General features: G+C 46.4%; 1 protein-coding gene across 1 annotated transcript; it reads right to left on the reverse strand.

Annotated features, from left to right (window-relative positions):
• Positions 1 to 24,268: 24,268 nt before the first annotated feature.
• Positions 24,269 to 57,575, reverse strand: Gch1 (GTP cyclohydrolase 1). Its single transcript, XM_051142963.1, has 6 exons — positions 57,232 to 57,575; positions 36,966 to 37,075; positions 33,911 to 33,966; positions 27,344 to 27,375; positions 26,326 to 26,410; positions 24,269 to 24,418 (listed from the first exon to the last, which is right to left on the reverse strand). Exons 1-6 carry the CDS (start codon positions 57,566 to 57,568, stop codon positions 24,292 to 24,294), a joined length of 747 nt encoding a protein of 248 aa, XP_050998920.1. The 5' UTR covers positions 57,569 to 57,575; the 3' UTR covers positions 24,269 to 24,291.
• Between the last annotated feature and the right edge of the window lie 14,514 nt (positions 57,576 to 72,089).

The following is a 72,089-nucleotide window of genomic DNA, read 5'->3' on the forward strand; positions in this document are numbered from 1 at the left end:
ACAAAGTCCCCTGGCCCCTACATGCACCCCACAGCGCACACATGCCATACACACACAGATTAAATACATAAATACAGTCATTTATATATTCATCACATCAATTGCTTACAGATGACGTCACATAAAAGAGACTGACTGAATAGACTAGAACCTTCCATATCATGAGTGTCAGGCAGCCGAGATGATGGCATAGCATTGATGACATAGAAACTTTGCTTATAATGCAATACTAAATGGAAACACCAGTTTATAAAATAGGCTAGTCCCACTTTTAAGAAGATATGTGCATGCTCACATAAATATGTGCAAGAAAGAATCTGTACATTGGAAACAGATGTTCCAGAAAGCGACGACTATCAACCGGTTAGTAGTGGGGATGGAAGATGTGTAGTGTGTGTCTCTATGCATATGTATGTCTGTATGTGGTATGTGTGTATGCATGTATGTCTGCGTGTGTCTCTGTATGTATGTGGTATGTGTGTATGTCTGTGTGTGTCTGAATGTGGTGTATGGGTGTGTCTATATGTGTCTGTGTGTGTGTCTTGTATGTGTGTCCGTGTGCGTGTGTCTGTGTGTATGTGTATCTGTATGTGGTATAAGTGTCTATATGTGGTGTGTGTGTGTGTGTGTGTGTGCCTGTATGTATGTGTGTGTGTCTGTGTGTGTGTCTATCTCTGTGTGTGTGTCTGTATGTGGTATAAGTGTCTATATGTGGTGTGTGTGTGTGTGTGTGTGCGCGCCTGTGTGTGTGCATGTGTGTGTGTCTGTATGTGGTATAAGTGTCTATATGTGGTGTGTGTGTGTGTGTGTGTGCGCGCCTGTGTGTGTGTGTGTGTGTGTGCGTGCGTGCGTGTGTGTGTGTGTGTGTGTGTGTGTGTGTGTGTGTGTGACTGGTGACTGACAGGATGTTATATAATCTAGGCTTCAAATGTGTTATGTAGCTGACGCTGATTTTGAACTTGTGATCCTCTTGTTTCTGCCTCACACCTGCTGGCAGGTGTGTACTACCACACCCAACATTGTTTTGTTTTATTTATATGGCATCTTTTCTTTACTTTCAGCCTTTCCCACCTTGAACGTACAACAATTTCTGATCAGAATTTTACACTCTTGTTATATAGTGCCCTTCACAGTCAAACCTGCAGATCTGAGTTGCTCACCAGTCTTGATTTTGCAGGAAATAAAGGAGGATGTGTAGACATATCTGGGAGATTTCAAGTTAGCAGAGATGAAAGCAAGTCTCAGTGGTGTGGGGATGTGTCAAGAACACACGGCTACAAAGTGCCATGAGTCTAACCTGAGAGCTGCGCCTTCTGTGCCCCTCAAATAATCATAGTACCCTGAGCTTTACCTGCCAGGGCACACATCCTGTGCAGGCCATGGTAACCCTCTCCCTCAGACGACCAATACACGGTTGTTCCTACCCCAACCAAGATGTGCAGCCGGAGCTGACCACCTCAGAAGGAGGCAAGCACAGAGGCCTGACAGACACCCAGACTCTGAGTCACTGGGTGTGAGGCAAACTCACCCTTTGAAAGTCTTTTTAACAGTAAGATCATGGGTTGTAGCATCAATCCAAGGAAAGCACATATTCAATCAAGCAAGTGATGGCCTTCCAGAGAAAGAAAACGAGTGATGTTGTGTCATCAAAATTCCTTGCACGGCCTGGTGTGGTGGCACACACCTGTAATCCCAGCACTCAGGAGGCAGAGGCAGGTGGATCTCTGTGAGTTTGAGGCCAGCCTCGTCTACAATGTGAGTCCAGGACAGCCAGGGCTACACAGAGAAACCTTGTCTCAATAAAACAATAAAAAATAAAAAAATTAAATTTAAAAAAATCCTTGCATGGCAACAGTATTGGACACAAGTGGGACCCTGCAACTCTTCCTTGAAGAGTGAGACTCCTGTCAGAAACAGCCACGTGAAAAGTGACCACTAAGGGCCCAAGTGGCAAGGCACATGGGCACAAACCAAACCATGACTCACACCCATTCGACATGTGCAAAGTTCTACAAAGTGGGATGGATGCCTTGGTGGCCTAACAACTCATTATCAGTATTTAAACTTAATGAGTAGTTGATAAAAAAGAGACCATTGAAATCTGACCTTTGCTGGCTCTGCTTCATGGCATGTGTTGTCCCGGCCGTGAGAACACGGCTTGGAGACAGGGTTGGGGTGGGGGGGCCTCTCAGAATGAGTGGCCAGTGTGTGTGGCCCCACAGGTCAGATCAGCCCCAGCAGAGCACAGGAATCCTTAGAGAGATGCCCAGGCCTGCATCAGAGCCACACACTGCACAGCTTGCCTTTGATAAGAGGATTGATCTGGAAACGTTCTCCCTCTGAAAGGCCGTGTGTTCTCTGGGTGCCGCTGTGGCCCCCTTCACGCAAGTGTCACGGGCAGTTCTAGAAATCTCTTCTGCCTTCTATAGTAAAGATTGGGACTTATGGGCCAAATTACTGAGAACTACTAACTGATGGAGCTCAGATCTGGCCTGGTCTGGGCAGGACAAATACATCCCCTGTAAGATATATATATGTGTGTGTGTGTGTGTGTGTGTGTGTGTGTGTGTGTGTGTGTGTGTGTATGGCATGTTCCTATAAGCCCTATGGCACTCAACCTGCCTGACTCTTGAAAATTAATCCTCAGTATTGTAAACAAGATGCGATTAAAGACAGACGTAAAGTAGCTGGTAAAATCCTTGCCCAGTATATGCAAAGCCCCAGGTCCAATCTGAATAAAACACATGCGGCAGTTTACACCCGTAATTCCAACCCATCTTTAATCCTTGGCTACATGGAATTTCAGGAGTTAGAGAGATGGCTCAGAAGCGCACAGCCCCAAATGCAGGCACCCAGCACACAGAGAAGCCAGCACCAGAGCATCTGTGTCTCTTCCTGGTGCTGGATGCTGAGTCCCAATCCCCAGGCTCACTGGCCAGGCAAGCCGGCTCCAGCTTCTCGGAGAGAGCCTTTATCAAATAATAAGGTAAAAAGTATTGAGGAAGAAGACAGCTGACATTGACATCTGACCTACACACACACACACAGAGTAAAATTTAAAAGAGGTAGGATTTCGCTTTCCCAGGCTATCCCTGGAGCCCAGGTTAGATATATTAACTTGTCCTGATTTCTTGACTACCTGTGGAGTATAACTTCTGGGGCCACAGATTGTCACACACACTCACATTCTGTCCTACGTTCTGGAGATGAACCCTCAGGTTCTGAACGCTGTGCCCACGAGGAGTCAAGCCCTACAATGGACACAGAGGCCCTGACTAGAGAGGCGAGGGGAAAGAAAGCCACTCCCCAACCCAGCTCGGCTCTTCAAGTGTCTAGGGCCCCTGAAGAAGAGGGGCAAAAAAAAAAAATACACACACACACACACACACACACACACACACACACACACACACACACACACACACACACATATCCTGAGGCAGAAAGCGCCTAAAATGTCTTCATTCCCCAGTGTTGCATTTTCTTCAAAAGAATCTCAGGCTCAGGAGAGGCGGTAGTCACTCAACAAACAGCTCTGCGTGCCAGGTGAGGAACCCAGAGATAGACTAGACCCAGGCCTTCCCAGTTAAGAGCCCGGAGTACATGGATGGCAGGACAGGCATCTCTGATCTCCCATTTCTATTGACCGGGAAGATAGAGATGCCGGATACAAACCCATGCACGTGCACCTGCACACACACACACACACACACACACACACACACACACACACACACAGATCTAGGAAAAGAAACTCTGTTGCTTGTAACCAAATTATCCCATTTCCTGGCCTCAAAAAAGAACAGCAGGTTTCCTTAGATGATTTTGAACCTCATTAGCCACAGTGGGAAACGATGCCTTAATGGGGCTATGATGGTCTCAGCCTCGGGTGTCTGTGTATGCTGCCGTATGACTTAGCAACACCGTGGCCGTTTAGGTTTAATTTCCTAGCTTGCCTGATAAGAAGACTGCAAATGTAATTTGTGAGGCTGCAAGCTGGGCACACTCGCAGGGTTATTAGATGAGTCAGTGGGTGAGCCAGGCCACCGTGCCCGGCTCTGCGGAAGAAGAGATCTGAGCTCTGATCCGCCTGGGCTGATACCGCTGAGGCAGACACAATTTTCCAGGTGTCTGGGAGCTTGCTTCACGCCCCCCCCCCGCCCCCCCCCCCCCTGCCGCCTGCTTGCCTGGTTGTTGCCATCACTCATTAAGGGAAGCTTCGCTTAGCTCTCACACCCTGTTACAACCATCTTCTAGCTCTCTGGTCTCTGCCCGAAAGCTCAAAGCTCGGTGAGACCAAACAGCAAAGGTAATAGCGACAAGAGTGACAACACGGGAGTAGTAGCAGCAGCAGGAATATTTTCAGTACTTGGTAAACACTGTGCAGGTGCGGTATGTAAGGCATCTCTGCTGCTCTCCTCCAGGCACCGCCACACCCCCCTCGACCCTCCTCATCCGCCCGCCACCCCCCCCCCGCCCTCACCCTGCCCCCTGCCCCCCCCCCACCTGTAGGCATTCCTGTGACTCTGATTTTCCACTGAGGAAAGCAGGGCTCAGAGGTTGACAACCAGCTGTGAGACAATAGAGGGTAGGGGACACGGCGACCCGCTGAACAGAACATGGCCTGCCACTCAACACCTGCCAGCACAGCCATGACTTTCACTGTTCTCCAGAGATCAGGAAACCCAAGTTTTTGTACAAAATTATCTGAGCTGGATAATTCAGTTATTTAACAATACCTTCAGGACCAAACTCAACATGTCTGCCAGCCAGACAAACCCTCTCTCTCTCTCTCTCTCTCTCTCTCTCTCTCTCTGTCTCTCTGTCTCTCTGTCTCTCTCTCTCTCACACACACACACCTGTGTACAGTCTTCTCATTATAGCAAGCACATGTGCTCATCAAAAGACCCACTGCAAATTGAGATATTTTCCTTCCATAAGCGTCTGGTGCCCAGCCTTTGGGCACCCCCCTCCCTTCAGTGTAGCCCCATCCTCAGGGGCTTCAGCCAAGATCCTTTTTTTTTTTTTTTTTATTTTTTGTTGGTTCTTCATGAATGTCACATCATGCGTCCCAATCCCAGTCACCCTCCCCTCCACTCATACCTGCCTTCCACCCTTGTACCTGCCCCACAACAGAGGGAGAAAAAAAAATCTCATGTGGAAGCTGTAGCGCGTCACAGTGTGTCCCACGTTGTGCCCTTTTGTCCACACTTCTTTGCTTGCAAATGTTCATTGCAGTGAGTCGTTCGGCTGGCAGATGGCCTCCGGCTTCTGCTACTCTGTCAGTACTGGGACCTCACTGGGACTCCTCTTGGATGTCCTGCTGTTGCCCTGTGTCGTGGAGATTTTGTAGGTTTGGATCTGTAGGACCGGCCCCTGTAGGACTCCAGCAGTTCATCGGTGGGGTGGTTGTTGGGGTGGGCCAATTCAAAGCCCTAGATCTGGACCTGAAAGGTCTCTGAGTTGGTCAGCCCACCAGCTCTCTCACACACCACACCACCAGGGAAAGCTCTCCTGTGCTGTATCTAGCAAGGGGCAGACCACTCTGGTAACCTTGGGACCAGCTCTCCTGCCTGCCATAGGTGGTGGGGAATGAGAGGGAGAGGTCGCTCTCCCTTGCCCATGTCATCACAGGGCAGACAAGGGGCAGGGCCAGCTCACCCATGCCCCCACCACCAGGGTAAGCACTACTGTGCTGCCTAAGAGAGATGCAGGGCCTGCTCTCCCAAGAGCTATGCCCCATTTTCTCCCCTACTCTGGTCCCACCAGAACAGCCTGGATGTCCCTGTTGAACCTATCTGGTCCAGACTCTCTGCTCAGTGTTATCTACTGATCCTGTCCTGCTGAGGGAAAGCTAAATGGCCACAAGGCCCCTGATGACCCCATCCCACCTGCAGAGACTCATCTTTCCTGAACTCCAGATGTGGTACTTCCTCTTGGCTCTTGTCATTCACCCAGTGGCCTCGGGCCCTAGACACTCACTATTCCCCTGGGAACCTTCATCTGTGTACCCTCTGGGCTCTTGTCATTTCCTTGTTCTGTCCAGTCTTTACCAAGTTAGAAACAGTTACCTGGACAATTTAATGGCATAGCAATCTCGCCCTCAGTCTTCCCACAGTATCTCCTCACTTCTCACTGCTGCCTCGTCTCCTCGGTTCATATTATCTGCCTTCCAATGACAGCACAAAAGCAGGGAGTAAGATTTATTCTCTGCTATATCCCCAGTATCTACGAGCAGGCCTGGTGCCTACACACTGTTCCTCAGATATATTTGTTGAATAAATGAGAGAGAGAGCATTCCCACTGGATGCACTATTACACTCCCTGAGGATAACACATACACTGGCCTCACCCTGATCTCTTCACTCGTAGGTTCCTGAGACATGGGAGCGGGGTGGGGGAGGGGGAGGCTGGGGCAGGGTGGGGGAGGCTGTCCTCTGGCTATTATCACCACCACCTGCACCACAGTCACTAACTTAACAAAATGAGCTCAGTGTTCCATGCCCGACAGATCACCGATTGAAAAAGGACAAGGAACTGCTGAGTCACCCCGTAACTTGTGTGTGTGTGTGTGTGTGTGTGTGCGTGTGTGCGCGCCTTGCCCTGGATGAACCGCAAACTAGCTCAGTCACGATGTTGATTAATTTCATAATTAGCCGTGATGAGACATGGAGGTTTTGTGTGAGGGTAGAACATTTTCATCCTTGATTATGTAACTAGATAAAGGTGCTTTGTGTATGAACTTTGTTGGCCTTATCTTTGTACTTTTACTTGAACATGCATGTACTATGGGGGTTTGCATGGGAATTGACCCCATGGAATCATATGTATAAATACTTGGTCCTTGGTACATGGTCCCTTTGGGAAGGATTGAGAGGTATGGCCTTGTTGGAGGAGATGTGTCCCTGCCTTGAGGGTTCCAAAGACTCTCGCCATTCCTGGAGTGCCACTCTCTGCCTCCTGCTCATGGTTTGAGGTGTGAGTTCTCAGCTGCTCCTACCACTGTGTCTTTGCTCCGTTGTGGTGGACTCGAACCCTCTGGGACAGTAAGCCCAATTAAATACTTTCTTTTATAAGTCACGTTGATCCTGGTGTTTTATTACAAAAGAATGTAGCTAATGGGTAGACCACAGGAAGATAAGATGCAGCCCAACCTTAGTATTTCTTTCACATAAACAGAGACATATTTTAAAATGGGCTAAATGATCCTAATTCCATTCAGGTCCCCCAAAAAATGTCTAGCTGGAACCACAAGGGTTAAGCACAGGTTTCCTCCATGGATGTCATGTTTTCCTGCAGGTAGCATGGTGCGGTCAGCTCCACACAGTCCAGACGCCCCTCTGTGTAGATCAGGACTCACCTTGATAGCTGTATTCAATGATCACTCTTCTTGGCCACTAAGTCCTGCTTGACCAAGGTAAAGCAAAGTGTCAGGAGGGCCCTGCCCAGTGCTGAAGTTTCCTCACGAAGAGAGCCCATTAAGACATATGCTTGCAAGCCGGGCAGTGGTGGCGCACGCCTTTAATCCCAGCACTTGGGAGGCAGAGGCAGGTGGATCTCTGTGAGTTTGAGGCCAGCCTGGTCTACAGAGCTAGTTCCAGGACAGCCAGGGCAGAGAAACCCTGTCTCGGGGGCCGAGGTGGGGAGGGGGGAAGACATATGCTTGCAAGAGGAAGGAAGGGCTTCCATCCAATGCAGCCCTGAAGCTGAGAGAAAAGGCTGGGGGTATGACAGAGACACAGCCCATTTCTCAAAGGGACAGGGAGTGATAGATATGACTGGACCATGTGCTGTTTGCTGAGGAGCCCAGGGCGTGAAGAGGGTGCTTTCACTCAGCTCTTGCTCTCTCAGAATCCTGTCATTGTCACTAGCTCTCAGGTCAACATAGTCCTTCAAGGACGCTGATTTGGTTGTCCCCTTCACCAGAGTCCCCTTCATGGTCACCACTGCTTCTCGACCTCCACTTCTCTTCTGAAGATGTGACAGAGAGCCAGCATGGGAGTGTCCACTGACAGCCTAAGTCCCCAGCCTAAGAGGGAACAGTCTTTTTTCTCTCTTTCTTTTTTTCTTTCTTTTTTTCCTAAAGAGACACAAATCAAGGGACATAATGGAAGAATGCACGGGAGACAGGAGGCTGACAGAGAAAGGTGAGCTTGAATTATGAAGAGGGGTTGTTAGGGGACAGATGGGCACATGTTAGAAGCAAAAGGCAAAGGCATTTTTTGTGATTTATGGCCCGAGATACATGTCATAGACTTACGGACATCTAAGCAGTAAGGACAACAGCAAGGTGGCAGAATAAGAAGCAGTGGGCCTCTCTTTGTTTCACAAACACACCGGTTCAGCAACACTTCCCAGATAAATGGCCTCGGTGAGAACCGGAAGCCAATTGAGATGGTGCTGTACACTGGTGAAAGCGAAATTAGGTACACCACACGCTGCTGAGGGGATGCTCTGCGCCTAGCACAGAGCCACAGGGTTAGGAGAGCCCCTACCTCTCCGTTTCCCCAAGAGCAAGGAAGCAGTTTCTCCGGTGTTTCTTGAGCTCCAGTTTTTCTGAAGAGGCCAAAGATGTCTGAAAAAAGATCTGTCTCACAGGCTTCAGTTCTAACAGGTGTAAAACTATCTAGACTCTTTCTAGGCCCTGGAGTCCAGGGGGAAAGAGAGGCAGCAGGCTGGATTGGAAGAAGCCATGGATTTTCCTCCATGCTCAGCCCTGAGTGGGTGGACAAAAATAAATAAATTAAATTAAAAAAAAATTTTTTTTAAACAAAAAAACTCCCAGTTATCAGCTTCTCCCTAAGAAGGAAAATAATCAAGCCGTGCAGCCAGTGCCTCTGTTGACTCGGGGATCTCTCTTGCCAGTGCTGTGTTCTCCCGGGCCTCGCACACTCCAGGCACATGGAGGAAGCAAAGATGGTGGTTGGGAGCAGCGTCCTCTGCCACACCTACTCAGCACACAGCAGACAGAACTATGACTGCCTGCTGGGCCCTAGGAAGGGGACGTGGTGCAGAGCACCTGGGAGTCTCTGGTCAGGTTGACGTATGATGGGCAGAATGGTCCTGTTATTTCATATGCACAGTGGAAGCCGAGAAGACTTGGGCCAAGGAGAATTGCACAAACAGGTAGAATTTTCTTTCCTTTCTTTCTTTTTTTTTTTTTTAGAGGGGGGTGTGTTTGTTTGTTTGTGTTGGAGGTTGCTCTGATTGTTTGTTTGTTTGTTTGTTTTTCCGAGACAGGGTTTCTCTGTGTAGCCCTGGCTATCCTAGACTCACTTTGTAGAGCAGGCTGGCCTCAAACTCACAGTGATCCTCCAGCCTCTGCTTCCCAAGTACTGGGATTAAAGGCGTGCGCCACCACGCCTGGCTGGTCTGATGTAGTTTGATGCTAATTCCTGCTTGCTGTTTCTGAGACCCACCTTGCCTAAGAGCCTAACCTGTCTGACCAATAAAAGACCATCACACTTGAGCAGGGCAAATGGGACAGGCGTGTCTAAAGTTCCTGGGTTTGGGGAGACAGAGAAAATCTTGGGAAGAAGAGAGATGGGAGGAGAGAAGGGAGAAGAAGGAAGGCCGCCATGGGTGAGGTGGAGGAGAAGCACATGGCCGGTGTGGATGGAGATTTGACCCAGATGAAGAACATTAACAAATATATGGGATTATGGATGGGAGGTAGCTTGATAGAAGTTATAAGAAGCAGATGGCCTGGGATTGGGACAGGGATCCATACCTGCCCCACTATGGGAGGTAGTTTAGGGGATTAATATCTGCCCTGCCCCAGGCTAACCTAAGCTATTTTAAAATACAAGTGTCTGTGTCTTGATTGATTGCTGATAGACTAGAAAATGCTGCCATCATAATAATAAGTATAAGCCTAATAATAAACATTACTAGGCCATACTGGTAATTTAACCACAACATATTTGTTTGTTTGTTTGTTTGTTGAGACAGGGTCTCTACATAGCCCTGGCTGTCCTGAAACTAGACTAGACTGGCCTGGAATTCACAGAGATCCACCTATCTCTGCCTCCTGACTGCTGGGAGGCATGCGCCACCACACCCAGCAATAAGGTGAAATTTTCAACAAAGAAATGGATAATGTCAAATGTAACTGAAGCAAGACAAAATATTTGAATTGAAATTTTGACTAGAGATGCTCACTAGAGACCAGATCAAGCAGGGGGGAAAAAACTATAAATACAAGTGTACATCTGTGAGAGTGATTCAATCAGGAGAGAAAAAAGAGAAGAGTGGGAAGGCCTGGAGGAAGCAGAAGGTATTTAGGAGGTATTAGTACACAGACCAATGGACACATTGTCAGAGGATTTCAGGGACGTGTCCTGAGAGTTTACTCATAAAAATCTCCCTACAGCTGAGAAAAGAAAATGCCCATATCAAAGAAGACACAATGGTCCGACAGTAGATGAATACATTTTTTTTTTAATCTACTTTTCTTTGTGGAAACACGCTGTAATCAAACTGTCAAAATTTTTAAAGCAACAAGCTACAAATGCCTTGTCACCCTTAGATCCAATAACTGGTTGTTGGTGTGTTAATTTTTATGGGTCTTTAAATTATTCTATCTTCCTGTCTTATTCGCCAGTGTCGTCCCTTGGTGGTCAGAAAAGGCACTTGGTTTAACTTTAATCTTAGCTTGTGAGGACTTGTTTCGTGGCCTCAGTTAAGTTCTAGCCAGAGGCGCTTTCCTTCTTCTCACGGCAAGAAACCATGTTCTGTGAGACACCAGTCAATTTTTTAAATCAGAAACTTTATAAACAAGAAGGGAGTAAAACCATGATTTCAAAGTGATAGATAAACAACAACAAAACAAGAGAACCCTGTCTACATAAGAATGGTTAAATGCAGCAAAAAAAATCTTCAAAAAATGAGAGGGAGCCGTAAAGGCAGGGTGCCACGGTACACATCTGTTGCCCCAGCACCGGGGAGACAGGTGGATCACACAAGCTCACTGACCAGCCAGCCAGGCTAAGCTGGAGCTCCCCGATTCAGTGAGAAACCCTGTCTCAAAAAAAGGTGGCCAGGCAGAGGTGGTGCACACCTTTAATCCCAGCAGCCCTTGGGAGGCAGAGGCAGGCGGATCGCTGTGAGTTGGAGGCCAGCCTGGTCTACAAAGCTCGTCCAGAACAGCCAAGGCTACACAGAGAAACTCTGTCTCGAAAAACAAAAGCAAACAGAAAAAAAAAAAAAAAGGTGGAAAACAATCAAAGAAAATGTGGCTTCCAATATGTGCCTGTGCACAGACCCACAGGAACACACACGTGCAACAGCCTGTGCACAGACCCACAGGAACACACACATGCAACAGCCTGTGCACAGACCCACAGGAACACACACGTACAACAGCCTGTGCACAGACCCACAGGAACACACACGTACAACAGCCTGTGCACAGACCCACAGGAACACACACGTGCAACAGCCTGTGCACAGACCCACAGGAACACACACATGCAACAGCCTGTGCACAGACCCACAGGAAACACACACGTACAACAGCCTGTGCACAGACCCACAGGAACACACACGTGCAACAGCCTGTGCACAGACCCACAGGAACACACACGTGCAACAGCCTGTGCACAGACCCACAGGAACACACAGTACAACAGCCTGTGCACAGACCCACAGGAACACACACGTACAACAGCCTGTGCACAGACCCACAGGAACACACCGTGCAACAGCCTGTGCACAGACCCACAGGAACACACACATGCAACAGCCTGTGCACAGACCCACAGGAACACACACGTACAACAGCCTGTGCACAGACCCACAGGGACACACACGTACAACAGCCTGTGCACAGACCCACAGGAACACACACGTACAACAGCCTGTGCACAGACCACAGGAACACACACATGCACACAGCCTGTGCACAGACCCACAGGAACACACACGTGCAACAGCCTGTGCACAGACCCACAGGAACACACACGTACAACAGCCTGTGCACAGACCCACAGGAACACACACGTACAACAGCCTGTGCACAGACCACAGGAACACACACGTACAACAGCCTGTGCACAGACCCACAGGAACACACACGTACAACAGCCTGTGCACAGACCCGCAGGAACACACACGTGCAACAGCCTGTGCACAGACCCACAGGAACACACACGTACAACAGCCTGTGCACAGACCCACAGGAACACACACGTACAACAGCCTGTGCACAGACCCACAGGAACACACACGTACAACAGCCTGTGCACAGACCCACAGGAACACACACGTACAACAGCCTGTGCACAGACCCACAGGAACACACACATGCAACAGCCTGTGCACAGACCCACAGGAACACACACGTACAACAGCCTGTGCACAGACCCACAGGAACACACACGTACACATACACAAAAGATGGAGATACCTCAAGATAAAAAGAATCACAGACCTGTATCCCTGAAGAATATAGACCCAAAAACCTCAATTCTATTGTTCTCTACTGATTTTATATATATTAGCCAAAACCCAAACTCAGCCAGGTGGTGTTTGTCCTGGGGATGTACGGATGGTTCCGCATCTTGAAAACAATGAATCGCTCTGACTAACTGGCTGATGATGCCCACCTGACTAGCTCAAATCAGCCCACTTCTGACATCCCGCCTGATCAGATTTGCTCACCATAGGCTCCTCACATGTTGAAAACCTGGCTCCTGCCGGGCATGGTGGTGCATGCCTTTAATCCCAGCACTCGGGAGGCAGAGGCAGGCGGATCGCTGTGAGTTCGAGGCCAGCCCTGGTCTACAAAGTGAGTCCAGGATGGCCAAGGCTACACAGAGAAACCCTGTCTCGAAAAACCAAAAAAAAAAAAAAAGAAAGAAAGAAAACCTGGCTCCTGATACAGTTTAGAGATAGAGCATTGAAAGTGATGGACCATGAGTTCTCTGTGTTCCCTGAGGGGTTATCTACTGACAGGTTCAGAGGTGATGGAAACTGAGGAGGCAGAACCTAGTTTGAGAACTCAGGTCTGTGGGGGCATGCTCTTAGGGGCTATGTCTTTTTTTTTTTTTTAAATAATTTATTCAGATTACATCCCAATTGTTAGCCCCTCGCTTATATCTTCCCGTTCCCCCTTCCCTCCCTCCCTCTTTCACCATCTTCCCTTCCCCTAGACCTGTGACAGAAGGGCCCTCCTCCCCCACCATATGATCACAGGGCTCATCTGGATAGCCCTTCCTTTGAGTGCCACCAGGCCTCCCCACCAGCTCCAACACACACAAGGACACTTGCTCAACTATGCTCATAGCAGCTTTATTCATAATAGCCAGAATCTGGAAACAACCAAATATCCATTAGTCCAAGAATGGATAAAGAAACTACGGTACATTTACACTATGGAATACTACTCAGCTATTAAAAAACAAGGAAAACTTGAAATTTGCAGGCAAATGGATGGAACTAGAAATGATCATCCTGAGTGAGATAACCCAGACCCAGAAAGACACATAAGGTATATACTCACTTATAATTGGATACCAACCCAACATGGATGTCCTCTGAGAGTCTTCACTCAGTGGGGGATCGGGACAGATGCTGGGACTTGCTATTGGGACTCCAGGTGAGAGTGGTATGGACAAATCAGAAGAAAGAAGGACCCAGAGGGTCCCAGAACCCTACAAGAAGACCATCAAGGCTGGTAGATCGGATCCGGGAGGGGGGGTGTCCTGCACAAACTGCTGTACCAACCAAGGACAATACATGCAGTAAATTCAGACCCCCTATTCAGATCTAGCCAACGGACAGCACATTTTCCATGGTTGTGGGAAGAGTGAGGATTGCCTCTGACATGAACTCTGGTGGCCCCTGTTTGACCAGGAGCTATGTCTTTTGCAACTTAAAAAAAAATATTTATTTATTTATTATGTATACAGTTCACATTAAATTACATTATAGATGGTTGTGAGCCACCATGTGGTTGCTGGGAATTGAACCCAGGACCTCTGGAAAAGCAGTCTGTGTTCTTAACCGCTGAGTCACCTCTCCAGTCCCCAGGAGCTATGTTATTACCTAACTTTCTCCCCAGCTCTTCTCTCTGCCCTCTGCCACTGCCCCTCCTCCCTTCCTCCCACCCTCTTTCTTGCTAGCTGCCAAGGAGCAGCAGCCTCCTCTGCCACACATTACCACCGCTGCCATACCCTGCCTTGCCTCAGGCCCAAAACAGTGGAGCCAGCCAGCCAGGAACTTGAAACAAGACAAAATAAATCTCTTCTCCTTTAAGTGAATTTTCTCAGTTATTTTTTTCACAACAACAGAAAGCTAACACAGCAATACAAAATTATTGTACAGCTCTTGAGGAAAGAAAGAAAGGAAATAAGAAAAGTTAACTGACTAATAATTACTAGGCTATAAATGAACATTAAAGTAATATTTTCTATTACTTAGATATTTTGCAGAAAGCCAATTAATGTGGAATCTGACAAAAGTAATATAAATATTCTCTAAATTGTTTTGTGTGTGTGTGTTTTGGCTTTTGGGCTTTTTGAGATAAGGTTTCCCTGTGTAGCCTTGGCTGCCTTGGACTCACTTTGTAGACCACACTGGCCTTGCACTCACAGAGACTGACCTGTCTCGGCCTCCCCAAGTGCTGGGATTACAGGCATGCGCCACTGAGTGTTTTCATTTCCTCTTTTTTTTTTTTTTTAACATTTTGATGACTTGGTGCTATGAGAATTTGATTGTAGGCTATTTTTGTTATTTCAGGCTCTTAGTGTTACAAACTTCAACATGAACAGCATCATAGATGCACATGTGCACACATTCACACTTAGCTCTTTAGTCTCCCACAGTCTCTCTTCCCTGGAAGCCTACTCTTGATCTTAGAGGAGTCCATCTGCCACTGGTCCTGAGCCTTCACTGTGTATGATCTTTGAGGTGTTATCTTTTCTCCATTTTCCTTGCTCTTCATCCTCTCCCTGGCTGACTTGAACTCGGGCAAGCCCTGAGTTGGCCTGCAAATAGCCCCAGTATGTCCCACAGAGACCTCAATGAGCAGGTCTGAAGCTGACACCACCACCCACCGCTGTCCAGCAGCTCCTTGAGGCCCACTGAGATAGTTTCCATGGGAAATGCCTCTGAGAGGCTCGTGTGTTTGACTACTTGGTCCTCAGCTGTTGGCACTGTTTGGGGAGGTTGAGGAACTTTGGGGAAATGGGCGTTTTCTGAGTTACATGGGCGTTTAGGTTTATGGCCCAGACTCCCCTCCTGACCCAGTTCTGTTTTCTGTTTTTCCAAGACATCATGAACTGAGGAGTCCTACCCTCATGTTCCCTCTACCCCGGGGGCTGACGTTTGTGCTTAGCGGCCTAGCGGGAAGAAGTGGGTCTTTGGAGGCAGATGTTATAGGCTATACCTTGCCCAGATTCTAGCCTGCCCCCTCTAAGTTGCCTTGTTGTTGTTGTTGTTGTTTTGGGTTTTTTTAGTTTTTCCAGACAGAGTTTCTCTGTGTAATAGCCCTGGCTGTCCTGGACTTGCTTTGTAGACCACACTGGCCTCAAATTTACAGAGATCCACCTGCCTCTGCCTCCCGAGTGCTGGGATTAAAGGCATGCGCCACCACGCCCGGCATTCTAAATCGCAATCTGCAGAGATCTTAGCAAGTTGTTGCCCACTTCTGCTGCCACAGGTCCTCAAGAGCCTTCCCAGCCTCGGTGGGCTAGGATAAAGCTTTTCTCCCTTGGTTGCTTCTCCTGGAGTATTTGGTCCCAATAATGAGAACAGGGGCTTCTGCTGCTGTCGCTCCCTTTGTGGTCGTGGTCCGTGCTGTCGTGATCCCCAAATACGCAACGTCCCAAGCAGGAGGATTGTTCTGGGCGAGTCCTTGTGCAGGTGGCTCTACCTTTTAAACCTGTGGTCTGTCTCCTCTTCTCAGGCCCACGAACTGACCAACTCGTCCTGGGTTAGCGTAGTAGCCACTAAGATGCCCATCCTCCACCACGGAGCAAGCGCAGCTCTTCTCTCCCCGCTTGAAAGCCTCCTACTGACTTTTCATGGCTTTCCACTGCTTCTGTGAAAAGACCTTTGAGGTCTTCTGGGATCTGGCCCTCCATTCCAATTCTGTGTTCCACTGCTCAGGCCTTGCCTCAGTCCTAAAGACAGGACTGTCTTCCTCACCTGTGTGCTCCTACAAACAGCACAGTTAAGCCTAAGGGAGCAAAACCTTTACAAAACCACTTCTGGAAAGTGCTGTGCCCTTGCAGCAACGGTGACAAGAGGGAGATGACGGTGTTATTTCTCTGGGCGGGCAGCACCGCACTCTCAGCATTTACCTGGTGTTTCCACCCGTGAGCGGAAACAGGGCCTGACACTCAAGAAGCCTCTTTTAAAGCCTAAGGGTGTGGTGGCGCACGCCTTTAATCCCAGCACTCTGGAGGTAGAGGCAGGTAGATCTCTGTGAGGCCAGCCTGGTCTACAGAGTGAGTCCAGGACAGCCAAGGCTACACAGAGAAATTTTGTCTCGAAAAACCAAAAAAAAAAAAAAAAAAAAAAAAGAAAGAAATAAAGAAAAGAAAAAAACAATATTTCATGACACATAAAAAGTATATATAAAGGACAGGAAAGATGGTGTAGAGGTTAAGATCATTTACTGTTATTCCATAGCATGCAAATTCAGCTCACAGCACCATGTCAGGTGGCTCACGACCAGCTGTAACTGCAGCTCCATGGGACCTATGCTCTCCACTGGCCTCTTTGTGAACCTGAAAATATACGGTATACACAGACACACACATACAAATACACATATAAAAAGTAAATCTAAAAGTAACTATATGAAATTCAAATATCAATAATCATAAATAAAGTTACATCAAGACACAACCGCACGGATTCATTTGTAGATTTTCTGTGGTGGATTGAGTAAGAATGGCCCCATAGGCTCATATATCTGCTTAGTCACCAGGGAGTGGATCCCTTTGAAAAGATTACAAGCATTAAGATGTGTGGTTTTATTGGAGGAAGTGTGTCACTGCAGGTAGACTCTGAGGTCTCACAAGCCTATGCTGGGCCCAGCCTCCCTCTTTCTGCCTGTGTCTGAGGATATACCACAGCTACTGCTCCAGTGTCTGCCGGCATGCTGCCCTGCTCCCTACCATGGTGGTAGCTGACTAAGCTCTGAAGCCGTAGGCTAGCCCACAATTAAACGGTTTCCTTATAAGAGTTGCCTTGGTCGTGGTGTCTCTTCGTGGCAATGGAACAGTGACTAAGACTCTTATTTTGGGTTTGGTTGGTTTTGGTTTTGGTTTTTTGAGATGAGGTTTCTCTGTGTAGCCCTGCCTGTCCTGGAACTCACTCTCTAGACCAGGCTGGCCTCGAACTTACAGATTCACCCGCTTCTGCCTCCTGAGTGCTGGGATTAAAGGGACTAAGACATTCTCTATGGTGACTTTCACACTGTGATGACACAGAACGCAGAAAACATTTTACCTACAAAGTAAAAAATATTTACTACCAGACACATTGCAGAAAAAGGTTCTTAGTCTCTGATCTAGAGTACTCAAAGCCTGTGAGTCACAGGGAAACGAAGATGTAAACATTCAGGCCAGGTGAGATTCTCACTGCTAACTAAGTAAAGACACCCCATGTGTTGCTGCTGGTATGGGAGGTGGTATTTAATCACAGGTTATTTATGGGGGCAACACAGCAATGCAGATGCCCTTGGAGACCAGGCCAGGGCTCCTGGAGGTGGAATTACAGGTGGTTGTGAGCCCATTGCAGGTGGCTCACAGAGAGGGGGGCAGGGGAGATAGAGAGAGGGGGGGAGAGAGAGGGAGGGGGGAGAGGGAGAAAGAGATGGAGGGAGGGGGAGAGAGGGGGGAGGGAGGGAGAGAATTTTTTTAAATCTCCAAAAATAGAATTGTTGGAGCAAAGTATATATGGTTTTTGGTTTTTTGTGGGTTTTGTTGTTTTTGCTTTTCTTTTGTTTTGGGTTTTTGATTGTTGTTGTTGTTTTGGTTTTTTAGTTTTTTAAGACAGGGTTTCTCTGTGTAGCCTTGACTGTCCTGGACTCGCTTTGTAATCCATGCCAGCCTGGAACTCACAGAGATCCACCTTCCTCTGCCTCTCTGAATTGTGGGATTATAGGCATGTGCCACCATGCCCAAATATATATATGTGTATATATATATTTTTTAATGGAGTGTATACACAACTAGAGGTGACCCCCGCCACACTGTACTAAGGTGTCTGTGTGTCCATGGTTAATCGCTAAGCCATGAGCTAAATACTAACAGATTCTGGCATTGCTATTGAGGCGTCTCCTGCCCAATGTTGAATAAAAATTACTCCCGAGTTTTCTCTGGTTGGTTAATTAAGAGGCTGAAGAGCCTATGACTGGGCAGAAGAGACACAGTAGGCGGGACTTCCATTCCCAGTCTGGGCAGGAGGGGTCCCAGGGAGAGAGAAGAGGAGGAGGAAAACATCACCCCACCATGAGGAGGAGGTCACCATGGAGGTGGCGATGGGGACAAGAACGGAGCAGAGGCAGACAGGACGAGACCAGAGGACAGGTAACTGGGCACACGGCTGGGAAGCAGGCCAAGCTAACACACTGGAGTTAGAGTAGATTGGTATCTGCTCCGTTATAGTGCTTGAAGCTTATTGATAAATACAACAGGTCTCCACCTCATTATGTGGGAGCTAGAGCAGGCAAGGAAAAAAATTCCTCAGTTCCAACACACACACACACACACACACACACACACACACACACATACACACACACATACACACATACACACACATACACACATACACACACATACACACATACACACATACATACACACACATACACACACACATACACACATACACACACATACACACATACACACACACACATACACACATACACACACACATACACACACACATACACACACACATACACACATACACACACACATACACACACATACACACACATACACACATACACACACATACACACACACATACACACACATACACACACACATACACACATACACACACACATACACACACACATACACACACACATACACACACACATACACACACATACACACACATACACACACACACATACACACATACACACATACACACACATACACACACATACACACACATACACACATACACACATACATATACACACACATACACACATACACACACACATACACACATACACACATGTATGTATAAACATCCGTTTATGCCCTGATCTTTGTTCCTACTCCATCTATAATTTTATTATAAAAACGTGTGTGACTACACGGTTAAAAGTAAAGTGTATCTTCAATGCGATTTGTAAATCAATTCCTCCAGGTCAACTGGGGACTGACTCATCCTAACAGAAATATTGGACCAAAGTACTTCCCCACAAGGAGGTGGTACATACTACAATTCTAGCACTCAAGGGACGAAGGCTGGAGGATCAGAAGTTCAAGGTCATCCTCAGCTACGTAGTGAGTGAGGCCAGCCTGAGCTCCATGAGGCCTAAAGAAGAGAAAGAAAAGAATGAAGGGAGGAAGAGTTAATGGACCAGGAATGTCATTTAGTGGAACATGCTTAGCAAGAGTTTAACATGTGCTTAGTGTGTATGTAGCATGTGCTTAGTACATCCGTAGCATGTGCAATGCACTAGTTTTGATCCTCAGCACCAAAAAATGAAATACACACATATTGCCTCAACCTCCCAAGCAGTGTTTCTAATTGTACAGCAGCTTTGTTAAAGTAAAAGGCCACGTGCTATTGCATTTGGCAGCTTCGATAATTTGATTTTCACTGCTAGAGAGGTGAAGCATCTGTCCTTTTCCTCATGGGAGAACAGCTGCAACACACTCAGGAAGCAGATCTGATGGTCCGTGATCCAGAACCTTAACACGAAGTTCAAAGTTGTCATATATTCTGAGACAGGACAGAAAGGCGGAAATTTGTGAAGACGCAGGAAAGGAAGAAGCTGTCATCTACAAGTCTGGGGGAAGCTTCCTGCCTGCTGAGAATCAGGAGTTACAGGCCAAAACCAACATTTACTTACAGCCTTTCTTTTTCCTGTCAGAAAGCCTGTGGCCTTCTAGTAAAATCTCACCTGAACCTACTAGTGGTGAACTGACATGCCCTACACGCCTTCTGCAATCCTGGTGTCTCCTCCTCTGGCCTTATCTGATCCCATCCAAGGGACCTCCAGAGACACACTATAATCTCATTTCTCAGAAAGGGGATGGGCATGGACTTTCTTTCTTTCTTTCTTTCTTTTTTTGGTTTTTCGAGACAGGGTCTTTCTGTGTAGCCTTGGCTGTCCTGGACTCTATTTGTAGCCCAGGCTGGCCTCGAACTCACAGCGATCCACCTGCCTCTGCCTCCCGAGTGCTGGGATTAAAGGCGTGCACCACCAGGCCCGGACTTTCTTATCAACCCTTTGAGGTGTAACTTGAGAGCCGCCAAGATAGGTGCGTGGCTGATGCGTTTCTGAGAAGACTCATTCTCTCGCAAGCCTGGCTTTCTTCCTGAGCACCTTTCTATTAACCCTCATCCTTAAAACCCGGGTCAGAAATGCCCATTAATGACCTCCAACTCTATCTCATACTGGCTCATCCCAAAAAGTTTTTCTGCAGCGAAGCCACGAATTGTTTCACCTGAGTTCGAGGCCCCTAAAAGATTAAAGAGACTCCTCAACTTTGTATGCAGTGATAGGGAAGGGGGCTGGGGGTGTTGGGGGAGCTAGGGGGTCAGGGGGGTTAGGGGGTCAGAGGGGGATAGGGGGTCAGAGGGGGATGGGGGATCAGAGGAGAGCTGGGGGGTCAGAGGGGCTGGGGGGTCAGAGGGGGATAGGGGGTCAGAGGGGGTGACTGAGGGGGTTGGAGAGAGTGGGAAGGCAGTTCTCTCATCTTTTCTGTCGTTCAAAGCTTGTGCAAGTGTGTTTTAAGATCAAATAAAATGACCATGAATGAAAACCAAAATTTCAAGAGGCTGCACTTGGGACTCGGCTCCCCAGACTCTCTTTCCTTTTTAGCCAGGATGTTTGTTCAAAGCTACACAAAGTGACACCTTTTTTGTTTTGTTTTGTTTGTTTGTTTTGTTTTGTTTTTCGAGACAGAGTTTCTCTGTGTAGCCTTGGCTGTCCTGGACTCGCTTTGTAGATCAGGCTGTCCTCAAACTCACAGCGGATCTGCCTGCCTCTGCCTCCCTAGTGCTGCAATTAAAGGCGAGCGCCACCACACCGCCTGGCTGTGACACCTTTTTTATGTAGATATTTTTGCTTTTCCATTTTCCACGGTTAGCATCCACTAACTTTAAAAGAACTCCATAAAAGAATTCACATCTCAAGACTTCCTCTTCTGCCTGTGAAAGGCCCACGCCTGTCACAATAGGTTGGTAGAAAGCCTTGTTTCGGTTTGTTTTGTTGTTTTTTTGAGACAGGGCCCCACTGTGTAGCCCTGGACAGCCTCTGACTCAGAGACCCACCTGCCTTTGCCTCCTGAGCTCAGGAATTAAAGGCTCCCACCAACCCACAGACTGGGCTGAGCTGAGCAGCTGTTTTGACACCTGGAACTGTGGCTTGGGAGTTATCCTGTACCTGTGAGCATTCCTCAGAATGGCAGGATCCAGCGCTCAACATCTGCAGGGTATTGTGAGAGGCAGTGGCCCACTCCAATGCCCGGCACCTAGGTACACAGATGGCCAGTGAGGGCTGGAGACACTGTCCAGGGGAGAACAATGCGGAAGACCACAGGTAGGAAGGCACACTCTGGCACAGAGCAGAAAAAAAAGCCAGCGAAACCCTTTGCACCTCACTTCTGGTTTTGCTTAGGAAGAGCCCTCCTAAGGAGGAGAGCATCTGCCACTTCCTTCTCATCAGCTTCTAAAAGCAGTGCCTGTCCTAGGGCGCTGCAGCTACCCCAGCCCCCTTCCCATCGCCAGCAAGAGGCTGGATTAGTAACAGAAACTGCCAATGCCTCTGATAACACTGGTGAGCTATATGCTCTATCCCCCACTTTTAAAAAACTTACTGTATTTATTTATTTATTTATGTTTACAGTGTTCTGCCTGCATGTACACCTGCAGGCCAGAAGAGGAAACCAGATCTCATTTTAGATAGTTGTGAGCCACCATGTGGTTGCTGGGAACTGAACTCAGGACCTTTGGAAGAGCAGACAGCGCTCTTAACCTCTAAGCCATCTCCCCAGCCCACTCTATCCCTTTACTGGATGAAGAAAACCTTCATGACAGGCATTTTAGCTAAACAGAACTAAAATCATCAGATTAGTTGATATGGTGTATTCATACTGGTGACTGAAAAAAGAAGTGTTCACGAGAACAAAATTATAACACTTTAATCATTTAAATAGAACCAACTTTAGCAGCATACAGAAAATCCAAGTCGCATAATTGAACAGTATATTTAAATACATCAAATTCTTAAAAATCCCCCCGAATGGACTTGGTGTCACTGATGTGAAACAGTAATTTAGAAGCACTACACACCAGAGTGAGACAGACAAGGCTGGTACTTTCTGGACACTGGGGAGACCACAGCCTGTGGGCGTGTCAGGCATCTGTTAAGAACACTTGCAGAGAACAACCCACCAGTCATTCAGAAGGAACACAAATGACCACCCAAAGACGACAAAGGTAACCTAAAAATTTCTTTGGTCCTCTAAGTCAGGTCACACTGGTTTTTGTTTTACTTTGAAATACCAAACATGAGTTAAGTACTTAGCATCCTACCCAGAACCGTCTGAATAGCAATCGGACTAACATTGCTGTCAGGTTAGATTTCAGGGGAACTCAAAATCAGCCAGACTATACTTTAGAAACTCTAAATTCAGACAGTGCCATGGAAAGGTAGAGAATTTTTAAAAAGTAAAGAATAAAAAATAAAATAAAATCAAAGAACCTATTCTTGCTTCATCACAAGCTGACGAGTGTCTAAGTGGCAGTGACAGGACCACAGGACTCCTTTTAAAAGAGCACTGGTCAGCCGGTGAGAGAAACCTTCGTGGAACAGCTGTGTAGGAAGGCAAAAGTGCTGTGACAGCCTGGCCCTCACTGTCCCTGTGGAGAATATAGTAAGTGGTCATAAGCCAAGCATCCTGAACAGCTACATCTCTGAACACACTTGTACTGAAGACAAGACACACACGGACAAGAAGGGAACTTGTGCGTCTGCTCAGACACCAACAGCAATGGCGTGGCATGGGCAAAGCATTGGGCACAGCCCATGCAGGCCTCCCTCCCTCAGGCAGTTCTATCTCCTTCCGCTACAGAGGGGCTGGGAGTCTGCAGAGCTGACAAGACAGGCAGTTTCCAAAGATGCTGGAAATAAATTAGAAAAATGCTTCATAAGAGTTTTTGAGGATGCTTTGAAGCTTCTCTTTGGGATAGGCAGAGCCAAGAACTAACAGAAAATCAGCAACATGCAGGGCTGGCACTTAGGAACTTATGACGTAATGGGTTTCCTAAAAGATGGCAAGAGTACCAGCACTCCAGATGGTGCCATATCCATCAAGGCAGAATCCAACCCTCGAAATCCGTGCATGCTGACGTGAGAATAAAACTCCTAAGCAACCGCAGGAGGTAATTCCCTGTACTCAAATTGTGAAATATAGAGGTGGAAAATGTGCCTTTTTAACTCACAGAAAAATTAAAGACAGATATCCCACCTTCCCTCAGAGACTAGTGTTATGGCTGGACAGTTAATAAATATCAAAAATAAAAGCTGGGCGTGGTGGCACACACCTGTAACCCCAGTACTTGGGAGGCAGAAGCAGGTGGATCTCAGTAAGAGCCTTATCTACAGAGAGAGTGCAGGACAGCCAGGGCTACTGAAGCCATGTCTCGAAAAACAAAAAAAAGTCAAGAATAAAATGTCACTGGTCATTTCAAACACAATCAAAGCAGAGTAGTGGAGTCTGAGGGTCCCGGAATACAGAGAGCACTGCGCTCTGTCCATCCGTGTCTCCAGCACAGTGGCCACATCTCCTTGACTGTCCAGTGCCCTCTGCTAATGGGTCAAGTATGGGGAATCTGAATGGAAGCAAACCCATACTCTTGGCAGTTCACTTTAACGATGCCACGAGAAGAAAAGCTGAAGGCTCACCCCAAGTTGATTACTTTTATTTGACACATCTATAAATAATTATTAAATACAATTCATGGTGAGAAACAAAGTTCACATGTGTACCAACTGAAACTGGAATGCACGATTGAGACAGAAAACACCCGAGAGCAGCAAGGACTGCAAACCCAGTCTCCCTGCACGGTAGTTCAGCTCCGGATGAGCGTGAGGAACTCCTCCCGAGTCTTTGGGTCTTCCCGGAACACGCCCAGCATGGTGCTGGTGACAGTCTTGCTGTTCATTTTCTGCACACCTCGCATTACCATGCACATGTGTCTATAAAGCAGGACAAACAGAGCTGGTTTAAAGGCACAGACAGGGCTGCCTTGTTTTCAGTTAAGTAAAAAGCGGGGGTGGGGGGGTGAACTAATCCAAGTTCAGTTATCATGTGTGTCAAAGCATCCCTTCTTAGGAAAACACTAAGCTTTCTCTTAGATCATTTTATGTCATCCAATTTTTGTTTCTATTTGTGGTTGAGTTCTTGATACATCCAATCAGAAAGTAAAGGCAGAATTTTCTTCCTAGATAAAGAAGCAAGTAAGTTTTGTTTTGTTTTCCCCCTTATAAATTTGAAGCAAGACAGTTTGCACAGGACAGAGCTCGGGGACTGCCATCGCATGCACAGGAGAACTGCCTGCACAACGGTGCCACTCAAAGTCTGGACACAGAAAGGCAAGCACCACACGGGACAGAACAGCACCTCCCAGGGGCTGAAAGCATTGAGCAGGGCAGGTGGGTTTGAAGTTACAGCTAAGTCCAGTGAAAAACCCTGGCATGCTGTCAGAGAGTGGGGTGAACAGAGATGACAACACTGTTTGCATAATTTCTAAAGGCAGAAAGGAAACATTGACAGGGTTTCTCTGTGTAACCCTGGCTGTCCTGGAGCTCACTCTGTAGACCAGGCTGGCCTCAAACTCAGAGATCCACCTGCCTCTGCCTCCCAGAGTACTGGGGTTGCAGGCGTGCGCCACTGCACCCAGCACATTTGCGCTTTTTTACTCTTAGGGAAACGAGGAATATCTGAGAAATAGGGCACACTGAACCCCTATTTACACACTGCAGTCTACACAGCTGTCAAGACACTATGTTATACCTCATCAGCAGTGATTATTTTGTGTTTACTAAAACCTCAGTTAACAGTTAAATTGAAAAATAGAAAATACTTCGTTCTTTAAAAAAACAAAACAAGAAAGCCTTCACTTACCAGGAAACTGGGACAGAGGGGAGGGCATCCTATTGGGACTCTAAATGAGAGACGCATGGGAGAATAGCAAAATAAAAGGATACAGAGGGTCCTAGAAACCTACAAGTAGAACAATATGATAGGCAGATTTGGGCCCAGGGGTCCCGCTCAAACTAAGGCACCAGCCAAGGACAGTACAGGAGGTAAACTTTAAACCCCTTCCCAGATCTAGCCAATGGTCAGAATATTCTCCACAGTTGAGTGGAGAGTGTGATATGACTTTCTCATGTACTCTGGTGCCTCACATTTGACCATGTCCCCTGGAGGAGGAGACCTGGTGGCACTCAGAGGAAGAACAGCAAGTAGCCAAGAAGAGACTTGATACCCTATGAGAATATACAGGGGGAGGTAATCCCCCTCAGGAACAGTCATAGGGGAGGGGAATAATGGGAAAATGGGGGGGAGGGAGGAATGGGAGGATACAAGGGATGGGATAAACATTGAGATGTAACAAGAATAAATTAATAAAAAAAAGAAAAAGAAAAAAAACAAACAAACAAAACAAAAAACAAACAAACAGTGCCTTCAGTTTGTACTGTGTAGCAACTCCTACTTTTTTCTTTTTGGCAAACATACCCTCACAAAAAAGCTAAGGAAACAGACAAGACACAACACACTACTGACTGCACACGGTACAGTTGACTCAGTGGTTAGGAAACAGACGTGAATCTGGTCCCCAGGACCCACTTCAAGAGGCTCACAACTACCTGTTACCTACCTCTACCCTCCACCAGCATCACCAGTGCACACGTGCACAAACGCACAACACGGGACTCATGTAAGGTGAAAAACAAGACAAAAATCTTTTCTACGCCCTAGCTCCTCAGTCAGCTTGTGGGGAGCAGGGCATGTCACCAGCATTGGCAGGCTTGGTCCTAGAGGAGCTAAGAGGCTCTAAGGTGCAAGCCAGTGTGGCTGTGGAAGTCAAGTTTGGACTTACGTTGCCTCGATCACCACCCCAACGCCAGCAGGCTGCAAGGCTTCCGTGATGGCCACCGCAATTTGTTTGGTGAGGCGCTCTTGGACTGTGGATGTGACAAAGAGGTGGGTTTTAAAGCTTAGAAATAGGCAGCTGGGAGCTTTCTTTCTTTCTTTCTTTCTTTTCTTTCTTTCTTTCTTTCTTTCTTCCTTCCTTTCTCTTTTTTTGCCTCTAGAACAGCTGTGGTCTTATGAAGCCGACTTCACAAGCACTACAGGCCCTGAAGAAACCTTGGCCTCCAGCACCTCTGCAGGGAAGGGACCAGAACATCAAGATGCTCACCAGCATCCACGTGATACAAACTGGAGTGATAAATTAACTTGCAGCAGGGTCACTAGCATGGAAGCTAACTGCTGAACTGTGGAAAACCAACGCTGGAACCTACATCATTCACTTTCTTGTTTGTTTGTTTGTTTGTTTGTTTTGTTTTCTGAGGCAAGGTTTCTCTGTGTGGCCCTGGCTGTCCTAGAACTCACTCCATAGTAGACCAAGCTAGCCCTGAACTCAAAGATCCACCTACCTCTGCCTCCCAAGTGCTGGGATTAATGGAATACGTGGCCACTGCCTGGCTAATAACTGTTATGCTGACAAAACTTGTCTTTGAACACACACAAAGGTGTTCTCAGAATTCTGCCAATGTTGGAAAAATCCCAAATGTCAACCAGAACAGAGACTGGCTGACAGATTAACTCACACGCTGGAATTCGAAATAGCCACAGAAGTGAGGCAGATGGTCAGGGGTGTGAGGTGTGTGTGTGTGGAGGAACGTGAGGCCAATATATGAGCCACTTTTAAGTGTGAAAGATCTGATTTGAAAATGTTGACACACACACAGACACCGGCTTAAAACAGACGTGTCTCATATCTCCCTCAGAGGCTTCCATTTCTGCATCATATTTATTACATTTGTAACAGGATAAAACCATTATTTGTTCTGGGGGGGGGAAGTTTTCTGTAGATAAAGATTGTAAGTGTTTACCTTGTAGTCTTCTACTGTAGATTTCTACAATCCTAGAAGAGACGGAATGTTTTGGTTAGTCGCATGTTTGAAACGGATTCAGCAAAGCTTTCTCATGAGACAAGGACTCTGTGGCAGTGACGGTGGGATGTGGGCACAGAAGATGCACTCAAGCAGAGACCGCCAGTCACACCTCAGCTCAGCTCCCTAAGTCCCCAAAGAGGCACACGGAAGGAGACCTCATAAGGCCCCAAGTGTAGCATTCACTTAGGGAGAACATAATTATGGGGAGTAACAAATCTTGACGCTCCCCAGGCATCAACTTCAGGTTAACTCTCGGGTACTCTAATTAATCATATTGTTTTATCAGAGCTTAAAGTTCAAGTTAAAAATAAAAAGGCTATTTGTTAATTAATAGTAGGTCAGCTACTGAACCAGCTAAATCTATTAGAATAATCAGATTAGAGGAGATTAGAGTTCTCAGGGTTTTCCTTAGGAAAGGTTTGTGTAAGTATTTCACAGGATTGACACTCTCCCAAACAGGCGGCTCCTGGCTTTACAGTGAGACCTGCCAGCTCATGTGGACAGCCCACGTGAGGGTGGCAACTGGCGACACACAACTTTTCTTTAAAGCATTACTGCTTGTTCTTGGTTTAGACTCCGTTTAAGTGTCACTTCTATGAGACATTTTATGACACACACACCTGCACACCTCTCTGGCAAATCCCTCCTGTTTAGCTAACGTTTGCACTCATGGCCCGATCTGGGGGTCCCTCATGGCAGGACGATTCCTTGGGCCCAGTAGTTACAAAGTGTAGAAGAGATATGATGTTGTTTTGATTGATTAAGAAGAGTCGTTTGTTTGTTTGTTTGTTTTGGTTTTTCACGACAGGGCTTCCCTGTGTAGCCCTGGCTGTCCTGGACTCACTTTGTAGACCAGGCTGGCCTCGAACTCACAATGATCCGCCTGCCTCTGCCTCCTGAGTGCTGGGATTAAAGGTGTGCACCACCATGCCCAGCTCACCAAAGAATGGTTTCTTAAGACCCCAGATAAGAACTATTGAGCTAAATTTTTGTGTTTATTACTTTTGGCAGGTTTTTACGTGACTAGTTTGTTAAGTGTGTAGGAGACATCATTTATCTATAGTTTAAAACTCCATCTTATTTTTTTTTTCCTTAAGTAGAATTGGGAATGTAATCTTAGACAAATGGTGGTAACACTGGATGTCGTGTTTCTTTCATCCCCACTTTAATAGGAATGTCTCTCATACATGTTGCCTTCCTGTAGTGCGCGCTTGCCTAGCACACATAAGGCCTTGGGTTCCGTCCCCAGCCCTGGGAAGCAGGGGCTGGACCATTCATGCAGATGTTTATTGGGTATCTATGTGGTTGTGTGTCAAACATCTTCCCTGTGCTCAGAAAGCATTTGTTTGTTTGTGTGTGTGTTTGTTTTTCAGGTAAGGAACAATGTATACTGTTTGATTTTTGTCAACTTGACATAAACCTGGGTATATCTGGGAAGAGGAAAACATAATCAAGGAAATGTCGCCATAAGATTGGCCTGTAGGCAAGTCCACGGAGCATTTTCTTGGCTAATGGTTGTTGTCGTTGGGCACAGGGTCATCTTTAGGCAGGTGACCCCGAAGAGTAATAAGATGCACACTGAGCAGGTCATTAAGGCATTACAGTGTTGTGTAACTATGGCTGCCCTAGAACTCACCATGTCGACCAGGCTGGCCTTGGACTCACAGAGATCATCCAGCCTGAGTGCTGGGATTAAAGGCGTGCAAGTGCAACACTACGAATTTATCAATACATCAAAAATGACTGATTATATTGGTTAGTCAGTGAGGACGGGATATTCACAAAACTGACCACCTCGGACCCCTCCCACCTAAGCAGTGACCTGAATTCCTTTATGGCCACTTTCAGTACACTGCATTCTCATCTCGCCTCTGAAAACTGACTGCTAATGGTCACACGGCGGCTGACCCCTGCAACTCCAGCCCTCAAGAGGTTGATGTAAGAGGACCGCCATGATTTCCAAGCTAGCCGGAACTACAGAGTAAGTCCCTGCGTCAAAAGAAAAAAAAGGTGGGCTGCAGAGATGGCTCAGAGGTTAAGAGCACTGTCTGCTCTCCCAGAGGTCCTGAGTTCAATTCCCAGCAACCACATGGTGGCTCACAGCCATCTATAATGAGATCTGGCGCCCTCTCCTGGCGGGCAGGCACTCATGCAGGCAGAGCACTGTTTACATAATAAGTAAATCTTTAAAAAAATATATTTGAAGCTCTTAAGGGTCTCTTTTTGTTACATACTGTCAGGAGCCATAGGGCCTTGCCTGACCTGCCCCAGTGGCTGAGAGGCCCTGTTGGCTGAAAGCCACAGCTGTCTGCATACTTGAGATAATTATTCTGCCTGGCTACCACAAAGATCCAGCCTGACCTTGAGAAAGAGAACATTCGGTGTATCGAGACTTCTGTATAGTCGCCCCACTCCACACCTGCTGTCCTTGGGCCTGGCCCAGAAGATTTTGTAACTTTCCACTGCATTCCTTCTCACCCCCGCCCTTTCAGAAGCTTATTATAAATTTGGATACCCCCTTATAATAAACAGCCCTCAATAAGCAAGTTTTTCCTGGGCCCATGTCTCTGTTCTCGTCCATTCTTTATTCACAGGTCGTAACCCTCCTCGCCACTCCATGAATAACTGAACCCGCGGGTCGGAAACAACATACACTTCCATTCCTAAATATTACCATGGGCCCCTCAGTCAGTTAAACCTCCGGCAGTCTCTGGTTCACTTCTGTTCTCTGGGAGTTTGCTCAATTACTCCAAAGAACTTGAACTTTGCCTTAAAAGATATGGGTAGTCACAAAAAGGGACAGCATGATTAAATCTGCACTTGAGAAAGAACATTCCAGCAGCACTCGGGATTCAAGGATCCTCAGAGGAGGCACAAAAGAGTCGGGACCTTAATGCACAATCCAGGAGGAGGACGATGGAGGCTCAGCAGAGGACATAGCACGTGCCAACCGGAAGAGGAAAAGTGTAGGAGGCAGAGGGCATCCAGGACAGGGACGCTGGGCATGGTGGCACATGCCTTTAATCCCAGCACTCGGGAGGCAGAGGCAAGCGGATCGTTGTGAGTTCAAGGCCAACCTGGTCTACAAAGTGAGTCCAGGACAGCCAAGGATACACAGAGAAATCCTGCCTCAAAAAACAAAACAAAACAACAACAACAAAGAACTCCAATAAAATAGAGTGAAAACATATACACTGGAGGCGGGCTGCTATTTCTCTCTGACCATTGCAGTAGTGGGCCTAGAGAGCCCTTCCACACCAGGTAATCCCAGGATAGCCAAGTCTATCCTCAAGAACTACAATTCCAAATTCAAGGTTTAATTATATTCATTCCACTGTTCTAAGAAAACATTCAGCTTCTTAGCAACAGAGAGAATTTCCATTATTTGATGTGACTCCCACTAGAAACAAATCACCTCACTGGCGGTGTCTTCCTCTGACTAGAGGCTTTCCTGCTTGATATTTGACTTTCCTGGGATGGAAAGGTCATGCATTTAAAGGTGAGCCGACAACAGGCTTCACACACAGGATTAAAACGAACAGTAAGGTTCTGCTAAGACGCAGCTTCCCTCTTACTCTTCATTCTGCGAGCACCCTTGCTTCTCAAGAGAAACAGGCAGCCAGATAAAAACCTCAGTTGGCTTTTTTGTTTAACAAACTGTTTCATCACAACTTTTACAAAACATGAAAGGTAACACACACTCCAGGCCTTGGTTTGGTGCTCTTACATTTTAATCCTATTAGCAATGGCAAATCCTCATGCTAACTAACGAGTGGCTTCTTTGTGTGGTTTCACACAAGAAAGGACCCACTCAAGACTGCCCTCCTGTGCCTCTGAGTCACCCCACGGGGTCACTCTGAAACCCCTTTCTCATACTGTCATGGTCAGTCATGCCCAGCAGAGGGTGGACTTCGAGGTCTTCAGGGCTCTGCGCTATGGCTCAGTGGTAGAGCCGCTAACTTGCCTAGACTGTATGAAGACCTGGGCTTGAGTCTCAGCACCAATGAGAGGGAAGTAAGAAGACCACACCTGAGCTTACACTGCTCTGTGAAACTTCTTTCACCAACTCCCATCTTCCCTATATAGATAGTCCGTCATAGTCTCCACAGTGCCACAATTCCCATGATACAGGCACAGCTAGCCTTCTTGATGAAAGAGAACATGAGAAAACTGGGCCTACAATAAGCAGGTTGACGATGCTAGTATTCACAGTCGGTATAAATTGGTTTTTACTATTAGTGGGAGTGAGTAGCTGGGGGAAGGCTGCCTTTACTTTTCTGTTGCTGTGATAAAACACCATGACCATGACAACTTATAAAGGAAGATTGTGTCCGGGCTTTTGGGCCCTTCAGTCATGGTGGACAGGCACGGCAGCAGGCAGGCCGGAAGCTGGAAGTTCACATCTTGAGCCACAGCATGAAGCAGAAAAGAGCAAACCGGAAGTAGGCAGGGCTGTGAGCTCAAGGCCCACCCCCAATGACATACTTCCTCCAGCAAGGCCACGCCTCCTAGGTCCCCCAGACAGTGTTACCAACTGGGGACCAAGTGTCCAAACACGTAAGCCTATGAGAAACATTCTCACTCAAACCACCTCAGAGTATACAGATTCCAGGAAAGAAAGGGAAAAGGTGAGGGACTTCAGGACTGTGGTATATCTCACTCTAGCCCACCAAAGCCACACAACAGCTGGTTGGTCCGACTCATTTGTTCCCATGTGACTGAGGTCAAGTGATGTTTGTAGGTAGGTTTAAATGCAATCACTATTCATTGCCTACTCCGTCATTTGGACACACACATACACACACACATACACACACCTCCCAGTATTTCCCCTGATAACCCAGGATTCACTAACTCCATAAAAACAAACTAAAACACAAAAGACCACTTAGGGGCAATAGAACACTGAAGGCTGGAGCCTAACAGAGATACAGGAGCAGAAACCCTCACACTAACTTCCAGGGAGACACAAACTGCCATGCATGCACAACACATCACCTCCTCTTCCCCCCAGTGGCTCGGCTCCCATTACTGTGTGAGCTCCAGGAGTCCTAGTTAAGATACCAGAACACTCTAAAAGCTCGGAAGTAAAAAACAATAGAGCGGGGTATGGTGGCACAAGCCTTTAATCCCAGCACTTGGGAAGCAGAAGCAGGCGGATCTCTGTGAGTTCAAGACCAGCGTGGTCTACAGAGTGAGTCCAGGACAGCCAAGGCTAATACAGAGAAACCCTGTCTCGAAAAAACAAAACAACAAAACAACAACAACAACAACAACAACAAAAAAAAAAAAAAAAAAAAAAAAAAAAAAACCAGAAAACAACAGAAAGGCCAGAACACTAACTTATACAAACTCCAGAAGAAAGCTACAAAGACCAGGGCTGTTGAAAACAAGAAGGGGCTGGCGAGCTGGCTCAGCAGTTAAGAGCATAGTCTGCTTCTCCAGAGGTCCTGAGTTCAGTTCCCAGCAACCACATGGTGGCTCACAGCCATCTGTAATGTGATCTGATGCCCTCTTCTGCCATGCAGAGGTACATGAGAATAGAGCACTCAAATACATAAAACAAATAAATAAATCTTTAAAAAGAAAGAAAACAAGAAGGATCCACACTGGAGAAACTCCAATCAAGAACATATGAAGGCTGCAGCACCCCAAGCCCTTTCTAGCACCCATGAGAACATACAATGGCGAGAGCTCACTAAGAACAAGTATATAGTCTCTAGCTGTTTCTGTCCAGTTCGTGGGCATGAAAGAACACACCCTGTCAAAAAGAACCTTGGCTAGTGAGATAAGCAAAAGTGCGTTCGCTGGGAATCAGCACAGGCTTCGGAGGCACGTGACGTGTCTTCATAGGACGAGGCACTACCGTGCGAAGGAAATCTGTTTTTTGCCTACCTGACCTATATCAACACAAAGCATTTCCTACTGCTCTCCATATATGCGGGTGTTCCCTGCCCCCCAAAATAGAAAGACGGTGCAGTTAGACTCACCCACAGTTTCCTCCCCCACCCTCATTGTTAACCAGCCTCCCTTTAAGACACAGGACAAGGGGGTGCTGGGGGCTGGGGGGTGACCTTGGATCTCATGTCAGTGAGAGGTATCGGGAGGGAGAACCAGGCGGTAGAGAAGACAGAGACATATTGTTTCCAATCTCGACGTTAGGCCTGCCTACCCAAGTACAGATGTTTAGGTTATAACTTCTAAGCTAGATCCATACCCGTGGAAGTAAAACATTTTTACAATTTACTTATTTTTATTTTATGTGCATTGGGTTTTTATCTACGTGTGTTTAAGTGTGTATGTGTGTGTGTGAGAGAGAGAGAGAGAGAGAGAGAGAGAGAGAGAGAGAGAGAGAGAGAGAGAGAGAGAGCGCTCCTGCCATGTGGGTCCTCTGGAAGAACAGTTGGTGCTCTTAAGTGCTGAGCCATTTCTCCAGACCAGAAGTTAGAAATCTTGAGACAGGAATCTCAGCAGAGAGAACAGTTCTATAAACCTCATACCTACCTGGCAAGCTTGCTGAGACCAAGGACTTGCTTGTTAGGAAGATAACCGATATGGACCTTCAGGGAAGAGAGAGACTGTCAGATAAATAAAGACACAGATAGCACTTTGCAACAGCACAAATGGATAGAGGAAGACCATAGCGTACATACGTGTAAATTCATCACAGTGACAGTAGATCTTCAGGACCTATGAAGCAGCCAGGCAGTGGTGACCCGGGTTCAGTTCCCAGCACTCACGTGGCAGCTCACAACTGTCTGTAATTCCAGTTCCAATGGCTCTGACACCCTCACACCAATGCACATAAAATAAAATTAAATAAATTATTTTAAAAAAGAAAAGGGAAGGGGCTACAACTCGTATGTAAAGTAAATTAATTAATTTAGAAAATTCCTGAAACAAGTGGAAGAGCTTAGACTTGTGTTATTAATGCTACTTAGGATGTTCTATAATTTTGTGGTGGTTTATGAATAAGAAGCTATTTTAGAGATGCATATTAATTGTTAGTGTGACTTGTATATATTTCAGGAATGCTGGTTAGTAATCAGTGCTATGCATAATGCATGCCACATCCTTTAATATGTTGAAAGACTAATGGCTATCTTACCAAAGTGGTTCTTCTTCTTTTTTTAATCTTTATCTCTTACATATAATAGATGTTATAGAAGAAATAAAGTCTGGGATTTGCCTTAATGTAGCACCATAAGTGACTCCCTATAATCTGATCGCTCCTATATTGATAACTGCTGGTGCTGGCTGATGGGAACATGGAACTCCATAATGCTGGTCTCCTTGCTCTTGTATACGCTCAGTTTTTTCCTTTATAAAGTGTTCAGAGATGATAGATAAGACAGACAGACAGAGGACAGTGCCAAGTGCTGTTGTAATATTAAATATTTTTTGAAGGTAACTTTTTTGTTTTGTTTTGTTTTTGAGACAGGGTTTCTCTGTGTCACCCTGGCTGTCCTTAAACTCGCAGAGATCTGCCTGCCTCTCTCTGCCTCCCTGGGTGCTGGGATTACAGGCATGCGTCACCATGCCCAGCTACAATATTAAATATTGGTTAACTCCCACATGCTCCTGGGAGAGTAAATTGGTACCACTACTTTCCAGAACCCAAAGTCAGCAGGGAGTCAGGTAAATATGGGCATACCTTATGACCCTGCAATCCCACTCTTAGATACAGCCCCAACAGAAATGGATGCCTGTGCATGCCAAGAAGCTGGTGGCCATAGTGGGTTTGTGAAGGTGGGGGTCGTTTGCTTGTTGTTTGTTTGTTGGTTGGTTGGTTGGTTGGTTAGTTGTCTTTTCAAAACAGGTTTTCTCTGTATAATAGCCTTGGCTGTCCTGGAATTCAGCACATAGGCCAGGCCAAGATTAAAGGTGTGCACCGCTATGCCCAGCTCAACCATAATGGTTTTTTTTTTAATATTTATTGAATATTATGTATACAGTGTTTTGCCTGCATGTATACCTGCAGGCCAGAAGAGGACATCAGATCACATTACAGATGGTTGTGAGCCACCATGTGGTTGCTGGGAATTGAACTCAGGACCTCTGGAAGAGCAGTCAGTGCTCTTAACTTCTGAGCCACCTCTCCAGCCCCCATAATGTTTTTAGTAGCAAGAAAAGAAAATAATGCAAACATCTGAGATTGTAGTTTATACAATTCAAAAGTGTGTATCAATGAAAGCACACATATGGATTATTTCTATGCTTTAAACCGATAAGAAAAATAAAATCTTAACAAAAAAAGTGAAGCAAATTTAGCACTTATTGAATTTAGATAAGGTGTAGATTATTGATCCCCTACAGTTGATTTTCTGTTGGAAAGCTTTCTGACTTCCTGACAGAAAGTCAAAATAGAATTAACCGGTGAGAGTGGGCATAAGGACACCTATGTGTTGCAGACACACGTGCTCTCAAAGGTGTACGGAATGACAACTGCACGGCCTATTATTTAGTTTGCACTGGGTCCTCTTTTCCTAACATACATAAAAAGGGGCGGAATCCAATTAAATCCACTGATACCGTAACCTCTGGCTGCAGAGACTCTGCAGTCACCCTGCTCATGTCACCATGTCAAGCTCCGCATATGTGGACCTTGGCTCAAGCAGTTCACTCAAAACACAGGGCAGAGCGGCAGGAGCCACCGCGAAGGGACGCGATTTCAGCCTGGCTGTAGCGACCTATAAACAGGGTACCAAAGATGAAAGGCCCATCCTGGTCCATCTCTGGAGATTGTTCTATTTGTCTCCTACGTAGCACAGGCTGCCCCAAACTCCATTTCATGAGTGCTCGTATTAGAAGCCGCCACACCCGGCTGGTTTCCTTTTCCCATTTCCTCTTTTTGTTGTTGTTTTTTGAGACAGGGTCTCTCTGTGTAGCCCTGGGTGTCCTGGAGCTCACTCTATAGACCAGGTTGGCCTCAAACTCAAAGACCTTCCTGCCTCTGTCTCCCAAGTGCTGGGATTAAAAGCATGCACCACCACTGCCCAGCATAAATGTCCAACTATTAGGTTTAGCCAAAATTGGTAGAGTCAAAAATCACCTGTGTAAGCTGTACATATTGACAATATTGAGAATCGGTTGATAACCTGGGCTAATACGAGCTCACAGAGACTGAGCCGACAACCAAGGAGCCTGCATGGAACTGAGCTAGACCCACTGTGTGGCTTGGTCTCGTGTGGAACTCTGGATGGATGGATGGATGGACGGATGGATAGATAGATAGATAGACCAGACAGATAGAATGAATGAATCAGTCCACAGTTTGACATACGGTTATACTATAATTATCCTATTTGAGGTTTTCATTACACTTTCTTTTTTAAAAAAAATAATTTATTTACTTTTATTGTATGTGCATTGGTGTTTTGCCTGCATGTATGTCTGTGTGAGGGTGTCAGATCTTGGAGTCACAGATAGTTGTGAGCTGCCATGTGGGTGCTGGGAATCGAACCCGGGTCCTTCAGAAGAGCAGACAGTGCTCTTAACCGCTGAGCCATCTCTCCAGTCCCCACTTTCTTAAACTATTAGGCAACAAGGAGAACCTTACCCGTCCCACAAACGGAACCAGGTGATGTTCACACATGGAAAACATGTCTATGTCCTTCACAATCACCATCTCGTCATGGTCCTCATCAAATATGGCGTCATTCAGAACATCTGAAATCAGGGAAACACAAAGACAGAAAAGCCACTTGGGTTAAACACAAAAAGATGGTAAGTGGCTTTTTTTTTTTTTAAGCCCTTACCAAAACATTAAGAAAATAGAAATAAAAGTCAGTTAACTTTCCCTAAGTGAGCGGCCTTTTTCTTTAATTGATATGAACATCCCTTGGGACAATGTTTCATGAGAAATGCAGACGTCAAAATGGCTAACCAGAGGATGCCCAAGGGAGCACTGAGCTCACTTAACAGTTGGTGACACCAAGAGCTTCCTGTCCTGGTTGCAGAAAGATAAAGGGATAGAAGCCACTGCCATCGCTATGATATAGCCATGACGTTGGCAAACTGGTGGGTGCCCTAATATTGTACATAAGTGTCATGTGTCACTGACATAAACAGTGTTTTCTCACTTTTATAAAACAAACCATGCACAGGAAAATTCTGACCTCACAGCTCGGCAGACCAGATTACAACCAGGACGCTAATACGTGTGTGACTTCAAGGATTCCAGGAATACCCATTCCACACAGTAAATAAGACAAGTGTGGCCAGATGAGGCTGGCTTTGCAGCCAGCCCACAGCTATTTCCTCCTCAGAAAGGCAGGCCTTGAGTCACGGCGATGTGCAAATGCCCGCCCCCACTGCCTGACCTTCAGGAGCTCTGCCTCGAGCCATGCGTCATGCTAAGCCTCTACACCCATCAGGCCACGTGGATTATCTGGTAGGAGAGTCACTAGTGTGGCCAGCAAGAACGGACGTGTATAGGGTTTAAACACTCAGGCCAACAGGGATAAGATCGGGGCAGGGACAAGCCCTGCCACTCTCTGAGCAAACAACCCTTTTCTGGCACCAGTCTCCTACGATGAGTATCCTGCCCTAACCTTTGGTTGTATCTCTGAAAGCAGTTTAAATATAGCTCCTTGGCGTTCCCAGAAGCACCTTGAATCTCTAAGAATTAATATCATAAGGCCATGTACTGCTCATTAAAATCCTTAGTCACGTGAGAAATAAGGGTAAAAACCAAGCATCGTTTCTAAGCAAACTGAAGGGAATCATGGGGTATTAGACATTCATCTTCTCTGGCAAAGGACATCTTCAGAGTTCTCACAACTACACAGCACACACAGGAGAGCCAGCCTCGAGCCCAGCTAAGGAGGAACATGGTTCTTTCACCAGCTGGCTGTTGGACCTTAGGCAAGGCACACAGTGGGGGAAACAGCATCTCTACAGAAAAGAGATTGGCAGATCAGGGGAGATTCAGCCACTTCTATGACAATGGAGACCACCTGGGTGGTATTCCCAAAATGTGTAGTCTAATCTCCAGAAAATCTGAGGACTGTGCTACACTGTAAGATCACTTTCTGCCAGGCATGGTGGCAGAGGCAGGTGGATCTCTGAGTTCAAGACCAACCTAATCTATAGAGCAAGTTCTAGGACAGTCAAGGCTACACAGAGATGCCCTGTCTCAAAAAACAAAAAACACTTCAGTAGAGTTTTTTGGGGGTTTTGTTTGTTTTTATTTTTGTTTGTTGTTTTGGTTTGTTTGTTTGTTTTGCTAGAGATAACGTCTCCCTAGGTTATCTAGGCTAGTCTTGAACTCCTAATCCTCATAGCTCAGCTTCCCAAGTAAATGGAGTGGTTAGAGTGTGCTATCAGGCGTGGCTCAACAGCTATTCGTTTGAAAAATCATTAAGGTCATAAAAAAAAAAAAAAAAACATGAAAAAAAGGCTGGAGAGATGGCTCAGAGTTTAAGAATACTGAATGTGCCTCCAGAAGTCTTAAGTTCAATTCCCAGTACCACATGGTGGCTCACAACTATCTATACTGTGATCTGATGCCCTCTTCTGGACTGTGGGTGTATGTACAGCCAGAGCACTGTATACATAATAATGAATAAATCTTAAAAAAAAAAAAAACATGAAAAGGTTGTGAAATTGTGAGAGTAGAGGAGATTAGTGAAATATAATAGATAAGTGCAATTAAAACTAAAATCAAGCCGGACATAGTGGTGCATGCCTTTAATCCCAGCACTCGGGAGGCACAGGCAGGTGGGTTGCTATGAGTTAGTTCTACAGGCCAGCCTGGTCTACAAAGCAAATCTAGGACAGCCAAGGCTACACAGGGAAACCCTGTCTTCAAAAACCAAAAAAAAAAAAAAGAAAAAAAAAAGAAAAGAAAAGAAAAGAAAAAAGAAACCCTAAAATCAGAATCTGAGTAAAGTATGTGGTTTGCAGCATTGTGCAAATATTGACTTAAGTATTACCAACTGTACGATACGCATGAGACACTTTATTTTTTGGTAGAAGTTGATGAGATGGTATATGAAAACCATCTTTGTAATTTTGTCATAGGTTTAGAATTACTTCAAAACATAAAAATAATATCCAACAACTGCAATGTATAAACAACGGAGTAGGACTCTGAAAAACCGTAAAAGATACATTGAGTCCCCGAGCGACGCAAAGTCATGTGGAAACATGAAAGGCCCCTCTGCACGCTACACAGCAACATTCAGCCCACGACAGGCCACAAAAGCAGTGTCATACGTCATACGCAGTGGTGGTCTGAGAAAGCTGTACCTCCTGGCACAACAGTCCTCTCTGTTCAGTTATGTGCAGTCTGAAGAGACTGCCTAGTGCCACACGACTGCCATAGGTGTGAAATTCTAGGAAAGGTGAAATTACAGTAGAGGAAAATAGGAGGTTCATGGGGGACAGAGAAATGGGGAAGAATTTGATTGCAAAATATCAGGAAGAAACTTTTGTGGGGGTGACAGAAAAGGCCCATATTATCATCACCCTGATGGCTAGATGACGCATGTCTGTCTGTCTGTCTGTCTGTCTGTCTGTCTGTCTATCTCAACTCACATTGTAGAGTTAGGAGATGTTAGTTGTACCTTAATAAAGTTAAACTATTTTTTCATTGTAATACATTATGTGGCCTCATGTGAAACGTGAACATTTATACTCAAAAAAAAAAAAAAAATTGGAAGGCTAAATTTAAAAGCTAATAAAATAATTACTTATGAAAGGATTACAGGCAGGCAGTGGCTCACGCCTTTCATCCCAGCACTCAGGAGGCAGAGGCAGGAGGATCTCTGTGAGCTTGAGGCCAGCCTAGTTTATAGAATGTGTTCCAGGTCAGCCAGAGCTACACAGAGAAACCTTGTCTTAAAAACAACCAAACAGGCCAGGCAGTGGTGGTGCATGCCTTTAATCCCAGCACTCGGGAGGCAGAGGCAGGAGGATCTCTATGAGTTCTTTGAGGCCAGCCTGGTCTACAGAGTGAGCTCCAGGACAGCCAATGCTACACGGAGAAACTCTATCTCTAAAAACAAAAAACAAACAAAAGGATTATGAATTTCAAAAGAGAGACAGCTGGAAATGAACTGTTTTTAAATATGATTTGTCATAGTTTTAGATAGGTTTTTTTTTGCACCTTTAATTTTTTTTTCATTTCCTCATTTATTGATCAGATTGTTTTGGTGTTTTGTTTTTGTTTTTAGATAGTTTTTTTCTTTAAATTAATTAAAAGTATGGGGACTGGGTATGTACACATGTGAATGCAGATGCCTGTGGCATCCCCACGGCAACCAAATATCCTGGAGCTGGGGCGCAATTGAACCCAGGTCCTCTGAAGAGCAGCAAATGCTCTTGACCACTGAGCCATCTCTCCAGCCCATGTCACGGAGTTTGGACTTCGAGTTGATATAAATGTTTATATACTCAAAATCAAACCAAGAAGAAACTGAATTGTCCTCACAAGGTTTAATGCTTGGTATGGAACGGAAGACACCAGCCATGTTGCCTAAACCGCATTTCATAAAAATGAACCCAGACTACAAACTTGACCCCACCGAGTCATTTTTCTTCTATAATGAAGTTTCCTGGCTATATTTACTTATGCTTTGCTCCCTCGTATCTCAAAGCTGCCATCTGTGGATAATAAGAACAAAGCTCTATCACAGATTGTTTTAATTTCCTGCCTGTTATCAGCAGCAAGAAGGTAACCCTGGAAACGGGGCTCACGGTGCTCTCCTCCCTACTGTCTGTTAGTCACAGCCACAAAGGAAACCAGAGCAGACTCCTGAAGGTTTGTCCACACCACCGCTGCGCTTGTCAGTGTTTAAGCACTGAAGGGCACAGCTGAGCAGCCATCCCTCCGGCTTTCTGCCTGCTAGGACTCCAACCTGAAAACACAACATGGCCCATGACGCAATGCTGCGGTCCCAGACACCTCGGGAACGGCCCCATCCACACCCAGAGAGCTCCTGGTCTGAGGCACCTGCGCTGACACACAGAACCTTCTTATCTCCCGAGCCCGTGCCCATTTAGGACAAACACTGGCCTGTTTCTGCCAGGGGGCAGGACTCTGCCCCCACAGGAAACTTCTACCAGAGAGGGCTTGTTTTTACTGTTTTCACTGTTCTGGGACAGGAACGGTACGCAAACCTGGTGAAAGATGGTGTCAGAACCTGGCCCATCCTAACGGCAGGATGGATATAACCGCATCAGCCTACAGCTTTTACGAGAGAAAGAGAAGAGGGAGGAACAACGTGAATCCAGGGAGAGGGGCAATACAACCCAGGGCACGGGGACTCTGCTCTTGCCCAGAATTAAACCATCTAAAGGTGCCAATGGTTAAGCCTGTCCCTGTTTGAGGGAAAATGTTTGTATCACAGGTCCACACCCTCCCAGGTTACTTGTACTCAGAGCTTGAGGTCACTAACAGGCTACCAGAGTAAAAGCTGCATCTCCGGGCCTTGGCGTGTCCACAGTGCCCTTGTAACCCATGCACCAAGACAAAGCTAAACACAAGGCTCCTTCAGAATTGAGCTCGGATGCCGGGTGTGGTGGTGCACTTGGGAGGCAGAGGCAGGCAGATCGATGTGAGTTCGAGGTCAGCCTGGTCTACAAAGTGAGTGCAGGACAGCCAAGGCTACACAGAGAAACCCTGTCTTGATTTAAAAAAAAAAAAAAAAAAAAAAGAATTGAGCTTGGGAGTGCTCTCACACCTCCTGGTACCAATGCACTCATCTGAAATTTCCTCCCCTCTCCTCCTTCAGGGCACTCAGGCCTGCTTTTGAGGGGTAGCCTTCCACTGGCAGTTCACAAAGCTAAGTCTGTAGCCTACATATCCCAGGCTCTCTCTTTATTCTATCCAAATGCAAAGTCTACTTACCCTCGGCTCAGAATCTGGCCCAGTTGCTTCTGCCGCATAACCAAGTGAGTGCCCTACAGCACGGCTCACGGGCCCACAGATTCTGTGGACCAGAATGAGACAGGACCCAGAGCAGGTGTCTGGCCACTATTCTTCTCCACCTGGGGCTAGAGCCAACTAGGGGCTTTTTACCATGTGTCTAGTGTTTCAGCAAGTGGTCTCTCCACATGGTCAAGATGTCTCCACTGAGAAAAGGCCTCAAGGTTGTTGGGCTTTTTATATGGTGGCTCAAGGCCTCTAAGTGTCTCACTCTCTTAAGACACTTTCCAATTAAGCCAATCCCATGGTTCTCCCTTCACATGAAGTGGGGACTATGTTAAACATCTAGTACTTTTTGCAGGAGGTCAGGTAAGGCAGTATTGCCATCATATGTAAAAAGCAGCCCTGTGTAATATGTATGCGTATGTAAATGTGCGGTTCTGTGCTTCCTAATGCTTCAGTCAGGATCATTTGTATATACGTGTGTATATACTCCTATATGCCCCATCATACTGTAATGGGGCAAAAGTTTATCAGCATGCCATTAAGCATTCAGCTAACTGAGGAACCAGGCCATGTGTAAGGACTCGGGGAGGCAGAGGCAGGCGGATCTCTGTGAGTTCGAGGCCAGCCTGGTCTACAAAGGGAGTTCAGGACAGCCAGGGTTACACAGAGAAACCCTGTTGTGAAACACCAAAAGAAACAAAGTCAAACTTGCACTGATTAATGATGGGCATATGCTTTTGTTTTTTGAAACAGAATCTCGTATAGGCCAGGGCTTGCCTCCCAAATGTTGGGCTGACAAGGGCATGCCACTGTGCCTAGTTATGATGGGGCTTTGCTCTGAGAAACAAATCACTAAGCAGTCTGTTACGGAACACGCTCACACAACCCACTATCCATGGTGTGTGTCTGTGTGTGTGTGTTTGTGTATCTGTGTGTGTGTGTGTGTGTCTATGTACTTACGCATGTAGTCTACTGTTTTTAAAGCCATGACAAACAACAGAAGGTAAAAGCAAGCATAGAGAAAACAGCACAATAGAGTGGCACGGTGCACATGGGCAGAGAGGCTCTGCGGGGAGGACGGACACAGGCTTCCATAGCGTTTCAAAGAAGTAGAAGCACATCCTGGATTAACAAAGCTCATCGTAGCAGGTGCACCGTCCCAGAACATGGCGGTTCACTACTAGTCAAGCGTCAGTGCTGTACAATTAGCTGTGTTGCTCTTAACCTAGTGGCAGCACCGGAACTTGACACATGTCACTTATGGGTTGTCCTGATCAGCAGGGGGAGGGGGGTTCGTGCCAATGGCCAACTGGCTATAGGTGAAACCTCAATGCATTTGTTTTAAAAGAGCAACTGACTCAAAACCTTAGAGTCAGCCTGTCAAGCCCCTTCCAGGTTACCCACCCAGCCACTGCGCGCGGCCCCAAGCTGTCCTCTCTCCCAGCATCCAATGCCTGAGTCTGGGCAGCACCACAAGTCTCCTTTTATCATTACCCACCTCTGCTCCCCTCGCGCTTTTATCATCCTCCCAATTTCATCAGGGACCCTAAGGGGAAGTTGTCCCCCTCAGGCTCCTATAATCCAAACTGCATGTCCTTACTATCACCTCTGTTACTTGAAACAGATGGCTGCCAGATGTGGTGGCACTCACCTTTAGTCCCAGCTCTCAGGAGGCACAGGCAAGTAGGTCTGAGTTTAAGGCCAGGCTGATCTACATTTTTTTTGAGACTCCATCTCAGAAAAGAAAACAAAAACAAACAAAAAACAACGAAAAGAAAAAGAGCTGGGCTTAGCGACACAGGCCTTTGATCTCAGAACCTTAAGAGCCAGAGGTAAGCGAACTCTATGAGTTCTAGGCCAACCTGACCCTTTCTGGAAAAATAAAATAAAAAAACAAACAGGGAGAGGAAAAGAAATGCCATACTAAGTTATTCTATAGTAAATAGATAAAAAGTTGAATAAAGGAATGCTTTAAAACTTTGTATTTTGATGAAAATGCTTTTCTCAGAGTATATAATTTTTTATATTTTTAATTGCTTTTAAGTCAAGTAACCTGGGACTGGAGATGTTTGCCAGACCTGGCATTTGCTTGGGATGTTAACAGTCAAAATTTCTTTTCTTTTTTTCTTTTATACTTTGCAAAGCCTTCCTAATAATTAAATGTTGGTGTTTAGCTGTTTCTTTGGTGAAGTGTACATCTCTGCTAACTGTCTCCTGGGCAGCCGCCTCGGCTTGAAGGGCCTGCGGTGTAGCCATCCGCCTCAGGCTGGAGACTCTGGAGACAGGAGCATATGAGACAGTTCTGAGTCATCAGCCTCCAACAACACGCCAGTGACCTTACCAGCAGGGGGTGGGGCGTGTGGCTTTAATTAGAGAAACAACAGTTCACCCAATTTTTGCTTTGGCTTTCCATGGAGTGCAGACACCAACATGGAAGCAGTCCTAGGTTCTTGGCCTTGGACATGAACAGCAGGCGGTTGCACGCTAACTGTGTATTGAGATACTGCTGTGGCCCACGGACCTCTCAAGCATCTTTTTACTGGGAGACCGTGCACAGCAGGCATTGCCACAGCACCAGCTGCTCCATGACTGGACCCAATGTCTGTGTTGTGTTAGCAACATGTGTTGCATGGCTCGTGCAACCTGTGAGGAAGCTGGGCAGACAGCCCTGACCAGTCCAGTGAGGAGCTGGTCTTGGTTGAACAGCCTTGGTCAGGGCTGTGTGGAACGGGAGTCCGTCGGAGGCTCTGGGACAGCTGCCATGGAGTGACTTGAGGAAGGGCTAGCTGTCAGAGCTGGGAATAGTTCATACACTGAGCTAAAGCTAGACACAGTGGCTGTGGTTATAGTCTTAACTTATTTGAAAATCCAAACACATACTTAGGAAACTAAAAAGAGTGAAGTACAGCTAACTCACGAAGTTAAACTATGTTCATTAGTTTATATATGGGTGGCTTGGGATAGGTGTGACAATTTGGGGGAGGGGATATCGAAATCAGGCAGATTAGCAATGTTTATAGAAATTAAGGTATATATAAAACATACACTGACAGTCTCTCTAATCGTTTCCTACCTTGAATAGATACACAAATCCATTTTTAAAGCACTTTGGGTTAGGAAGACAGTGCAGTTGGTAAATTGCTGGCTGTACAAGGAAGAGGACCCAAATCTGGATCCCTTAGAACCAACATTAAAAACAAACAAACAAACAAAAACAACAACAAAGAACCCCTGGGTATTGTGGTCATGATCCCAGCACTGGGAAGGCAGAGGCAGGAGGAGTCCCAGGGGCTTGCTGGTCATCTAGCCAACCAGTCAGCTGCAAGTTCAGGGAGAGACACAGTCCCAGATACCAGGGGAAGAGCAGACTGACAAAGACACTCAGTGCTGCCCTCTGGCCTCTACACACATGCATGTACATGCCCACACATTCGCAAAGTGAAACTCCCTCGAGCCTTGTGTAAGTACAGCCCACACTTTGCCATCTGTAGTCAAATGGCAACATTTCAGTACTAAGTCACAGTTGGAAAAGCATTAGCTGCTGGTGGGGCCCTCGCCAGGCATGCACACAGCCCATCCAGACACCCCACTGCTGCTGCGACGACTGCGTGCTCACTTATGCGCCAGTCTTTTCTTGAGCAGTTCCACTTTCTAATAAGTTGTATAACCTAGTAAAGATGATCTCTCAGTTCATAAATGTTTTTACTATATAGAACATATAACCATGACCTGTGCGTCAGCCTGTTTCCTGCTAGTAAGGCCTCCCAGATTATTGGCGATGTGCTAGTTCTTCAGGGGTTGGTGCCCGACACTGGAGCTGCCCCGCCGACAACTGTGGAGTTCTGCTGAGCATTTTTGTTCTTGCTACATCCCTTACTAATAGGTAACTGCTGTGTGTTCATCCAACTTAACACAACATTCTGTTTTTTATAATATGCAATTTTTATTTTTCTAATTTTATGTACATTGGTGTTTTACCTGCATGTATGTCTGCGTGAGGGTGTCAGGTCTTGGACTTAGAGACAGTTGTGAGCTGCTGTGTGGGAATTGAATGTGGGTCCTCTGAGAGAGCAGTGCTCTTAACCGGTAAACCATCTCTCCACCCCCGCAACATTCTGTTTCTATACGCACCATTTTCACACAAAATTCAACCTCTGCAATATGTAGCCACTGTAAGACAACAGGTGTGTAAGAAGTCATTTCCACAGAGTACCTAACCTTGAGTAGGCATCATGTTTTCTTTTTTTTTTTTTTTTTTATAATTTATTTAATTTTATGTGCATTGGTGTGAAGGTGTCGGGTCACCTGGAACTGGAGTTAAGACAGTTGTAAGCTGCCATGTAGGTGCTGGGAATTGAACCCAGGTCCTTTGGAAGAGCAGATAGTGCTCTTAACCAACGAGCCATCCCTCCAGCCCATGTTTTCTTATTTCAATAACATAGTATCAAATCTCTGCATGTTTGTCAATCCAACAAAGACTGTGTCTCTATCTAGGACCTGTGTGCTTCTCTTGTAGAGAGTGAGGTCAATAGTATTCCCTGGTGTTTGAGGAGCCCTTGGATTTCCCTGACTAAAAACCTCTCTTCAGATGCTCTGTAATCTCCCATCACTTCCCAGCGTTTCTATGTTAGTAAACCCACTGTCCAGGATGAACGGTAAATGTCCCTTCCCAGCTTGTCACGTGACTCCATTTGTGTTGGTATTCAACAGATTAAAAACTCTTTATGATGTTAGTCATATTTTATGGCTTCTATATTGATCCATACATAACTAAGTAGTTTTCTATTACAGAATTAAATGCATTGAAAATTAGAACTTCTGCGGCCAGGCGCAATGGTATATGCCTGTAATCCCAGCACTAGGGAGGCAGAGGCAGGCAGATCTCTGTGAGTTCAAGTCCAGCCTGATCTGTCCAGGATAGGCAAGGCTACACAGAAATCCTGTCTCAAAGCAAAATAAATTACAATGTCTTCGTTTTTAAGCTTCATATACTTTATATGAGCCGGTTTGGTTTGGTTTGGTTTGGTTTGGGGAGGGTTGCTTATGTTGTTTGTTTGTTTGATTTTGGTTACACAGGGTTTCTTTGTGTAACAGAGCCTCTGCCTCCCTAGTGCTGGGATTACAGGCGTGTACCACCACACCTGGCTCCAACTAATAAATTTTAAATTAATTAAAGAAGGACCAAAAATCACTAGTCTGTCACTTCTAGTAACTACTGATCTAGGCAGTCGCCAACAGCTCCAAAATCAGAAGGTGAAAGGCTAGTGGAAAACTCTGTGATTGACATGTTAGGCTGAGACCCTTAAGGCTGACTGAGCTTAAGGCCAGAAAAAGAAGACATTTAGCTCCCCTGACAGGATCAGAGGCCTCCTTCTATGAATCAGTCTTGCCTACACTTAAAAGGTTTTGTTTATCTGGTAACTAGTGCGTTCAAAATATATGAGAAATAAAGGTTTACGTCAGACTAACTCTTGGAAATAAAATAAACAAAGCCTAGAATGTGAGAAACTCTGCACAGCACATGGCCCAGTTCTTCAGCAACATATTAGAATCTAAAAAGTGAAAGTGAGCGGCTTATAAGATCCTTAAGGAGGGTTTCCTAGTGTGACGTGGGAACTTTGTTTAAATCAAGATCAGCTAATGCAAAGACACCTGTGAGAGAACCTAACCGCAAACACTTAATACTAAGAGGCAGCTGAGCATGCATGGCCTGTTCTTCTCAAATCCTTGTATTTTAAAGGTCAGTAGAATGTTCACCAATGTCATGACATCTCAGGGACTTACTGCAAGATGATCCAGCGAAGAAGTGGGGGAGGGGCAGAGCAGGACAGACCTGTATGTATGTCCACAGTCACAGAGGCCACAGGATAGGGAACAGCTGATTCTCACACACACTGGAACTCTTCTTTCTACAAGGACTTAAAATCCGCAGCTCTGGGATGGGAGGGTGGCTCAGCAGAGCACCAGCTGCTCGTTCAGAGGACTGGGGTTAGGTTCCCAGCACCCACATGGTGGCTCACAACCACCCAATGTTACCCAGTTCCGGGTCATCCAGTGTCCTACACAGTGCACAGACACACAAGCAGGCAAAACACCCACACACTAAATAATAAAAGTAAATCTGAGCCAGGCATGGTGGTACACACCTTTAATCCCACTCGGGATGCAGAGGCAGGCAGATCATTGTGAGTTTGAAGCCAATCTGGTCTACAAAGTGAGTCCAGGACAGCCAGGACTACACAGAGAGACCCTGTCTCAAAACAAAAACAAAAACAAAAAACAACCAAAAAGTAAATCTTCAAAAATAATTTTTTTTTGTCTCTCAAGAGACAGGATTTCTCTGTGTAGCCTTGGATATCTTGGATTCAATTTGTAAACCAGGTTAGCCTTAAACTCAAAGATCTGGCCACCACACCCAGCTCTAAAACGCCTTTTAAATTCAGTCGTAACAAGACAAAGCACCAAATGCTCGTTGTCCTTCTGAAACAAATCCATGTATCCCCTACGTCCATCCCCTGCGTGGGGCAAGTTGCTAAGAATTCAGAGAAGAGTTCTACTGTAAAATAAAAGTCTAGAAAATCTGTATCCACAGCCTTAGCAGAACAGAATTACAGGATAGTTCACTCACTCACTCACTCACTCACTCACAGTAGCCCGAGTATAATACAAGTGCCACAGGACTCTGAAGAGAACCTACAGATATCAGAAACAGCTCCCTTCACTAATATGGAATTAGGATTCCATAAATGCAAGATTTCTGATCTAGAAACCAGGAATTAGACTTCAGCCCTCTCCTGGTCAGTTTTGGTACTGCAGTCTTATTCCCCCCAAACCCTGAATTCAAATGACCAAAGGGTACTGGGAATACAAACCCGGGGAGATGCCAGGGAGTGGAGGAGCTTCTAGAGCCAGGCAAAGCAAACGGCAGAATATAACACAAGAAATAAGAAGAGCGCCAAGAAAACCAGTAAGACCCTGTCGTTGACCAAAAGCTGTGTCACATGACTTTGTGTCACATGACCTTGGCTACCCTCTCAGCTCTGGTGCTTTTCAGGCACCATTGGGGAGCATGCCAGACCTGTGCCTCAGTTTTCTTATCTACAACAGGGGCACATTCCATGCTCTACAGGGCTCTTAGGAAGAGAGAGCAAGGTGGCACCTGCCAGGGGCTCAGGGAGGGCTCAAAGTCAGTGAACAGGGACATCATGGAGCCCGCAGCCTCTGCTGTAGCATTTCCTGCTGCCATCGCCCAGCACTAATCAAGTGCCCACTAAGTGCTCTCTGGGCCTCGTGGTTCTCACCACACTCCTCTTCCCCGTGGCTGGTTCGTGTCTCTGTTCCTTCTGTTCCCAGCACTCAGCACAATGACTGGAAAACAATAATTAAAAAAAAAAAAAAATCACACCTGCCTCCAAGGGTGGTGGTGAAAGCCCTTAATCTCAGCATTCAAGAGGCAGAGGCCGGTGGATCTCTGTGAGTTCAAGGCCAGCCTGAACTAAAGAGGGAGTTCCAAGACAGCCAGGGTTGCATAGAGAGACCTTGTCTCAAGATAGGTAGGTAAATAGGTAGAGATAGATAGATAGATAGATAGATAGATAGATAGATAGATAGACAGACAGACAGACAGACAGACAGACAGACAGATACTTGTAAAACCCCAGTTAATCTTTTTTTTTCCCTAGTTAATCTTAGGAATAAATATTTAGTGCTGCTTTGGGTTGAATCATATCCTACCAAGAAAATCATGCAGAAGCTCCCAGCACCTGTGAACATGGTTTTATTGGACATGCTGCAGGTGGAACTCAGTAAATTCAGAGACATACTAGAACATGAATCTTCCATCACCAATATCCTCAGAAGACAAAAATTGCAGACACTGGAAGAGGCAGAGATTGAAGTTGAGTGGTGGCTGCAAATCAAGGACTGTGCATTGAGTTCCACTACCAGAAACCGGCATGAGGTGTGGACTTCAGAGGGGCCTGGGGCTTGCTGGTTCCCCCAAGTCCAGACTTGGCCTCCAGAGCTGTAAAATCACTGATTTCTGCTGCTTAAATCCTCAGCTGTGGTATTTTTTCTATGCAGCCTAGGGAACCAATGTTATGGTGGTGGTTTGAATGGGAGCACCCCCCCACCCCCCTGCCAGTGGAACTGTTTGAGAAGGATTAGGAGGTGTAGCCATGCCGGAGAAGATGTGAGGCTGGGGGTGAGCTTTGATATTCCGAGGGCCCATGTCAGGACCAGACTCTTTCTCAGAGTGTCTGTCTGCCTCTCTCCCCAATCTTTCTCTATCCAACCTGAGGATAAGATGAAAGCTACTGCTGCAGCCCCACACCTGCGCACTGCTGCTACACGCACACTCCTGCGATGGGATGGATTCACCCTCTGAAGCCATAAACCCACCACTTAATTATTTCTTTTGTAAGTTGCCTTCGTCGTGGTTTCTTCACAGCAATAGAAAAGCACTTAAGACAAGCGCCGCCATGCTTCTCTGTCTTTCCAAAATTAAGTGTGGCTCCCTTACCTCCCTAGTTCTCGCTCCCCCCCCCCCCCTTTCAAGACAGAGTTTCTCTGTGTAGCTTGGCTGCGCTGGACTCGCTTTGTAGACCAGGTTGGCCTCGAACTCACAGCGATCCACCTGCCTCTGCCTCCCGAGTGCTGGGATTGAAGGCGTGTGCCACCACACCTGGCCCTATTCTCAACTGTTCTGGATGACAAACTACTGTATCGTCAGCTTTCTCATTTCCTGCTTTATTCACAGTGCTCTTTCTGGCAACAAATAAGCTCTATTTAATAATTCACTAACAAAATTAACAGAAATCGTTAGTGAGTCAAGATTTAATTGAAGGCGGCTGGGCATGGTGGTGCACACCCCTAATCCCTGCACACGGGAGGCAGAGCAGGCAGATTGCTATGAGTTCAAGGCCAGTCTGGTCTACAAAGCAAGTCCAGGACAGCCAAGGCTACACAGAGAAACCCTGTCTCAAAAAAAAAAAAAGAAAAGGATTTAGGTGAGCTACCATTTGACATTTCAGCCCTTACTAGGATGAACTGGGGAGGAGGTGTTTCCCTCAATTTCTCATCTCTTAAGACAGTCTCTCCATAAACCTGGAGCTTGCCAGTTTGGCTAGACTAGTTAGCCAGAGACTCTCCTGTCTCTACCTCCTCAGTGCTAAGACAAGTACCACTGTACCTTACTTTCTTTCTTTTTTTTTTTTTAAGATTTTTATTTACTATGTATACAGTGTTCTGCCTGCATGTATGCCTGTGTACCAGAAGAGAGCATTAGAACTCATTAAAGATGGTTGTAAGCCACCATGTGGTTGCTGGGAATTGAACTCAGGACCTTTGGATGAGCAGCCAGTGCTCTTAACCTCTGAGCCATCTCTCCAGGCCCCTTACTTTCTTATGTTGGTGCTGGGAATCACAGCTGGGTCTGATGGTTTTTCAGTAAGCACTTACTTTCTCAACTGAGTCATCTCCCTCAGCTGTATTTTAAAACTGAGGGCAGGAACGTAACTCTGAGGCTGGAGAGAGAGCTGAGGGCAAGAGCATATTCTATTCTTCTAGGACCCAAGTTCAGTTCCCAGCACTCACAACCCCATCACTACAGCTACAAGGAATGAGATGCCCTCCTCTGATCTGGTGTGCGCATGCGCTCTCCCTCTCTCTTACATATAATTAAAAAGTAAAATAAGTGCGTGGGGAAGGGGGGTGCGCATGCCCAGTACTCAGGAGGCAGAAGCAGGTGGATCTCTGTGAGTTCAAGGCCAGCCTGGTCTACAAGGCAAATCCAGGACAGTCAAGGTTACACAGAGAATCCCTGTCTCAAAAACCCAAAAAATAAAAAAAAATTTAAATCAATAATTTTATTTGTCTTTCTTGACATTTTAGCTGTCAGTTTTTAGTTCACCAATGCAATCCAATTTAATCAATCAGAATCATTGTGATTTCAGAAGAAAAATCTTTCACTTACTCAACTTTCTCATGAGGTAGTGAAGACTAATTTTTTGTTGGTTTTTGGTTTGGTTTGGTTTTTGTTTGTTTTTCGAAACAGGGTTTCTCTGTGTAGCTTTGGCTATCCTGGACTCATTTTGTAGACCAGGCTGGCCTCGAACTCAGTGATCCGCCTGCCTCTGCTGACTCCCGAGTGCTGGGATTAAAGGCGTGCACCACCACCTGGCTGTGAAGACTATTTTTATAAAAACAAAGTATTCCAAAACAAAGTGTGTGTGTGTGTGTGTGTGTGTGTGTGTGTGTGTGTGTGTGTGTGTGGTAGTGAACAGGAGCAATCAACTGCAGTGGGAATGGTTGAGACACAGACAGCCATGGCTCTCTGCCCCTGCCAGTACCGCCAGCTCGGCCTGGATTATACCCATGCTTCCCAACTCTTGGCAGTGCAGGTAGGAAAAGTGAAAACACGGTCCTGAAGAAATGTGCAAGAAGAAATACCCCCATAAACTAGGAGAAGACACAGTTGATGATGATGGGACAGAATCCAGCATGGATCCTTCGGTGGCTAAGGCTGTCCACGAGGGTTGCTGCTGTTCACACCTGGGAGAAGACGGGGGATGGACAGAGTTGATCAAAAGGGCCTCAGGAGATGGGTAAGTGGACCTCACAACTTAATTGAGGGTTCTGAATGGAAGAAAGGTAGACAGAGTATGCGTGGTGCGCTCCCTCAACCCCAGCACTCAGGGAGGGAAGGCACCTTGCGTAGGTCTGGAAGAGGAATGTGGCTAAACTGAAAGGACACAGAAATGGAGGAAGAGGACTTGGTCTGAGTGTGACCAAGGGTCAGCCAAAGCATGGACACCCCTGGGAGGGGTGCAGGGCATCTCCTCCGTCCCACCTCCTAGCCCACAAGTTACAGCCCATTAGTGACAGCCACAGGGAGACTTGGCACACACACAGCCCTGTCACAGATGACTACAACCACTCCCATGGAAAGGCAGGTACTGGGAAGAGGAGAAAGGTGTAACAGGGAAGGGTGATGGAAAATGACAAACTCCCCAGAGCCAAGAATGGAGCCAGAGAAGAAACTGGAAGATAAAGGAAAATATGGAGATTATGAAATACCACATAATTTCTGACGAGAAATTAATAGAGCATCAGGCATACAAAAAGCTATAAATCAATATATTTGTCCACAAATTTTAAAAGTTAAAAAATAACATTTCAGGGTCTCAAAGGATGGCTCAGCATAAAGAGCACTTGCTAATCTTGCAAAGGACCAGGGCTAGGGTACCAGCACCCACATGTTGGTTCACAATTGTCTATACCTCCAGTTCCAAAGGATCTGATGCCTTCTTCTGGCCACTAAGGGCTCCTGCATACATGTGGTGTGCTTACATCCAGGCAGGCAATACACTGACACATTTGAAATAAATTAAATCAGGCCAGACATGGTGGCCTTTAAAACCAGCACTCAGGAGGCAGAGAGATCTCTCTGAGTTTGAGGCCAGCCTGATCTACAAAGAGAGTCCAGGACAGCAAAAAAAAAAAAAAAAAAACCTTACACAGAAAGACCCTTTCTAGAAAAAAACAAAAAGTAAATAAAAATCTTATTTTGGAAATAAAATTATTTTTGGTTATTTGTCAACAATTCAGCCTGACTTGGCCTGGATAGAAGCTCACACACCCACTCCTAAGGGAGAAAGTTCTGACAGTTGATGACTCCTGGGGACATGGAGTCAGTTTTTTGTTTTTTTTGGGGGGGGTTGTTTTGTTTTTCAAGACAGGGTTTCTCTGTGCAGCCTTGGCTGTCCTGGACTCACTTTGTAGACCAGGCTGGCCTCGAACTCTGTGATCAAACACAGCTCAATGGATGACCATATAACCATAAGTATATGCGCAGCACAAATTGGATACCATAGGTTATAAAATAAAAATAATTTATTGTTGTTGTTGAGACTGGGTGTCTCTGGGTAGCCTTGGCTGTCCTAGAACTCACTCTGTAGATCTTTGTAGACCAGGCTGGCCTCGAACTCAGTGATCTGCCTGCCTCTGCCTCCCTGAGTGCTAGGATCAAGGGTGTGCGCCACCACACCCAGCTTATAAAAAAATGTTTTTAATTAAAAAGACAGGAAGGTAGGGTGGGGGAAGAGTGAGGGGGAAGGAGCGTCTAGGAGTCATTAGGAGGAGGAGTGAATATGATCAGAATGCTTTATATACATGAATGGAATTCCTTTTGTTTTGGGCTTGCTTGCTTGCTTGCTTGCTTGTTTGAGACAGGTTTTCTCTGTGTGACCCTGGCCGTCCTAGAACTTGTTCTGTAGACCACAGTGGCCTCAAACTCTGAGATCTACCTGCCTCTGCCTCCCAAATACTGAGATTAAAGGTGTGTGCCACCGCCACTAAGCTATGGATAGAATTCTTAAAGAAATAATAAAATCATTATATTTAAAATTAAACACTCATCTTCACTATACTTTATTACATGTGACAAGCTGATCTTACCCCAGCCCACGCCTTTCTCTGCGCACGTGTTTGAAGCACCTGACAGAAAAGTGCCCTGACTCATCTTGCTGTATTACAACATAAGGAAGTGCCTGCAACCTACCAGTGGCCAGACTACCTGGCCCCCACCACCTATCAGCTGCTGCTCAGTTTCCTCATTGTAGGGATAAAAGAATATACTTAATTGCAAAGTTCAGGTTTAGCCAAGACCATTCAACTGAGGTGGGCATGGTCACCCACACCCTTAATCCCCGCATGCCTGAGGCAGAGACAGGCAGATCTCTGTGAGTTCTAGACCAGCCTGGTCTTCATATACAGTTTCAGGACAGCCAAGGCTACATAATAAAAAGAAAAGCAATTAATCAATAATCTTAAATAGTTCATGATTTTGTTGTGATAAAATACCTACTAAAGAGCCAGGCATGGTGACGCACGCCTTTAATCCCAGCACTCAGGAGGAGGCAGAGGCAGGTGGATCTCTGTGAGTTCGAGGCCAGCCTGGTCTACAGAGTAAGTCCAGGACAGTCAGGACTAAAAGAGAAAGCCTGTCTCAAAAAAAAAAAAAAAAAAAAAAAGATGCTATTAAAGGGCTGGAGAGATGATGGGTCAGTGGTTATGGGCACAGACTGATCTTTCAGTGGACCTGGGTTCAAATCCCAACAGCCACATGGCAGCTCACAACTATAACTCCAAGATTTGACACTCACATAGCCATACATGTAGGCAAAGCACCAACGCACATAAAATTAAGGTAAATACATTTTAAAATGTTTTTTAATACCTATAAAAATCTTCGTTTTAGCCATTTGTAAACTGTATAGTTCGGTGGTATTCACAGATGTTGTGCAACCATCACCTCTGACTAGTTCCAGAACATTTCTGTCACTGGAAAAGGAAACCCCACACCCATTAAGCTGTCCCTCCCTCCGTCTTCCTCAGCGATCTGAGCAGTCATCTGTCTACAAGCCAAGGGACTTTTCATTAATAACCCGGAAGGGAGGTGCTTTGGAGTCCTTAGGCCTCCTGAGCTGAATCTCAGCTTATGAGCAAGCCTGTGGCAATCAGTTCTCAAGTAACAGGCAAGTCTCTTTGGAGACCTATGTGAGGATGGGGCTAGACCCTCCTCTCCCCTTGGAGTAATGAGATGTGCAGAAGGGAGGGACTCCAGCCACCGATCCCAGATACTGAACTCCCGGCAAACCCAGGGATTGGTCTTCAATTTCGGCGTTTTCAAACTGCTTTTGAGACCCAAACTTTCACCACCAAAATGTGAAACAGTGAAAGCCAGACTCAGAACTCGTTCTAGATCCTCTTCTAGCATTATCAGGAAGTCGTTTTATTTCCTTTGGGGCCCCGCCCTTCTCAGGCGCTGATTTCCCACCCTTCCTTTAAGATCTGCGAAGATTTGGCAGAAGCCATTGTTCTCTAGGACTGGCTCTCAGTCTCTCAAAGCCTTCAGGAAAATGACAAGGACAGACAGGGTGACTACCTTTCAAAGCAGCACTGTATTTTTTTTCCCCAGGAAACACGTCGTAGAGACGCACAGATGCAAACCAAAAATAAGACCTTTGAACTCAGCAGAAAGAACCAGAAGCTTCTTGTAGAATAAAGACCAATGCTGCTTACCAAATAGGCAGCAAGGTCCTCGTCATTTTTAACTTCCTTTTCACCCTGCCTCCCCCCACAGCAACTGCCTCCCCGTCGCTGGGTGCCTGCAAGCGCAGACCGACGATGACGATGGTAGCGGATTTAGAGCAGGGGGGCACACAAGCATGAAGCCCCGGGTCCATCAAACCTCAAATCTCAGAGCAGCAGCAAGGCGTCCCTTTTATTTCTTTTGAGGGAGCTAGCGAAGGAAGCCTTCAGCAACATTACCAGCCCAAGAAAATCCACACCTCAAATCTGCGTAACTCCGAACCCAGAATTGTGTCAAATGTTGGCAAAGTCCTAACCTGGAGTAAAAACTTGAGGTGGTCGGATGCGAATTACAACACTCTGAAGAAGATCCCCAACTCCAACACTCTACAAGTGCCTAAGTTTACTAGGCTCACTGGATGTACAGGAAATCTGGCTTCACCGAAAAGCGCTTGTATCTCAGACTGATCCAAGAAGCGTCGCTTCAACAAGTGTCCAGGGAATCCCTGTGTGGGGAAGGTAGGTGTGTGCTTCAAGTGCGCCATCAAGCTGTGGGCGCTCAGGTGAGAGGGTCGCACATGTCTTCCCGCCCCAGAGCTCAGTGTCAGTGGCTAAGCCTACGCAAGCCCCGACCTCCGACCCTTGGGTGCCCCCGACCCTTGGGTGCCAGCCACGCGACCCAGGAGGGGCCCTCGCCTCAACCAGGTGGAGTCTCCGGGGCCACAGCTGGGGCTGGAACCTGACAGCTTGTTGGCTCCCTGTGCCAAAAGTGAAGCAATTCGGGAAAGTTCCCGGAGCTACCCCGCTTCCCGAACCCGCCTCCGCGCGCCCCGCACACCCCTGGGCACTAACGGACCTGAGATGGTCTCCTGGTATCCCTTGGTGAAGAACTGCATGGCGGTAGCCGCCCTCCAGGGCGTCTTGAGCAGCCCCTGCCGCTGGGGGTCCTCGCCCAGAGAGCGCAGAATGGAGGAGTAGGCGGCCGCCAGGTTAGGGAGGTTCAGCTCGTTGTCCTCCTCGCTGCGGGGCCGCCCTGCCTTCCAGCCGTCGGCCGGCTGTGCGCCCTTGGCCTCGGGTGGCCGGGACTTCTCGGCAGCCCGGCTCGCCCCGGGTCGCGGCAGCTCCCGCTCGGGGAACCCATTGGTGCACCTGGCTCCCCGCGGCTTCTCCGCCGGTACCGGGCTCTTCTCCATGGACCCGGCGCGACTGCTATCGAGACTCACTGCGGTGCCGCAAGTACAGCGGCTCGGCTTCGCCGGCGGCAGTGACCTGTGTGGCCGTCACCGGGACAGGAGTTCAGCCAGGAGAGACACTACTCTTCTAAGTCCAGGGCAGCAACCAACTGGAGAGCCCAGCCGGGCCTCTGTTTTTATAGCTGGGCCACTCTGCCGGCGCCGCGTAGTGTTCTGGTTGGCCCGAGCCTCTTGCGTCACGGTGCTCGCCCCGCCTCTCCGCCCCACCCTCCTGGATGGTCCCTAAACCTCGAGGTTGCACAAGGCAAGCTTCAGGTTGGAACCCCCCCTCCCCGCCCCACCTCTGCTTACGAAGGGAAGAACTGAGTCTACAAAGAGACAGGAATCCTGAGAACCGGAACCTCCGAGAATAGAGATACCGGGTACCCCTCACTTTCGACGTGCAAAGGGGGCGTGGTCGCAAAAAAGGCTGTGTTCTGGTTGCCCTGTGAAAGATGAGCTAACAGGTGACCTTGCTGGGGCAGGCGGGGTGGAGCAAAAAAGCTAGTGATAAGCAACTCTTGGGTTCTTTTTTGTTGTTGTTGTGTTGTTTTGTTTTGTTTGTTTTTGTTTTGTTTTGTTTTGTTTTTCCAGACTGGGTTTCTCTGTGTAGCCCTGATTGTGCCAGACTAGCATTGTAGACCAGGCGCTTCTGCCTCCTGAGTGCTGGGATTAAAGGCGTGCACCACCAGCACCCAGCTACGTCCTCTTTTTTTTTTTTTTTTTTTTTTTTTAACGCCTTTAATCCCAGCACTTGGGAGGCAGAGGCAGGTGTGAATTCAAGACCAGCCTGGTCTACAAAGCAAGTCCAGGATAGCCAAGGTTACACAGAGAAACCCTGTATCGAAAAACCAAAAATAAATAAATAAATAAAATAGACCAAAAATAAAAAAAAGAAATTTGTCGATGGATTAAAATGTGTACAACACACCTGACACTCTGAAAACCCTCTGGCCTGCCTCCTGGGAGTCCCTATGATGCCTAGGGAGATAATAGTACTCGTAAGTTGCCAGGTCTCTGCTCCACTGTTTTAACCTCACCTGACCTTGTCTTTCACAATGACTAGGGGAGGGTTGTGTTCTTTCATTAGCCTGACTTTGGTGACCAACAAGAGGACTGGAGCGGCTAGCTACACCCTCTAGCTGGACAGAATGTAATAAGCCAACAACCTCTGCAAACTAATCACCGACCCGAGAAGACAATAGGAGCTAGAGAGATGACTCAGCAGTTAAGAGTGCTCGCTGCTCTACCAGAGGACCTGGGTTCTGGTCCCAGCATCGCCTCAGGCAGCTCAGAGCCATGTGCAACTCCTGCTACAGGATGTCCACTCCTTATGGCATCTATCTATTCACACATAATTAAAAAGAATGATAAACAAATCTTTGAACTGGGCAATGATGGCTCACACCTTTAATCCCAGCACTGGGAGGCAGAGGCAGGTGGATCTCTGAGTTCAAGGCCAACCTGATCTACAGAGTGAGTTCCAGGACAGTCAGCGCTACATAGAGAAACCCTATTTTGAGAAACCATAAATTAAAACAAACAAACAAACAAATAAATCATTTAAAAAAGAATAGATGAGCCAGACATAGTGGCACACGCCTTTAATCCCAGCACTCAGGGAGGCAGAGGCAGGTGGATCTCTGTGAGTTCGAGGCCAGCCTAGTCTACAACCCTGTCTTGGCGGGTTGGAGGGGGGTGGGAAATGATGAAGAAATAAGCATCTGTGTTCTTAAGATCTGCATCACTGAAAATCATCCTCTGACCGATGAGGGTTAGTTTTGAGTCATTTGGCCACAAACCTGCAGACCTGAGAAGGTGCTCACCCATCAGCAATCACCCATCTCTCCCATAAGCTTCCCCCTAACTTGGCTTTCCTAAGGATGTTTCTTTTTCTTTTCTTCGGTTTGTTTGCTTTTCAAGACAAGGTCTCTATGTAGCCCTGGCTTTTCTGGAACTGGATCTGTAAACCAGGCTGACCTTGAGCTGCTCACATAGATCCCCCTGCTTCTGCCTCCTGAATGCTGGGATTACAGGCATGTGCCACCACACCTGGCCTAAAACTGTTTTGTGTTGTTGTTTTTAGTTTTTCAAGATGGGCTTTCTCTGTGTGGCCCTGGCTGTCCCGGGACTCACTCTGTAGACCAGGCTGGCCTAGAACTCACAGAGCTCCACCTGCCTCTGCCTCCTGAGTGCTGGGATTACAGGTTCGCCCCACCACCACTGAACTCTAAAACTGTTTCTTTACAGCAAGAATCCCTTCCTCTTCCCATCCTAAATTTGCCACTGCCTTGCTTGCTTTTCTACTGATTAGCTTCCTGCCTGCAGTCAGCCTCCTGCTGGCTAACGTTTGTGGTGACCAGAACTTTGACCCTGGAAAAATTGATTAGCAAGTGAAAAAGCATTTTCACTTAAAACTCATTTGTGTTTGTGGGGAAATAGGGGGTTGATCCAGTTTTAAGTACAAAGATCCATTCCCCAGATGATGGGGTAAACTAAAATGTTATTGATCGACTGGGTTTTTTTGGTGTTTTGTTTTGTTTTGTTTTTGAGACAGGGTTTCTCTGTGTAGCCCTGGAACTCACTCTGTAGAACAGGCTGGCCTCAAACTCACAGAGATCCACCTGCCTCTAGAACTTCCCATGTGCTGGGATTAAAGATGTGCTGGCTGGGCTGGGCTCTTAAGCAGTAACATATGCTTTTGATTTTATTATTTTCTTTGAGATCGGAGGTGGGCGGGTGTGGGGGGAGACCATTCTTCCCAGGGAAGGGATTATGTTGTAATTCCAAAGATGGATTTTATCAAACAATCAGATTAGTACCATCTTTCTTCCAGAGAATATTGTATGCTGATTCTCTGACCTATAAACAGGTGTTAGTAAGCCCGAGATCGGATGAGGCAGAAGATAAACTTGTGCTTGTTTGTACAGAAGAAATGTCCTGTGCTAAATCAAATAACGTCTATTACTGTAAACTGTGGGTCATATTTATTGGACATATATTCCAAATAAACATTCAGGAAAGAAGCAGGAACACTGCCTAATCTCAGAGTCATCTTCAGTCTAAAATAGGAGAAATGAGGCCAGGTGTGGTGGCGCACGCCTTTAATCCCAGCACTCGGGAGGCAGAGGCAGGTAGATTGCTGTGAGTTCAAGGCCAGCCTGGTCTACAGAGTGAGTCCAGGACAGCCAAGGCTACACAGAGAAATCCTGTCTCAAAAAACCAAAATAAACAAACAAAAACAAAAAACACTGAGAAAATATTATAGAGCACTTGCCTACCACCCTTCAGCCCTGGGCTCCACTCAGAATATGGCCGAAAAATGTGTGTGAGTGTCTGTAAATAAAGCATAAGAAATATGCATGTCAGAGGGTTTTTAAAAGGCTAATTATTGAATTTATATATATATATGATAGCTAATTACATATATCAAGAAATGACATCAAAAATTGTGTGTGCATGTGTGGAAATAAAGTATAAGAAATATACATGTGGGCTTTTTAAAAGGTAATTATTGAATTGTTTTTTAAAGATTTATTTATTTATCATATACTCAGTGTTTTGCCTACATGTACACCAGAAGAGGGCCTCAGATCTTATTATAGATGGTTGTGAGCCACCATGTGGTTGCTGGGAATTGAACTCAGGAGCTTTGGAGGAGCAGGCAGTGCTCTTAACCTCTGAGCCATCTCTCCAGCCCAGTGTGTAGCCCAGGCTGGCCTCAAACTCGTGATCCTCCTGCCTCCGCCTCCTTCAGCAAATCCTACCGGTGTGAGCCACCACAACCGGCTGAATTCTTAACCTATAGATCCAATAGCAAATTACATAAATCAAGAAATAACCGTCAAACTGTTACAAGCATAGCTGGAGGCAACATCCCAAGACTATCTCATATGTTTAACAAACACAAAGTTTTTGGAAACTGAGTCCCTTACTGAACCAAGACCTCACCACTTTGACTAGTCTGGCTGACCAGTGAATTCCAGAACTCCCCCTGTCTCCACCCCTCTAGTCCGGGGTTACAGACATGCACTCCCACACCTGCCTTTTTGTCCGGCACAGGAGGCCTGACTCAGGTTCTTGTTGTTATACAGCAATCACTTTACCAAAAACGGAGACTTCTCCTCAGCCCTGGGGAGATATAGATATAGATAAAGATGCTTGTAATTAAAAAATAATTTACAAGTAGTAATTTTGTGCCTTCTTTTAAAAATAATTGTAAACATTAACTAATAACTTATTTCCTAAAGAGAATTCTTATGAAATTTCTTTTTTGTTGTTGATGATTTTTGGAGAAGGTGGGAGTTTCAAGACAGGGTTTCTCTGTGTTGTCCTGGCTGTCCTGGACTCACTTTGTAGACCAGGCTGGCCTCAAACTCACAGAGATCTGCCTGCCTCTGCCTCCCGAGTGCTGGGATTGAAAGCTTGTGCCACCACTGCCCAGCTAAGTTAACCCATTTTTAAAAATACTTCCAGGGGTGCATTGAATAGGCAGATTTTAGTAAAGTGGGGAAACTCGCCTATACCCTTCACATACTGTCTGGCTTCGTTCTTATTACTTGGTTGGTGGGAAAGTAGTGAAGATGTTGAACATTCCAAAGGCTGTTAGACCACTTAGAAGGGCAAGGAATGTCTACTAAGAAGGATAATGAACAGCTAGGCATGGTGGCGCACGCCTGTAGTGCCAGCACTCGGGAAGCAGAGGCAGGCAGATCGCTGTGAGTTTGAGGCCAGCCTGGTTTACAAAGTGAGTCCAGGACAGCAAGGCTACACAGAGAAACCCTGTCTTGAAATACAAAGAGAGAACAGAGACAGAGACAGAGAGTGAGAACAACGGCCCACGACAATTAGGCTCTGGGCTTGGACCATCTCAGACTTCCCACAACCCTGAAGTTCCCCTGAGTCAGCCTTGCAGGAGGCTCAGCATAAGGGGCAGTTCTTTCCAGGAACTTTCATTCATAGACTGAACCTCCTAAAGTCATGAACACAATCAACCTTTCCCCCTTCACCTGTTTCCTCAGGTATTTTCCTCGGAGCAGTGCATAGTCTGATTTAGGAAACTGGGGGGTAGGGGACAGCTTGCAATAACAGTACCGGGGTAGAGCTTTTCAGGGTCTCAGATGGAGTTCAAAGTGCCTAAAACCGCCAACACGTGTCACCTGCTCTTGGAGCTGATGTCATTATCTCTGAGAAGGAATCCTAGGAAGAAGGACTGTGCCGTTTGGTTGTGTGTGTGTAGCGTCAGTTATAACCTCTGATGCCCATCCCCACGACTCAGCCCAATAGACACCCCTGTCCTCAGAGAGGTGGATTTGAGACTCGAGGCTCCCTCCCGTCACGTACAGTGCCTCACGTATAAACTCTCCTGTTGTACAACTGGTCTTTTCTGTGCTTGGGCGTACTGTTAGATTTCTGAAGTGACTTAAAGAGACAGAAGGCAGAACAGAGACTGGAGACTGACCTCAACAGACTGGACTATTTTTTACCGTGAAGGACAGACACTCCCACGGCAAAGAGGTGTCTGTGAAAGGGGCGTGGGGTTTTTTACAGGAGGTTTGGGGAGTACCAACTGCTACGTGCAAGCCTGAGGTTTCTTCCTCTTTGTACCGGCTGACTCATCAAGACAGGCTACCTTGGGAGTCAGGCTGTTTGAGCACGGCCAGCTATAACCTCATTAGAATTCTGCTTCTGCAACCAAGGCATCATCATATGCAATGGAGCAGGCAAAGCACCATTTGGTAACAACAGTGCCTTTCTGCCAGCGCCGGAAGGCTATACAAAGAAGGAAGCTTGGAAACCCCCAATATTTTAGTATCAAAATGTAAATAATTTTGGGTGGTTTTAAGTAGTGATGGGAGAAAAAGGGGAGGCATAGACTAAGAGAAAGGTGTGTCCCACAGAATTTATTAGCACAAGATAGATCTGTACCCGCCTGGTGGTGGTGGTGCATGCCTTTAATCCCAGCACTCGGGAGGCAGAGGCAGGCAGATCGCTGTGAGTTCGAGGCCAGCCTGGTCTACAAAGTGAGTCCAGGACAGCCAGGCTACACAGAGAAACCCTGTCTCAAAAAACAAAAAACACAACAAACAAACATAAAAACAAATCATTTTCTTAAGCAACTTAGAGAAGAACTAGTTTATTTCGTCTTAAAGCTCTCGGGTCATACTCCATCATGGAGGGAAGTCAGAACAGGAATTTCAAGGCAGGAATCTGGAAGCAGAAACCAAAAAAGGGCCATGGAAGAATGCTGCTTCCTGGCTCGCTCCTAATGGCTTACTCAGCCTGTTTTCTTATAAAAGTCAGAACCACTTGGCCAGGGCTGGAACCACCCACTTGGGTCCTCTCCCATCAAATATAAACCAATGAAATGCCCAGCAGGCCTACCCACAGGCCAATCTTACAGAGGCCTTTTCTTCACTTGAACCTCAATTCCCAAATGACTCTAGCTTGTGTCAAACTGACATAAAACTAAACAACAGATCTGACCCCTTGTCAACTTGTCACACAAACCTATCATATTTATGCCATCAACTCTCCTTCCTTGTTTATCCCCCAAATCTCACATTAATACTATTAACATGCCAAGCACAGTCAGACCTTCCTCCCAACCGTGGGTTCCTGTAAGATCAGGAACATGTTAAATACTTTCTTTAAGTATTTATTTATTTATTATGTATTCAGTGCTGTTCCTGCATGTATGCCTGCAGGCCAGAGGAGGGCATCAGATTATTTTATTTATTTATCAGATTATAGATGGTTGTGAGCCACCATGTGGTTGCTGGGAATTGAACTCAGGACCTCTGGAAGAACAGTCAGTGCTCTTAACCTGTGAACCATCTCTTCAGCCCTAAATACTTTCTTACTCCAAGAGGGAAACACCCAGGGCACAGTCACAAGCAAAGCAGAGGCAAGCCAAACCTCAGAAGCTCAGCAGTGTAAGAAGGTCAGCGTCCGGCTCCTGGGCCCCACTCACGACCACCTGGGCTCACAAGGTCTGGGCAGCTTCTTGTACACAGCCTCGCTCAGAGGTTCAGAGATAGGACATGCTCCACAGCTGCTTCTGACCTTGGTGGTCACTGTATGGTGCTATTATCTCCAAAATGGTGGGGCGTCACCCTCACCAATAGCCTCTTTCTGCCTCTCTTCAGAGACTCTGATCCTGCCATGTCATGCCAAGTCTCAATTTCTCTTCATGACCCTTTTAATCCTAAAGCTTCTGATAACTGAGGCTGCACCTTCACCTATGGCCTTCCCTTGGCTCTCACGGTGTCACACCTCAACTAGTCTCTGTGACCCCTTCCCACCTTCAAAACCAGTGCCACGTGGGAAATATTTAGACATTATTAAATACAGACGCCAGCATGCAATGCAACCTTGGGCCTCTCTGGATGATAGCTTCTGTGTGCTGACCCCAAGGAAACACTTCCCAGAAGATTTCACCTCAGTAAAGATGTCCATTTCTTAATCACAGCTGATTAAGCCCCAATGACCCATATGGATTGTCTCAGCAAAGGGAAGCTTTCACTTCAGTAGTGTAGGTCTCTGTTAATCACAGCTGGTCTTCTTCAGATGACCAGAAACCACAGATTTGTTTGATTGGTTGGTTGGTTGGTTGGTTGTTGGTTGGTTGGTTGGTTTTTTTGAGACAGGGTTTCTCTGTGTCACAGAATCCCCTGTCTGTCCTGGACTCACTTTGTAGACCAGACTAGGCACAAACTCACAGATATCCACCTGCCTCTGCCTCCTGAGTGCTGAGATTAGAGGCATGTGCCACCATGCCAGCTGCTGCTGCTGCTGCTGCTGCTTCTTCTTCTTCTTCTTCTTCTTCTTCTTCTTCTTCTTCTTCTTCTTCTTCTTCTTCTTCCTCTTCTTCTTCTTTTTTGGTATTTGAAGGCAGGGTTTCTTTGTGCGGCAGCCTTAGGTGATCTGCCTGCCTCTCTCCAGTGCTGAGATTAAAGGTGTGCACCACCACGCCCAGCTAGAGGCTAATCTTATGGAGGTGTTTTCTCAGTTGAGTCTCTTCTCCCATATATCCTAGCTTGTGTCAATAAAATTAGCCAACACACATTGAGTATCCCTCATCTTTAATAGTTAGGGCCAGAGGTGTTTTCATATTTCATAGTTTTGGAAATAGTGTGAAAATAGCTACATGAGCTTTTCCCCATGGATATCCCTAATGTAAAAATCTGAAATCTGAACAGCTGTGAAACCATAAGCCAGTGCTCAAAAAGTCTCAGAGCTCCTTGGACTTCAGAAAAATGAAACAGGACTCTGAGTACCATGAATGTGGTTCTGTTTGATTTTTGTTTGGTTGGTTTTTGTTTTGTTTTGTTTTTCGAGACAGGGTTTCTCTATGATATCTTGGCTGTCCTGGACTCGCCTTGTAGAGGAGGCTGGCCTCAAACTAACAGCGATACACCTGCCTCTGCCTCCCAAGAGCTGGGATTAAAGGCTTGGGCCACCATGCCCAGCTCGGTTCTGTTTGATTTTTTTTTTTTTTTTTTAATGCACTTAGTAAGACACCTGAGTGTGGAAATGGGGAACTGTGTGCTGAATAACACCCATTATTAACTGTCACTTTGCTACATTCCCAGGCATTGTACAATGTAACAATTCAACAAAAAGTTTGTCTAACTTACGTTTGATTAGAACAACCGGCAGTCCTGCCCCTAGAACACAATGAGGAAGTCATCGGTGGACACCTATCTTCACAAAGAGATGTCTCCAGCCGACCACCGTCAGCTAGTGAGGTCACACACGGTCAACCTTTCTACTTCCTCTCCTTTCTCCCTGGCCTGTCAGTTAGACAGTGGCTGTCTGTAGAGAACCTCTGGTTTACCCAGAAAGGAGGGCTTGTTTTCTAGTCAACAAACACTTTCAGGTGGTAATTTAACTGTCAATGAAAATTAAATAGCAAGGTGCTGCAGGATTTTTAGCGGTTCTTGACAGCTCACTTGCTACTGAATGAATCTTCCCCCAGTTGCCTGGGGAACCACATGTTAATGTCACACACCAGACAGCTCTGAGTATAATTGTAGTTTATCTGATGCCTTGTTTAAAGCTGTTCAAATGTTTGGCTTCTGATAAGTATTTTTTGGCATCACTCACGACAGTTGATGGATCTGAAATAATTTTAATAATTTTTTTTTCAAAATCACACTAACTTGTTAAATCACCGGAGAAGAAACTTATGTAAATTGAAAATATCTTTACTGCCAGATGAACCAAGAAAGATCCATTTGATCTATGATAATCCAATAAATTATTATTATTATTATTATTATTATTATTATTATTATTATTATTATTATTATTATTATTATTATTATTATGTTTTTCAAGACAGGGTTTCTCTGTGTAGCCTTGGCTGTCCTGGACTCGCTTTGAAGACCAGGCTGACCTCAGACTCAGAGAGATCCACCTGTCTTTGCCCTGAGTGCTGGGATTATAGGCGTGAGCCACCATGCCTGGCTAATCCAATAATTTCTGCAGAGAAGCAACTCAGCAGCCACCTCGGTTTTTGCTAAGAAAACAAGCAATGCCATCACCAGCGAGTCACACATATTTCAAGTCCCTTACAGCCACAGTGGCCATGTGCAGAGTTTGTTATTACCGTTGCCAGATGGTACTTCTGGGTAAGGTCTCTAAAGGAAACAGATGCTCTGAGTTCAAGGCCAGCCAAGGCTACACAAAGAAATCCTGTCTCAGAAAAACGAAACAAAGCAAAAGCTGGGCGTGGTGGCGCACGCCTTTAATCCCAGCACTCAGGAGGCAGAGGCAGGTCGATCTCTGTAAATTCGAGGCCAGCCTGGTCTACAAAGTGAGTCCACAACAGTCAAGGCTACACAGAGAAATCTTGTCTCAACAAACAAGCAAACAAAAACCAAAAAAACAAAACAAAACAAAACAAAAAACAGCAGCAGCAGCAACAACCTTTGAGGTTGTTCCATAAGGTGCACTCAGGAGGAACAGGCAAGTGGATCGACGTGAGTTCAAGGCCAGCCTGGTCCAGGACAGCCAAGGCTAACACAGAGAAACCCTGTCTAGAAAAAGAAAAGAAAAAAGAAAAAGAAAACTCATACCAGAGGAAAGTCCTACAAATGTAAGCAATGTGGGAAAGCCTTTAGCTATCTCCGACGTGCTGAGAGACATCTACTGATACACATGGTAGAGGCAAACCGTATGGAACCTTTGAAATCGTGCCACATTCGGATCCGGAGAGAAGCAGATAGGAATGTAAGCAGACTGGCCGTGGGCTCGTGCCCCGCCACTGGGCTCCACAGCGCATAGAGGCTGGCGGGTTCTTTCCTAACTCCTTTCATGTCATGAAGCAGCTCGCATGGCAGAGGGACACTGTAAGTGCAGCACTATGCTAAAGTGTGTAAGCGCTCGGTTTCGGTTTAAAATCAAGAAGCCACTCACTCTGCAGAGAAGTCTCCCGAGTATCAGCAAACACAGCACTAAGGTGCGAGCCCTGCTCAGCCCTGAGGATCGTAGAGTTTTTATCTCATGCTTGCCAAAGACATGTCTCTCCTCGAGGAAGAATGCTATGTTAGCTCAAATGAACATGTCCTCTCTGCTGTGTTACTTGAAAACCTCAGAGCTTCTTCAGCTATCTCTCGGCCGTTTGACACTTTAGTGCGTTAGTACCTGTGGAAAGGTTTGACCTACAGAGGGAACTCCTGACCAAGAACGCACAGATTGAGCTGTCCCAAAGCCCTAACAGTTTCTCTGTGCTCTAACGCATACTGTTTCTCTAAGTCTAAGGAATATGCTAATTGAATGCCCATGTGACGAGCTATGTATTTGTTTGCAGTCATCTTGTTCCTGGAACGTGCAGGACTGCTCAAATACCTAATTCAATTTTTTTTTAAAAAAAGACAAAGTGTTTGATTTCTGAGATGATAGTCATTTCTGACTCTCTGCAGGGACTCTTGGGAAGAACACTGAACCCTGTGTCTCAAAATCAGGCTCTCGAGCACCTAGCGAGGTGTTGACCAAGCTGTGGAGAAAGTGGCCTGGCATGCTGCAGACACTGCGTGGAGCAACGGGCTCCGGATTGGCCCCCTACACCATGTCGCTGCTGTTTCTGTATCGCCACACCCCACCACCGTGCCTTGTGCCTCTGAGGTTGCAGGTGACCTACCAAGCCCCAACTGCTACTGCAGCTGTTGCAAGGCCAGCCTGGAAAAGCGGTGGACCTAAGTTCAGGTGACGTCAAGAGTGAACGTGCCGGCAGTGACCCACCATCGTGGTCTCTGTCAGCTGTGTTTGGGTGAAGACTGGAGCCCATGGGTTGTGGGCCTTGCCCAGGTACATGCCTGGAGGCCTGGTTCCAGGAGCGTCTGCTACCATTGCAAAGATCTCTGGAAGGTGAGCCTCGGGGACTGTACAACGTGTCTGTGTCCATGTTTGCTGTCCAGCTGGTGGGTCAGGATCACACACTTGCTTTGTTGGCTGTCCTGAGGCCTGGAATAGGTGTTGGGTCTAGTCAGGCTGGGTGGTGGGCAGCCTTGTCCTACCTGCTCTGGGGCCCTCTTCTCACTGTTGGAGGACAAGCTACAAGTATGTGTTTTTCCTTCTTCTTCTTCTTTTTTTTTTTTTTTTTAGTTTTTTGAGACAGAGTTTCTCTGTAGCCCCTGGCTGTCCTGGACTTGCTTTGTAGACCAGGCTGGCCTCAAACTCACAGAGATATTACTCAGAAGTTAAGAGTGAGTACTCCAAAGGGGGGAGAAAAAAAAAAGAGTGAGTACTCATTTTACAGAGGAACAAATTTCAACTCCCAAACCCATAGTAGCCAGTTGGAAATCACCTGTTACTTTAGCTCCATAGGGCATAGTTTATGCCTCTGCCCTCCATGGGTACAAGCACCCACATGCGCATATCTAACACAGACACACTCTTATACACATAATCCAAAATTCTTTTTTGTTTTTGTTTTTTGTTCTGTTTTGTTATTCAAGACACGGTTTCTCTTTGTAGCCTTGGCTGTCCTGGACTCCCTTTGTAAAATAGGCTGGCCTCGAACTCACAGAGAGCTGCCTGTCTCTGCCTCCCAAGTGCTGAGATTAAAGGCGTGCATTGCTGCTGCCGCCGCCACTGCCACCACCTGGCTTCAAAATTCCTTTTTAAAGAAGACGTGCTTTGCAAGTGAAGATTTAAGGACAAACAGTATGGGATATACTGTGGGATCCACTATGGCACACTATAGCTTCCATGATGAGGTCTTTTCTTTTCTTTTCTTTCTTTCTTTCTTTCTTTTTTTTTTTTTTTTTTTTTTTGGTTTTTTGAGACAGGGTTTCTTTGTGTAGCCTTGGCTGTCCTGGACTCGCCTTGTAGACCAGGCTGGCCTCGAACTCACAGTGATCCGCCTGCCTCTGCCTCCAGAGTGCTGGGATTAAAGGCGTGCGCCACCACGGCCCGGCTGATGAGGTGTTTTCTATGCTTTGTTTTGTTTGTTTTCTGTTTGGTTAGTTGGTTTTGTTTTTATTTTTATTTTCTTTTGAGGGGGATGTTGCAAGGGCAGAGGGTGGATTTGAGAGATGGGGAGATGAGTGGGACCGGGGTTCACGATGTGACACTCACACAGAGTCAATAAAACATTGAAAAAAATCTACCAATAAATCAATATACTAAAGAAGAAGAAGAACAAGAACAGGTGATGTAAACTTAGAACCAATCAGAGCGAAGTTTAACTTTAAAACTCCTCGTAAGGACTGGGCCTTGGAGGGGTGAACTATCTCAACAAGAGCAACAGTAGACTTGTGTCTCCTGAAGGTGCAGAAAACAGTGACAGTGAGTGTGGGCCCTTAACAAGACACCTATCACCCCTCTGAGACTCTGGGACCATCAAGGGAGAAGTCCTGGAGGAATTTAAGAGCCATAGGCTGGGAGGAATGAAACAATGTCATAGTCCTTTTACTCACAAACTCACTGCAACTGTGGTTTGGTTTGGTTTTGTTTTTTTATATATACAAGACTCTGTCAGTCGACCTATCACCACTTAACCATCATGCATGGACACAGGGTTTATAAAGTCCCACCCTGCAGTGAGGGACCAAGGGCAGTCGATGGATGCTATGAAAAGGTATGTCACTGTCTTCAGTGGTGTAGCTACTGACAAGTTGTCTGTGTTCCAGTTAAAAAACCCCAACTCATGCCCATTCAAGCAACCATGATTAAACAAAGTGGGTATTTTAGTTAGGGTTTCTTTTCTCTTTTGTTGTTGTTATTGTTTTTCAAAATAGGGTCTCTCTGTGTAGCCCTTGCTGTCCTGGACTCACTTTGTAGACCAGGCTGGCCTTGAACTCACAGAGATCTGCCTGCCTCTGCCCCTCCCCCTCCCCCTCCCCCTTCTACCCCCACCCTGAGTGCTGGGGTTAAAGGTATTTTCTCTCTCTCTGAATCCATGCTGCATGGCCAAGTAACAGGCCTGCCCTACATTGGGAAACCTACCCTGGACTGGAGGAGTTTCTCTGGGTCACAGAAGCACTTTGTCTATAAAACTGAGTAAGAGCGTAAATTCAAGCCGGGTGGTGGTGGCGCACACCTTTAATCCCAGCCCTTGGGAGGCAGAGGCAGGTGGATCGCTGTGAGTTCGAGGCCAGCCTGGTCTACAAAGGGAGTCCAGGACAGCCAGGACTACACAGAGAAACCTTGTCTAAAAGAGAGAGAGGAGAGGAGACACACACACACACACACACACACACACACACACACAGAGAGAGAGAGAGAGAGAGAGAGAGAGAGAATTTAAGTTTAGAAGACGTATGGAAGTGATTGCCTTAAGGGAGATGGCTAGCTTGGCAAAGAGCATCTGAGTGAGCAATAAGGACCTTTCTGTCTCCCATTTACACACACACACACACACACACACACACACACACATTGACAAATAGGGATTGGGGTCTCACACAACTTGATTCAGAAAAATAATGTGGCTCTTGCCTCAGGATTGAGGAAACAGACTTCTCAAACACATCCACAATCCTACGGTCCGGGTGTGGTAACCCTTACACAAAGATGAAGCCAGCCCATCAGCCTGAGGGATCCCTTAAGGTCACACAAGTGCCAAGTGACCTGAGCTGTTCCCATGTTAGGAGGCTCCAAACTTACTCCTTTTATGGTGTGTCAAGAGCATGTACTTCCTGGGTGTAAGTGGTGGCACACGCCTTTACTCCCAGCGCTCAGGAGGCACAGGCAGGCGGATCGCTGTGAGTTCAAAGCCAGCCTTCCAGGACAGCCACGGCTACATAAGCAACCCTGCCTCAACACCCACCCCCAAAACACAAACAAACAAAACCCAAAGCCAACCAAACAAAACCCCAAAACAAGCATGTACTTGAAGTGTGCCCTCCACACACTTGAAACCTAACTTGGGACCGTAAATATTTCCCATAAAATGTATCAGGTAAACTTCAGAAAACATTCTTCCTGGCAAGCATGCATCTGAGTCCCACAAAGGGAATTTAAAAGCGTGATC

Source organism: Acomys russatus, chromosome 3 (genome assembly GCF_903995435.1).
Source record: "Acomys russatus chromosome 3, mAcoRus1.1, whole genome shotgun sequence".
NCBI classification, from domain to species: domain Eukaryota; kingdom Metazoa; phylum Chordata; class Mammalia; order Rodentia; family Muridae; genus Acomys; species Acomys russatus.

What these genes read in the sequence shown, in the direction of transcription:
- Gch1 (XM_051142963.1), bottom strand. Translation starts at nt 57,568, where the DNA reads ATGGAGAAGAGCCCGGTACCGGCGGAGAAGCCGCGGGGAGCCAGGTGC. An exon ending in TGGTTCCGTTTGTGGGACGG is followed by an intron (nt 33,967 to 36,965) that starts GTAAGGTTCTCC and finishes TCTTCCCTGAAG; the next exon opens with GTCCATATCGGTTATCTTCC. An exon ending in CTACAGTAGAAGACTACAAG is followed by an intron (nt 26,411 to 27,343) that starts GTAAACACTTAC and finishes TCACATCCACAG; the next exon opens with TCCAAGAGCGCCTCACCAAA.